Source organism: Gigantopelta aegis, chromosome 7 (assembly GCF_016097555.1).
Source record: "Gigantopelta aegis isolate Gae_Host chromosome 7, Gae_host_genome, whole genome shotgun sequence".
NCBI classification, from domain to species: domain Eukaryota; kingdom Metazoa; phylum Mollusca; class Gastropoda; order Neomphalida; family Peltospiridae; genus Gigantopelta; species Gigantopelta aegis.
Genome location: NC_054705.1, coordinates 14353916 through 14414863, shown reverse-complemented (window position 1 = coordinate 14414863; position 60948 = coordinate 14353916). Strand labels below are relative to the sequence as shown.

Below are 60948 nucleotides of genomic sequence, written 5' to 3'. Positions count from 1 at the left end.
GTGACGGCTAACTTCAAGACAAAAAACTTCTCGTATTGATTTATCGTTGTCATCCAAGCAGGCACCATTGCAGGTAAGTAAAATATATATATATATATATATATATATATATATATATATATATATATAAGAAAGGAATTTGGAATTGGATACAAGGAGTGAGAGGGGGGGGGGGGAATAGAGTGAGGGAAGGAGCGAGAGAGAGAGAGAGAGGGGGGGGGAGAAGAGAGAGAGAGGGGGGTGGGGGGGGGTGGAGAGAGGGGAGGGAAGGAGGCAGATACAGACACAGAGTGAGAGAGAGAGAGACAGAGACAGACAGACAGTGAGAGGCACAGACAGACAGACAGAGACAGAGAGAGATAGAGAGACAGCGAAAGAGACAGGAACAGAGAGAGAGAGACACGGACCGAATGACTGACCGACCGATCGACCTGTCGTGCTCTATATCGGGTGGAAGTATCTCAAATTCTGATCTACATAATATTATGTGATCTGTTCTGAACCGAGGATACTATTTATTACACGTTGTATAATGTAGAACAAACTGGGGGTTGGTTTGGGAAGGGACGGTGGGTGGAGGGGTTTTTAGGGATGGGTTTGTTTTTTGATCGGAATTTATTTCAGGGGCTGTTATTATGCTTTGTTTTTATTTTTGTTGGTTGGCATTTCTCGTCCCAGCCATGGAAATCACGCCTGGTATATCAAAGACCGTGATATGTGCTATCCTGTCTGTGGGATGGTGCATATAGAAGTTCCCTTGCTACTAATCGAAAAATGTAGTGAGTTTCCATTCTAAAACTGTGTCAGAATTACCCAGTGTTTGTCTTCCAGCAGCCGATGATTAATAAATCAATGTGCTCTAGTGGTCACGTTAAACAAAACAAACTTTAACTTATTGAGGGGTTGCTTTTCCTTGTTTGTTGTTGGGTTTTTTGGTGGGGGTTGGCGGTTGTTTGTGAGGGTTTTATCTCTTGTATCAGATATATACTTATCATGTCCGACTATAGCTCGAGTCACCTCCAGCCCCCTTATTGGTATTGGGGGGGGGGGAGGGTGGCACATAGCCCAGCGACAAAGCGTTCGCTTGATGCGCGGTCGGTATAGGATCGATCCCAGTCGGTGGACCCACTGGGCTATTTCTCGTTCCAGCCAGTGCTCCACAACTGGTGTAACAAAGGCCGTGGTATGCACTATCCTGCCTGTGGGGTGGTGCATATAAAAGATCCCTTGCTGCTAATAAAAAAAAGTAGCCCATGAAGTGGCGACAGCGGGTTTCCTCCTTCAATAGGCCTATCTGTGTGGTCCTTAACCATAATTATGTCTGACGCTATATAACCGAAAATAAAATGTGTTGAGTGCGTTGTTAAATAAAACATTTCCCTCCTTATTGGTATTGATATGTTATGTAGGGGAAGGCAAGAGGAAACTTTATGTAATGCGTTGGCAATCGTCGACAACCAAATGGTCGCAAGCTACTGTGTCTAAAATACAAATGTTTTTCTAAATCTGATGCCACAGATCTTTAGTTTGCCTATTTTCGAGTCCAGTCATGACATTAAACTTACATGTTGTTGACTAGTACCAACGTTACAGAGGAAACCCGACACCCTATACGTCACAGCGCAGGTTCGTTTCACACAGTACCTTGCGATCATTTGATTGTTGACGATTGCCAAAGTATTACATAGTTTCCTCTAGCCTTCCCCTACATATCAGTATCAATAAGGGGAGGGTAGGAGGTGACTCGAGCTAGAACGACTAGTATAACGGTTGATTTTTGATTTCTGTACTGTTATAGGTGGTGACCTCACTATAATAATGGAGCGGTACTTCTTTGCGGTCGCGGTATTTTGTGAGTATTCATACAAGACAATACCATTTTAATATTAACTGACTTAACACAACCTGGACACCTTATGTGTGAGACGGGACGTAGCCCAGTTGGCAAAGCGCTCGCTCGATGCGTGGTCGGTCTGGGATCGATCCCCGTTGGTGGGCCCATTGGGCTATTCTTGCTCCAGCCACGACTGGTATATCTAAGGCCGTGGTATGTGCTATCCTGTCTGTGGGATGGTGCATATAAAAGATCCCTTGCTGCTAATCGAAAAAGAGTAGCCCATGAAGTGGTGACAGTGGGTTTCCTCTCTCAATATCTGTGTGGTCCTTAACTATATGTCTTACGCCATATAACCGTAAATGCAATGTGTTGAGTGCGTCGTTAAATAAAACATTGCCTTCTTCTTATATGTGTAGATTTGCTATTATTATTATTGTTGTTGTTGTTGTTGTTAATTTATTTCTTCGGGGATGGGTGTTTTGTTTGGGGGGGGGGGGTGGGGGGTTCTCTCACTTTGGCTATTATCTAATTACGCTGGTTCTGAGACTACTGTTAAAATAGTCTCTTATTAGTTTTAAGAGAGGTGGTTGTTGTAAAGAGTTTGCCGCTAGAGGCGATTTGACTGTTTCCATGTTTCAGGGTGTTTGATTGAACAGCTGGAGTGTACGACTCAACTCACAGCCTCCACTACACCTCAGTACTTCTACAGCAACAACTACCCCAGCAACTATCCAAAGTAAGTAGTCATAATGATGATAATGGTGATGACGATGGTGGTGATGATGATGATGATGGTGGTGGTGGTTGTGGTGGTGTGGTTGTGGTGGTGGCGATGATGATGATGATTGTGATGGTAGTTGTCATGATGATAGTGATAGTGGTGATGATGGTCATGATGATGGTAGTTGGCGATGATGATGATGGTCATGATGATGGTTGTTGGCGATGATGGTGATGATGACGACGATGATGATGATGATGGTGATGGCATGATGATGATGGCGATGATGATGGTGATGATGATGATCATGATGGTGGCGTTGATGATAATGATGATAATGCGATGATGATGATGATGATGGCGACGATGATGATGGTCGTGGTCATGGCCATGATGATGATGTTGATGATGATAGCGATAATGATGATGATTATGGTGGTGCTTGTGATGATGGCGATGATGATTGGTGTCGATGGAAGTGATGATGATGGTGCTAATAGTGATAATAAATGTGGTGGTGGTGGTGGTGGTGGTGGTGGTGGTGGTGGTGGTGATGATGATGATGATGACGATGATAATGATGATGATGATAGCGGTGGTGGTGATGATGGTAAAGGTTGTTATTTTGTTGACTGCATCTCTGTGAGGTTTTCAAAACAAGTAATGCAAAGTATATTATTTTGTTATATTCTACAAGTGACAGCTTTAAACCCAGACAGACACACGTACGTACGCATGCACACACACGCATCTTTGCAGTGCGATCTATTTAACCAAATACTAGTATATATTAAAGTTTTCTACAATGCGAATTTTTTTATTTTTTTTATTCTTTTCAGCAACCTGTTGGAAAAATGGGAAATCACCACTTCCGTTTCCGGTCACGTGATAAATGCGGCAGCTGTCGACCAGGCCATTGAATACGCATTAACCTGTCGCTACGATAAACTCATGGCATACAGCGGTAATAAAAAAAAAAAAAAAAAAAAAAAAAAAAAAAAAAAAAAAAAAAAAATATATATATATATATATATATATATATATATATATATACACAGTGTATTCAAAGTCATAGACCGGCCTCGGTGGCGTCGTGGTTAGGCCATCGGTCTACAGGCTGGTAGGTACTGGGTTCGGATTCCAGTCTAGGCATGGGATTTTTTAATCCAGATACTGACTCCAAACCCTGAGTGAGTGCTCCGCAAGGCTCAGTGGGTAGGTGTAAACCACTTGCACCGACCAGTGATCCGTAACTGGTTCATCAAAGGTCGTGGTATGTGCTGTCCTGTCTGTGGGAAAGAGCATATAAAAGATCCCTTGCTGCTTATCGAAAATAGTAGCCAATGTGGCGGCAGCGGGTTTCCTCTAAAGAAATTTGTCAGAATTACCATATGTTTGACGTCCAATAGCCGATGATAAGATAAAAATCAATGTGCTCTAGTGGCGTCGTTAAATAAAACAAACTTTACTTTACTTTACTGTGTCAGAATTACTAAACGCTTGACATCCAATAACAGATGATTAATAAATTAATGTCCTTATCAAAATGTTTGATTATGCTGGTCACAAACCACAAACCATAGGTAGTTTCTATCTATTAAAAACCATCTTACTTGTTGCAGGGTTATCGAGTGCAGCAGGAAGTTACAGTCACCTGGAGACGACGTGCGGGTTTTCGCGCCTGCGCACATCCAGCACGGGTCCGTCAATGACGATCATATTCACCACAGACTCGTCACAAACAGCGCGTGGATTCAAAATCAAATACTGGAGTAAGGAACACAAACCCTTCAACAGACGTTAAAGAGCGGGATGGATGGGGTTGGCTAATTCACTATATTCCCATCTCTTCCGTTATTGTAAGACTGTTCATTTGTGTGTGTGTGTGTGTGTGTGTGTGTGTGTGTGTGTGTGTGTGTGTGTGTGTGTGTGTGTGTGTGTGTGTGAAGAGAAAGTTTGTTTGTTTGTTTTGTTTAACGATACCACTAGAGCACATAGATTTATTAATCATCGGCTATTGAATGTCAAACATGGTCATTTTGACAGAGGAAACACGCTACATTTTTCCATCAGTAGCAAGGGATATTTTATATGCACAATCCCACAGACAGGATAGCACATATCACGGCCTTTGATATACGAGAGAGAGAGAGAGAGAGAGAGAGAGAGAGAGAGAGAGAGAGAGAGAGAGAGAGATATTAGGACAGCGTGTGTGTGTGTTCCGTCTAAAAACAATCAAAATACAATTAGTTTCAATAAATGCGACTGGACTGGATGTGTGCGATGCGTGCGTCTCAAAACGCATAGAAATGATCGTATATTGTGCATATGGCCAAAACGCGAGACGCTGGCGTAACAGTCGACCGCACGCACGCGCCGCATCCAATCTAGACTATATGAGCCTCAACTCTTTTACGGCGGCTTCCGTCTTGTAAATCTGTTCATTTGTTCTTGTAGGTAGCTCCTACAGCTTCGCTCTGCTGACAACAACGACGTCGTCGTCCCTCACGCTGGCGAGAGGTGGAACTAACCTCTATCTCGTCCTCGTCATGGTGATCGTGGCGGCTGTCGTCATCACATTGGGCATCCCCGTGTACCTGAAGTACAGAAAACGCGCTGGTGCCCACCGTTTCCCGCGGAAAACCGTCAGCAAGACCATCGCACGAAACCCACAGGGGCAGATCGTCACGAAATACCAAACGAAGTTCATACCGAGACACGTGCAGCACAAGCACACGAATCCAAAAATATCACCCCACCCTCCTCCGCCACAGCCGCCACCCCCTCTATATCCCGGACCGTTAGTAGATCCAGCGTATCCACCTAATGTGTCCAGTTCTGGTGGTCCCCATGGTCCCTCTGCTCCCCCGATGGAACCAGGAGATTTCGTCCCTGCGGCGTTTAATTATGTTCCCCCACCCTCCGAGATGAAAACGTATGGGACAGCGGTCTATCCCCCGCAGTATGGTATGACGTAATGATTCCAATCTATAATTGCTTGTTTGTGTTGTTAGAAGTGTTTGGATTGGATAAATTGATGTCACGTGATTTAAAGTCGCTATATTCATGTTGAGCCACTACAAACACCAGAATGACCAAATTTGTTAAGGGGCGGGAAGTAGCCCAGTGGTAAAGCATTCGACTGATGCGCGGTCGGTCTAGGATCGATCCCCGTCAGTGGGCTCATTGGGCAATTTCTCGTCCCAGCTAGACCGTGGTATGTGTTATCCTGTCTGTGGGACGGTGCATATAAAAGGTCTCTTGCTACTAATGGGGAAAATGTAGCGGTTTTCCTCTCTAAGAATGTCAAACTTACCAAATGTTTGACATCCAATAGCCGATAATTAATAAATTAATGTGCTCTAGTGGTAACGTTAAACAAACAAACTTTTTTGCTGTTTGTTTTTCGTTGTTTGTTTTTCTTGGGGGGGGGGGGTTTCTTCTTTTTTTTTTGCTGGGTTGTGGTGTTTGGTTGGGGGTTTTTGTTTGTTTTTTGCCGGGTTTGTTTGTTGTTTTTTTGTTTGTTTGGGGTTTTTGGGGTGGGATTTTAAAAGGTTTTTTTGTTGTTGTTGTTTTTGTTTGATTGTTGTTGTTGTTGTTTTTGTTGTTGTTGTTTTTGGGGTGTTTTTTTTTGGGGGGGGGGTTATTATTTTAATATATCAGATATTTATTTATTATGTACGACTAGTACAACGTTTTATATATATATAATTCATGTTGACGATTTAATTACAAAGATGTATATGCCAATGGTAAAACAAAAGGTGCAATAACCGAAAATATTTTACACGGTCTAAAGAGACGGAGAGAGGAGCATGGATTGACTGCTTCATCCATACTTATTGACTAGGGAATTGAGAATTTCCGGGGCAAAAACTTGATTTTTAAGGCAGATCCTTTACACTTTGTTGTTGATGTGTGGTGGTGGTGGTGGTGGTGGTAGTGGAAGTGGTTGTATTGCGTGGGGTGCTCGCTACGATGTGTGTGATAGTCTCTAAAGCATGTGTATTCTTATACTATACTGACGGCAAAAAATAAGGGGTCACGCCAACACTAATCAGGAGAGAGTGACTGCAAACGAAACCCTAATCTATATTATCAGGAAGTTACTGACATTCAGTCTAACATTACATTTCCGTATGACACTGGGCCGATAATAGTGACTGAACTATGGTTTATAATACCAAGTGTTCCCTTTTTTCTTTTGTTTCTCTCAGTATATATATTATAGTGCTTAAAAACATTTCTGACGAGTTTTTTCAGACCTCCCAGTAAAGTGCTATTCCATACGTTGACTTAGAAAACAAAGACCAAATCGTGACTACTGTGCGTCTCAGCTCACAAACAATATAATAGTAGTTTCTAAACGTTATTGGTGTTACTGAAAATCGGTTTACAGAGAATCGGATTTTGAGGGCTATCACATCGGGTATGTTGTGTATTTTTGTTTTTGTTTTTGTTTGTTGTTGGGTTGGGGTTTTTTTTGTTGGGTTGGGGTTGGGATTGGGGGGGGGGGGGGGGGGGTGTATTTGTTGTTTTTGTCTGTTTGTGGGTGGGGAGGGAGGATGGTGTTATTCGTGGGGTGGGGAGGGGGGAGGGTTGGAGGGGGTTTCTTGGTAGGTTTTCGATTCATACTTGCATGAACCGAAAAATAATTTCGGTCAGTTTTAGATATTGTTTTAGCCCGAGTACTTTGCCATTCGAGAGCTGGACAGACATTTGGACGGTTATGAGAGCGATCATAACCGTGTCCTAAGTGTCCGTCTGGTTGTGTTTTTGATAACACTTGAATATGTGTGGTAGTGTGTACCTATACACTGTACATGTTTCTTTGTTATTTTCTCATGGAATAAACTTATAAATTATACACATGCAATTCATTCGTTCAAGTGTCTCTGTTTGACGCCTAAAACAAATCCGTGTCCGGTGGCGATTGTGTATGTAGTATTTGCGCTCGCGCGTGCGCGTGTAAATGTGTATGTGTGTGTGCGTGCGTGTGTGTGTGTGAGTGTCTCCACGAGTACTCGGTCACGGGTCGAGTCTAGCAAGACTAGTCCGTTCACAGAACTCGAGTACCCGTACAAGTAAGACAATGTCAATGTAGAGCAACTATTTCACCAGTAATTATAATCAGCGATACAAGTTACACAATAATTATATGATTATTTGCTAGTTTCGCCTTTTAATCTGGCTGTCCGTACGTCCGTCACAACACTGAACGTATCAACCGGTTTCTAAATGCAATACAATGGCATGATTTGGCATTCACGTTCAATACCGGAATTAAGATGTATAATGCTATTTTACGTTATTCCTTTGTCTCATTATCATTATGTAAGTGTCACCGGCCTCGGTGGAGTAGTGGTTATGCCATCGCACTTCTGGCTGGTAGATACTGGGTTCGTATCCCATCTGAGGCAATGGGGGATTTCCCATGCCAACCCAGAGTGAGTGCACCGCTAGGCTCAATGGATAGGTGTAAGGCCACATACACTGTGTTTCACCCACTTCACGGGCTCGATTATGGGTGGGTCTCCCGAGTGTATGACCCCACATGGGAGATGATTACCCGGCATGCACTGCAGGTTCCGTGTACCCCGGGCTCGGGTGATACCGAGATAGCTGGCCTTAGACCACAATTAATTTCGCTATATAATTCTATATAGCCTTAGTCGCTATAACATTTTTATTAATATCAGCAGGCCCGTGAAGTTTTGTATGTACCTTTGCCTGCATGGGGGACACATACCCTGAAAAGGACAACCCCTGTTGTCCAGCTCTTTCTCCCAGCATATTGGTTTAAACAGACACACCCTCTAAACCAGGCCGGAGTACACCCATTTTACACAAAAAGCACTACTTTTGCATGGGCCGGAATTACCACAAACAAGTCTTCAATGTCAGCAAGTTACACATGTTTACAAACTACATGCTATCCCCTGTCACTTCAGTCAAACAGTTGCCACTTCATAGCTATCTGCCGGTCAAATTTCCGGATTTTCGACAACCAAATGGGAAGATAACTGTAATCTGAGGCCAGCTCAACTGACAGTAAGTGTGGAGCACGGACCTGTCAAGTAGTTCCATACCGAAATGGAAATACTGCGGCTTCACCATTCATCTCATCATCATCCATGTTTGTAATGTCCAAAATAAAAAAAATAAAAAAATGTCTTTGTCTCTGTGTTAAATGTTTATGGCGTTAATAAATTTAAAAAAAAAAAAAAAAAAAGATAAGAAAAATCATTATGTAAGTGTCGGGTACTCGGGGCCCGGATCGAGTTTGACCCTCGAGTACTCGAGTCCGATATGTTGGACTCGTGGAGTCCCTAGTATGTGTGTGCGTGTGTATATATGTGTGTGTATGTGTCTTTGTGCGTGTAGTGTATTTGCGCGCGCGTATATGTGTGTGAGAGTGTTTGTGTATGTGTGAGTGTGTGTGTGCGCGCGTGCGTTCCCCAGATTTATAAAAAAATCATTTCAACTTATGTTCTATTTATGTCCAAATGTCCGTCTAGCTCTCTTACAGTCAGAGTATTCGGGCTACTTATTTTCGTGCTTATCGTTCTTGATTATATCCAATTATGGTTCAAGCACGCTGTCCTGGGCACACACCTCAGCTATCTGGGCTGTCTGTCCAGGACAGTGGTTTAGTTGTTAGCTGGTTAGTGAGAGAGAAGAGAGTGTAGTGGCCTTACACCCATTGAGCCCTTAAGAACTCGCTCTGGGTTGGAGCCGGTACCGGGCTGTGAACCCTGTACCTACCACACCCTGTAGACCGATGGCTTCACCACTGTGCCACCAAGGCCGGTTTATTTATTTTTTAATGCCTTCCACTCACCCCCATCATATGTTTTACATATAATAAATAATATATTTCTGTTCGTTCTTTCGTATATTCAGGGCGGGGCGTAGGCCAGTGGTAAAGCGCTCTCTTGATGCGCGGTCGGTCTGGGATCGATTCCCGTCAGTGGGCTTTTTGTCGTTACAGCCAGTGAATCAAGACCGGTATATCAATGGCTATGGTATAGGGCCTCCACGAGTCCAATGTATTGGACTCGAGTACCGCACTCAAGGGCCAAACTCGACCCGAGCCTGAGACCCATTGCTACTATATAATGGAAAAATGTAGCGGGTTTCCTATCTAAGACTATATGTAAAAATTACAAAATGTTTTATATCCAATAGCCGATGATTAATAAATCAATGTGCTCTAGTTGTGTCGTTAAATAAAGCTAATTTTTAATACATTGCAAACCAGGCTGATAACTCTTTTGTATAGGCTGTGGCGCTGTGCACTGTGCGAAAAGAAACCTCGCTGTGGCCATGGGTGTCCGCCGGAGTTTGGCCATGGAGGGGCGGGATTTAGCTCAGTCGGTTGAGTGAACCACCTCGAGCTTGAGGTGCTTGCGTCGCAGGATCGAACCACCTCGATAGAACCATTCAACTGAATGGGTTTTGTCTCGTTCCAACGAGTGCACCACAACTGGTCAAAGGCCGTGGTATGTACTTTTCTGTCTGTGGGAAAGTGCATAAGGGATTTTTAAAATGTAGCAGGTTTCCTCTGATGACTGTGTCAGATAAATTTACCAAATGTTTGACATCCAATAGCCGATGATTAATTAATCAATGTGCTCTAGTTATATCGTTAAACAAAACAAACTTGTTTGTCCATGGAGTGACAAAACATGTTGGCACATGGCAACGTCTAGTCAAGGTCAAGCATACTTAAGATTGGCGGAAACAAAACTTAGTGAACATTGGATGGCTTTATGGCTGCGGCTAGCCTGAGGACTCTGACCGTAAGAGAGCAAGACGGACATTTGGATATTACGGCCAGAGCAAAATGTATATTAAAACTTCGCAATCTGTGCCTACCAAACGGTAGTCAAAGATTCCCGCTCTAATAGTAGTAAATTCCATAGTAGGAAAAAAAGGCGTCCCCTGTGGGACGGACTATAGATTGGAGGAATTTAAGCACAAACACTAATACCGGTTAACGTGTGACCTTGCTCGTGTTGGAATCAGCAGAAGTAACCATGCCGGCGATTCCCCCAGCAGCCAAAGCATCCGATGACTTCTCGACATCGATGAAAGGAGTTAAGGCCATTTTACTTGGACCCCCAGGTTCGGGAAAAGGAACACAGGTCAGCTGACATTGCTAACTGTTGGTGTATGTTTTACGTAACATAATGTCAAGGGGACATAACTCTACTGGTCACTTGCAGGTGAAATGAAAGGAATATTTGTATTTATGTTACAACTTTGACGGAAAGATATCCGCCCGGTCTCTCTCCCCCCCCCCCCCCCCACACCCCACTCCCTCATCAATGTAAAGAGGGATTTTTTGATGGGGCTTATATATGGAATGAATGGGGGGGGGGGGGGGGGGGGTAAGAGACCAGGCCAATATTTTGCCTATTGGGATATTCTGGTCAAGACTAGGTTTTTCGCATTTCCTTCATATATCATCTCGGTATCTATTATGAAGGGGTATAATATCTGCCTGCACCCCCAACAATATTTGTTAAAATTAGTGTAAGTTTAGGGTTAGGGTTAGTTATAGACAATACCTTTTTAAGCATTTTGTTCTATAAAAGCAACATATCTTTATATTTCGTAATCCAATATCACTACATTTTGCTTTTGAAAAATTAGACATTTTGACTATTCTTTGTAAAATTTCCTCCAATACAGTGATTTTATTGATGCTTTTGGTAGAAATATAGCACAGAAGACACAATGACTCGAATGAGGCATTATCGGACTAAAGGTTCGTTTTATTCCATAAACACTCGGTTCATTCCGTCAAAATACACGCTATGAGATTTAAAAATATTAAAATGCAGTCTCACTTGTTGATCCACTGCGTGGCCGAGTGGATACAGTGCTCGGCTACAGTCCCGATTTTCTGGAATTTGAATCCAGACCCTAGCACTTGATATCGCTAATTCAATACCCCAAATGCAGGCGGAAATCTGGTGAAAAGTCTGTAGACATTATTCTCTAAAACTTTGTCCAATTGCAGATCCCAGAAAAAAGCGTTTATAATCTAGTGTGGCCCAATGTTTCCTCAGTTAATATAAATCAGTTTATTCCGGTATAGAAGCTTACAACAGTCAAGTTGAGATGTCATGTTTTAGCATATTATTACTGCAGTAGATCACATTATCACACACAGGAATAATTTTGACAGCATTCATCTTTTCTTCAAAATTGCCGCCGTAGTGCTGTTGCAAAATTGATTTGCGATGGCACTTAACTGCCGTAGCAAACTTATCCGAATTTCAAGGGCTGATTATGACGCGGTATGTATTTTGGTGCGCTATTTTTAAATAACAGTTGTGCATCATCAAAGAAAAGCTATGATGTCAAATGCAGAAATTTTTAACGGAAGTAAAAATATTTTATTGATAAGAATAATGCAATGTGTTCCATTTGCCAGTTTGCAGTAAGTATAAACAATTATAAATACCATGTAACTAAAAGTACTATTTTCCGTAAGGCACTTTTTCAACATACATAAACATCCATCGATCTCCAAATTTTCGCAGTGAATTTTACTCACCTGCTGTACGAAACATTGTCGTTTGCTACTATAGTGAAATAAACACACGGAAATTAGATCACCCCTATGTCCATCTATATCTATGGATGTCAGAATGAGTCCCTTGTCCTTATTTTACATGCACTGCATACGATTATATTGGGTTAGGATTAAACGACGTTCAAGTGCATATTACATCTTAAAATAATATGTTTCACATGAAATGTGTAGTGGACATTGTTTTAAATAATACTTAGTGTTTTCCCTAGCTTGTTTTAGCATGGTGCGGCACCATGCCTCAGTAGCCTAGCACCATCTTGCCTTAAATCAGCACTATGCTACCTTGAGATTAAACAAGCCTTTTTCAGTAATTAATTCTAAAATTGCCGTTATAAAACACCCAAAAAGGTATTATTAATGAATGAAGTATGCTGTTTATATATTTTGCCATTCATTTATTAAAGAAAACATATAAATTACAGTTGGTCACTATAATTGGTCGTAACTGGCGATTTTTAATTCTTTATAAAATATTAGAAACTTTTCATTTTGGGGGTATCACCGCTTATAAAAATAACGGAAGTGGCAGTGTTCATCATTAAAAGTATTTTTCTTGGACACCAAATTATATATCACCACCTTTACAAAAATGAAACTACTTTTTATCACCTGGCGATATCAGTGCAATCGATTCATTCGATGAAGAAATAAAAAGAACTCAGACATGTTATCCTAATTTAGGGGATCACCTTTATTTTTTTAGATATCTTGAAATCTTAATTAAAATAATATTTCGCAAAGTCGACCAATACCCAACGATAGGCCTACACGTAGCCCAAGTACTCGGACTAGCCTATATGTTAACCATGTTTCCCACCACTTCTGTAACTTCTGCTAATTGGATCAGGTTTCAGTGTCATTCTTCTCACTGGTGTTATCATCAGATAAGTGTTTGATTCTATGTTCAGTATTACTGGACTGTATTTATCATATTCATCCAATACAGTTAAAGTTAGAGAACATTGATTTATTAATCACCGGCTATTGGATGTCAAACATTTGGTAATATTGACCTATAGTCTTACAGAGGAAACCTGCTACATTTTTCTATTAGTAGCAACAGATGTTTTACATGCACCATCCCACAGACAGTATAGCACATACCACGGCCTTTGATATGCCAGTCGTTGTGCACTGGATGGGATGAGAAATAGCCCAGTGGCTCCACCGACGGGGATCGATCCCAGACCTACTGTGCATCAGGCGGGCGATTTACCACTGGACTACATGTACGTCCTGCTCATCATCTAATACAGATACTGTTTCTTCCGTTTCCACTTAGTCTTGGTTTTCTATTTTGAATTCCAAAATGTGCTTCAAAGAGTAGGCCTAGTTAGAAAACCAACTCCAATACAATAATATGAAGTGAGAAAAGTGAACAGATATTATAATAATTTAATAATTATCACAAGCACATACATACACACACACCAATAATAATTATAATAAAATTGGTTGAGGGAGAAACAATCTCTGCATGTTAATCTCTAGACCAGCTTATGCAATGACGTATAATAAAGGTATATAAATGAAATGTTTCTGTTACCGTACCGCAATGTGTGTGCAGACGACAGTAAATTTGTTTGCAAATGATGGTAAAATAAATAACTAAAAATGTAGTATTGTTACATATATACAGGTATATATATATTTGTAGGAAATGATTTAGTTTTCAGTATTTAGATTATAAATAGAAATAGGAATAGAAATATAGTGGTGTTGATTGTAGTTCACAGAACAGGTAGGCCATGCAACCCAATATGATCCTAATTTGATGTTTGGTCTAACTTACGAATATTGTATATAACTTCTGGAAAATTTGCTGAACTTTGTTATGTATAATCATGTACATTATAAAAACATGTGATACTTGCATACCATATCGATATATAGGACTTCTCCCTATGCTTGTAAATGTGTATCAAAGTACTGATGGTATCGCTAACGATCTCGACGAATGTTCTCAGGTACAAAATACAAAATAGTAACCAAACAATATTTACATACAGATATATGTTTACTTCAAACTAATCTTCATGTAAAGAAGAAGATGTCATCTTCTAAATTCTTCAAAACAAACAACGCAAACAGCATGTCAACTTTTACTTCCGCGTTTACATATGACGTCAAACTCGGTTTCTGACGTCATGCTAAGTTGTAGGTTTTTGCGTGTGACGGCTCATATATTGAATTTAATGTTTATATTTTAATGATATATATACGTTAGGTTATGTCTCTGTAAATAATAACAAGAAAAACATCGTTATTTTTACACTACGTGAGATCGTTGCTTATCTGCGTCAAAACACATACCGCGAGGATAGATTTACAAAATTCAAGTGACATGTCGCAAGTATTTAACAGAAGAATCTATTCAAAACAGTTAACACACTGGCAACATATGTTCAACGTAAACAAATAATTTTAAGGAAATATTGACCATTGACCGGCTCCGTTACCAGGGAATTAGTCTAACTCAGAATCACTATCAAAGGATCCATTTTCGTTGGTTTTTTGGGGCGGGGGGTTGTTGTTTGTGTGTGTGTGGGGGGGGGGGGTGGGTTATTTTTTATAGCTATATCGGCATTTCAACGTTGGGGGTGTTAAAATCTGAAAACGTTTGGTCTGAACATCCATTATTAAAGGTCTACATTTATCAAAAACATAATTCACTATTGTATCTACGTATACCTTTTATAATATATCAATAAAAAAATTCAAATTACTTGTTTTTAATATATTCGCAATAAAAAGTCGTGGTTTTCCCAAGTCGCGGTTTTTGGCAAGCGAAAGCCTCTTAAACTTCAAGAGTTAAGTCACGTAACCCCATAACACACTAGCCGGCATAACATGAAAGTGTGATTCGCAGCCTTTCAGACATTTTACATGGAAGTGGAACACCTGTATTTTTAAAACGCGAAAATGCTATTCTATTGAATTGAATGGTATGTGTGGAATATTATTTTGAAGATATCTTTCAAATGTGAAACATGGTGAACCATTGTTCGGTGTATGGATGTACAAAAGCTGCAGTTAAAGGCAAAAGAAGTTTGCATATTTTTCCGAAAGACAAATCGACATTGTTTGCATGAACACGTGTGTATTGGAAAGGACCGTCAAGATGGGATTCGATTTGCAGTGACCACTTCACACCTGGGGATTATGACAATTATCTAAGATGGTTGATGGGAATGGCATTTTTGTTTTTTTATGTTTAATAATGTAATCTTCATGTATTTTTTATATACATGTATATACTGTATATTAAAAGTATTTTTTATATATACTGATATCAAGAGTTATGGAACATGTACTGTTATCACGAACAGACCTGAGTACATCGGACTATCAGTTTGGTTTTAAAAAGTGGGACATTTAAGGAAGTTATTAACTTTTACATTTCACAAGGTAGTTCTGTGTATGTTTGCTTTTTGGATGTGAAAAAAGCCTTTGACCGAGTAAATCACTGGACATTATATATGACACTTTTGAAAAAAGGCGTGCCTACTTTTGTAGTTCACTTTCTCAAAGCATGGTATTTAACCCAATTGTTTAGTGTAAAATGGGGTGCATATATTTCCTGTAAGTTTAATGTAACAAATGGCGTCCGTCAAGGTGGGGTAATATCACCCTTATTATTTAATATATATATATTGATGACCTTAATCTACAGTTATCAAAATGTGCAGTTGGGTGTAATGTTGGTGGGGTGTTTCTAAATAACTTCAGTTTTGCTGATGATTTGTCACTTCTTTGCCCATCTATTTCTGCATTAAGAAAAATGTTAACGATTTGCGAGAAATTTGCAGAAGATTATGATATTATATATAATACAATGAAAACTGTTTGTATGTGTATTGAGCCAGAAACTCTAAGTTGATCAAAGTGCCTTCGATATATTTGTGTGGTGATGTATTGAAATTTGTTGACAACTATAAATGTCTAGGTCATATTATATGCAAAAAACATGAAAGACGATAAAGACATTAAACGACAGTATAGAGCCCTTTGTGTACGTGCAAACATGTTGTTGCAGCGATTTTCAAAATGTTCAGAATCTGTTAAAACACAATTATTTGTGAGTTATTGTAGTAATTTGTACGCGGGTGCATTATATGGGTGAAATGTACATAGGATACCATGAAGGATCTTAACATATGTTATAATAATGCATACCGATGGATGATCAGACAATGACGACCATACAGTGCCAGCAAGATATGTTTGTCAGTCATCGAGTAAAAAGCTTTGGCGCTTTACTTCGCTCAACAGCATATTCGCTGAAGAGCAGAATCGAAACAACTTCAAACGACCTACTTGCCCACCTGCGGTGTACAACTGTGTACGTCAAATCTGTATGTGTAAATCGCTGGCACAAGCTGCTGTATATTATGTAATCAGTTTTGTATGTGATGTTTATATATGTTCTATGGATCTCTGATCTGAAATAAAAATCTATTATTATTATTAATAATGTGCCATGATTGTGGACCTTTAAAATGTTGAATCATGTAAACAACGCATGTTTGTAATGCCATTTTAGCCATACATTTAATTTTTGCTTCCATTTAAGCCATATAGCCATAGACTGTAGTACCATTTGAACCAAAGCTAGGTTCTGTTTTGTCCAGTTTGCTTCCATTTTCGTTTGGGGTCGTTTTGGCACGGTTCCGATTTTGCTATAATCCGTTTCCAGTATGTCACGCTTGCGCAGTTTGAAGGTCACAACTAGTCTAAATTTAGGCAATAAGGTACATGTGTAGTTTGTCATCATTATGAACCATTTGTTTGAATGGTTTGGAATTCTGGCATAGCTGACGCTGACTCGCGGATTCAATGCAAAACAAGTAAAATAATGAAATAAATGAATAAATTTACAGTTGGTCGGAAAAAACCCAGATCGCCCGTGGGGACTGGTAGTTGCTTTTTTTAACTCGTCCGTCAGAATTTCTACTCGCACTTGGCGAGCAGGCGAGTACCTTCTGCACCCCTATTTTCTGCAAAACTAATTTTTAAAAAGCATTGCCGTGGGCAGTATTTAAATTGCCATCAGTGGACCATTTCACACACAGCAGTATTGTTTTTAAATTGCTGTAGGAGACATCTTAAATTCGAGCCCTGCTATGGACATTAGGGAACTATGGTTAGCTATATATATATACTGTATACAGTACCTCTACATTTTGCCTGTGATAAACAAGACATTTCAGATATTCTGTGTATACTTTTTATCCAAAAGAGTACTTTTTTGTGCTCTTTACGTTGATGAGGGAGTTGGGGGGGGGGGGGGGGGGGGGGGACCAGGCAGATATCTTTCAGATTTTTCGGAAGACGTGGAGTTTGAATCCAAACCTTATAAGTTAGATAATATTCTTCGTTTGTATGCCTTAAAGGGACATTCCTGAGTTTGCTACAATTTTTAAGAGGTTATCGACTAAATGAGACTTTTTTAACGATTGTAATTACATATCAAATATATTTTTCTGCATAAAATATTAGTGGCTGTATATCAAACATGTTTCTGAACATTCTAATATTTGTACTAGGTTAAATTTCACTTTTATTTCCTAAGAAATTTTTTTTGGTTATGTATGAAAATATTTACAGACAAAATCCAGTTTGGGCTTCTTACAAATATCAAGACGACGAGAAACACATTGAATATACAGACACTGCTATTCTAAACAAGAAAATATATTTAATATGTAAGTTTAATCATAGAACTATTTTTATTAGTTGGAAACACCTTGCAATGCAGAAAACTCAGGAATGTCCCTTTAATACATGTAATTCTCTTTCCAATTAAATTGTTAGCGAACTGAGCTCTCTAGTACAGTATAACCCTAATAATTCTTATCAGTGTTTTAACAAGGTATAAAATTTCTTTAAAACATTAATGCAAACATGTTTACTGTTGTTGTTTTTTCGCAGGCTCCGATGATGGCAGAAAAATATTGTTCTTGTCACTTGTCAACAGGTATGTGTTTTGTCACTACTCAACAGGTATGTGTTTTGTCACTACTCCGTTAATTTTTTTTATACATGTACCAAAGTTTGTTATTAATCCCCTACTGGTCCAACTGAAGGGGACTACATGTACTCCTATATATCTGTCTGTCTGTCCATCTGTCTGTCTGTCCATCTGTCTATCTGTCCATCTGTCCATCTGTCCCACATACACGTGTATGTTTTCTGGATGCTTTTTTTTTTAGAAGGTTTTGAAATATTGAGCTGAAATTTTGTTTATTGGTTTATCACATACTGTTACAGATCAAGTTTGACTTCCATGACGATTTATCCATTTTTAGCAGACTAATGGTCCTTGAACTCAGGAGATGTTAAAATGCGTTTTCCGGATTTTTGCAATTCCTGGAGATATCAAGATGAAATTTTATATAAATAGCTTTGTCATTTGTATATAGCTTTACAGATCTAATTGAAGTTTCATAGTGATTTACCCACTTTTCAGAGTTATGACCCTTGAATTTAGGAGATACGAAAAATTGTTGGACCCGGTAGGGGACATGTATTGGTTTAGCAGTGCTCTCAAAATGCTTGTTAAATTATTATTTTTAAATAGTTTTTTCTATAGACAGAATGTCAGCTAGCAGACCACCTTCTTCATTGTTGATTTGTTTCTTGTTTAGGAAAATTAATAGACCTGTTGATGCAAACAGATGTGAATTGCACCTAGAGTGCTCTGTGAAGCCTTCTCTGATTGGTCAGAAAATTTATTGCGTTTGGCATATCGCAATCACTTACGGTTGAAGTTGGCAGGGTTCTGACAACGTCAGAAAATCGGTTACCGTGTATTTGATAAGCATTGGCGACGTTGTAACGATATCTGGGTGGGGGGGGGGGGGGGGGGGGGTTCAGTTTGAGTCATTGTGATATCAAATAATCTACACTAACAATGTGACATATTACATGTATTTTACCTATTCTTTCTCATACATATTTCTGGTTCCAGCCAGTGCACCACAACTGGTATATCAAAGGCTGTGGTATGTGCTATCATGTCTGTAGGATGGTGCATATAAAAGATCCCTTGCCACTAATGGAAAAATGTAGCATGGGTTTCCTCTCTAAGACTATATGTCAAAATTACCAAATGTTTAACATACAATAATAAATCAATGTGCTCTAGTGGTATCGTTAAACATTTCTTTCCTTCATATAGTGTTTTCCCTAAAAATTTGGCAAGGCATGGTAGACAAAAGACTGGGTGCAATTAATTGCACCCATTTTCGGGACACTTTTTTGCATTAAAAATACACAAAAAATAATTGAAATAAACATAAATGTAATTAATGTTCTTGCTTTAATAAATGAATGGCAAAATATATAACAGAGATATTTTTATTAATTAATAATAAAATGTTTTAGTGTTTCATCAAGGCAATTTTAGAATTAATTATTGAAAAAGGCTTGTTTAATCTCAGGGCAGCATGGCACAGGTTAAGGCAAGATGGTGCTAGACTATTGAGGCATGGTGCTGCACCATGCTAAAACTAGCTAGGGAAAACACTGTTCATAGTTGATTTGTTTCTTGTTGTGTCATTGTGATATCAAATAATCTAGTGACATAATACATATATTTAACTGTTTATCGTATCTGATACATTCTAACGTTTTCTACTGTTTCAGGTGACATGTTGCGTGGTGTCGTGGCGACTGGTAACAGTCTAGGTCAGCGTATCAAGAAGGTCATGGACGCAGGTCAGCTCGTTAGCGATGACCTGGTCGTCGAGCTAATTGACCAAAACCTTGACAAGAAGGAATGTAAAAACGGCTTCCTCCTCGATGGATTTCCTCGGACTGTGGCCCAAGCCAAATCTGTAAGTCAACGTTTTCATTGCGCTATTTCTTGCTCCAGCCAGTGCACTATGACTGGTAAATCAAAGTCTGTGGTATGTGCTATCCTGTCTGTGGGATGGTGCATATAAAAGCTCCCTTGCTGCTAATCGAAAAGAGTAGCCCATGAAGTGGCGACAGCGGGTGTCCTCTCTCAATATCTGTGTGGTCCTTAACCATATGTCTGACGCCATACAACTGTAAATAAAATGTGCTGAGTGTGTCGTTAAATAAAACTTCATTAAAGTGTAACCTTTAGGTTACTGGATTAATTTTTAACAAATACTATGTTGAGTGGGTACAAGCTTATAATTTTTACTCATATATTCATTCATATTCACTTAAATGTTTTATAAATACATAAAACAAAGTTCATATTTGAATCGGTACATATTATTTTCGAGGATTATTTAAAAAAAATTATGGTATTTTAGATCAGTTAATATTGATTAAAATTAGAATTTTTTTTGAAAAAGTCGCGTTTACTTACAGGCATTTGTGGCCAGCTGTCCAATATTTATTTCCATTATTCCCAGTAACAGTGGTTTTCTGACCAGAATTTTTTGGTTTAAAAACGAACTACGATTCATATCCCAATATTTGCAATTTTGGTGATTTTCGTTGTTGGTAAAACAATCAATTTTTTTTATCAAATTAGCTGTCACAATCCGCTATCAATCCCTGAAAATGCACAGCACTGGGTTTTTTGTAGTGTGTTTTAGATGATAAATAATATTCGGGATAAAATTCATATTCCTGTTCAGCTAATAAATTTTCCGTCCTGATATAGAGCAGTGAAAACCCCTCTAAACTGGACACCCTCAGGACCAAGACAAACGTCCGGTCTTAAGAGGGATCCAGTTTAGAGAGGTTAAGTTCTGTACTGATTTTTTAAAAGTGACTCTGTAAAACGTCCGGTATTGAAGGAATTCTGGTTTACAGAGGTTAAGTTCTGTCCAAGTTTTTAAAAAGTGACTGTAAAACATCCGGTATTGAAGGAATTCCGGTTTACAGAGGGTCTGGTCTTGAGAGGTTTCACTGTGTAGACGTTGCATATTTTCAGCTGGACGAGTTGCTGGCTAAGAGAAAGACGGCGCTGGATGCCGTGATCGAGTTCGTGATCGACGACTCTCTGCTGGTGAAACGGATCACTGGTCGTCTCTTTCACATCAAGAGTGGGCGGAGCTACCACACAGAGTTCAACCCGCCTAAAGTACCCATGGTGGACGATGTAAGCACTGGTTATTTTTATCTGTTTCAGGGCTAGCTCTTGGTGACCAGAAAATTTCGCCAAATTATCTCAAAAATGCTAAACCTATAGCTATTTTTCAACAAAATATCAACTATTACACAAATTACTTTCGCCAAATTAAAATAAAATTTGCCAAGTGTTCATAAAATTCACAATTGGCGAATTTGGCAAGTAGCAAAGCTAGCCCTGTGTTTTTCTACTGTCGGTTGAATGCAAGCTGATCTGTAGGATTGACCCTATTTGTTTTTAAACACTGCCATATATTTTTCACTATTAGATAGATAGATCGATAACAATTTAACGTGTCCATATACCACTAGGGTTTCGAACACGCCCATCCAGAGTCCGACCTCCAATAATAACGACTCAATGGGTAGGTGTAAGGCCACTACACCCTCTTCACTCTAACTAACCACTAACAACTAACCCATTGTCCTGGACAGACAGCCCAGATGAGCATGAAAATAAGTTGAAATGAAATGAATGGGACTCGTAGGGGACATGTATTGCTTTCAACTTATTTTCGTGCTTATATCCAATTACGGTTCAAACACGCTGTCTTGGGCACAAACCTCAGCTATCTGGGTTGTCTGTCCAGGACAGTGGGTTAGTAGTTAGTGAGAGAGAAGAAGGTGTAGTGGCCTTAGGCTTACACCTATCCATTGACCTTTAAGAACTCGCTCTGGGTTGGAGCCAGTACCGGGCTGTGAACCCTGTACCTACCAGCCTGTAGTCCGATGGCTTAACCACTGCACCGCCAGTTGTATTGCTTTAGCAGTACTCCCAGAATGTTTGTTACATGTGTATACATACAGGGATTCATCTATGTGTTCTGTGTAGAAGTGTAACGATATACTTGAATATTCGGTACACCGAACACCGATCTGTCTCATAGAACTTTGCATTCATATTTGTCACTTGCTGAACCGAATACATGAATATTTGTATGTAAAGTGTTCGCTCGATGTGCGGTCCGTCTGGGATCGATCCCCGGTGATGGGCCCATTGGGCTATTTCTCGTTCCAGCCAGCGCACCACGACTGGTATATCAAAGGCTATGGTATGTACTACCCTGTCTGTGGGATGGTGCATATAAAAGAACCTTTGCTGCTAATTGAAAAGATTTAGCCCATGAAGTGGCGGCAGCGGGTTTCCTCTCTCAATATCTGTGTAATCCTTAACCATATGTCCGATGCCATATAACCGTAAATAAAATGTGCTGAGTGCGTTGTTAAATAAAATATTTCTTTCTTTCTTTCTAACAGGTAACTGGAGAGCCTCTTATACGCAGGTCGGACGACAATGAACAAGCGTTGAAGAAGAGACTGGACGCTTATCACCAACAGACGAAACCGCTGGTCGACTACTACAAGAAACAGAACCTGCACGTCCCCATCAATGCTGCCCTGCCCCCCCAGGCTGTGTTTCAGGTTATCCAGTCCATGTTTAGTCAGAAGAAGTCGAAGGACAAAGTCCTGTTCTTTCAGAATTAGTCCTGCTAGCCTTAACTTAGACCAAACTACAACGGATTCTGGTTAAACTGGATTTTTTTTTCTGGAAACGGTATTTTTCTACACAATTGATTTTTTTTTTTTTAACATATTGTCACAATGCAGGGCTATAGATTGCACCAAAGCTGAGGCGTTAAAGCAGTGTTTCTGCCAGAACAATATTTTTGGGTATGGCGCTATGGAACTAAATGCAACCACAGTCAACAAGGGGGTAATGGAAGCCTCCCCATGAGAAAGAAAATGGGTTAAGTTTAGGGTTAGGGTTAAGAAAATCATACAGTAATGATAAAAGAGCAATTAATTTTGTCAAAAGGTTAACTTTTGAAAAAAAGAACATTCTGCAAAAAATATGGGTATGGCGCCATACCCGTTTTACCCTTTGGCAGAAAGCCTACAAAGTGTGTGCCCAAAATAGAAATACTCCTAATCTCAAAGCATTTCACCTCTTAAAGGGACATTCCTGAGATTGCTGCAATTTTTATGATGTTATCGACTAAAAGAGACTTTTTAACAATTGTAATTACATATCAAATATATTTTTCTGCATAAAATATTAGAGGCTGTATATTAAACATGCTTCTGATTGTTCTAATATTTGTACCAGGTTAAATTTCATTTTATTTCCTAAAACATATTTGTTTTGTACATCGGAAATTATTTGAAGAGAAAATCCATTATGGCCTTCTTACAAATATTAAGATGACCAGAAACACATTGAATATACAGCACTGATATTCTAAACAAGAACATATATTTAATATGTAAGTTTAATCGTAGAAATATTTTATTGGTCGGAAACATCTTACAATGCAGAAAACTTAGGAATGTACCTTTAACTTTTCTGCTCTAGAAGTACTTTGGTGTGTTCAGAACAGATAAAAACACTGCTGTGCCAAAATGAGTGAGATCTAAAGTCCTGGATCCAATTTCACAAAACCTAATTTTGCAGGCGAGATCGTAGACCGCAAACACCTCAGGCAAGATCTCAGGTCTTAAGCACCTCAGGCGACATCCTAGTCACAGGCACCTCAGGCGAGATCCTAGGTCTTTGTAGATGTAAATTTACAACAAACACACAATTCTTATTACTATTATAGTACAATAAATCTAGTTAGAAGTCCACTATTTTGCTTTTCTTTACATCCTTAAAATGCCCATCTTCCATAATGATGTAATTTTCTGTGTGCAATAGATGTGAAACACCTGTAAATGTGTGCAATAGATGTGAAACACCTGTAAATGTTTGGCTGGGATAACTGCTAGTCACAGACGTAAACTTACGATGCTTTGTGATATTGGCTCCTGCGTGGCAGTTTATTTGTTAAATAATTTTTATAAAATTAAATTGTTTTTTTTATTGGAAATGAAAACATTAGAAATGCCATCTCCAGATATTTGATTACTACAACTTGGCGTAGCATATTTTGATCTGGTTTTAACTTCATTTTATTATGAAGACCTGTAAACTTTTAAAATTTGGTGTACATGTATATTTCATTACACGTAATCTATGCAACTGCCGTTCGTAAATCATCAATCGTGTGACACTGCCTTTTAATTAGTCCCGAAACAATCAAAATGTTACGTTAAGCTTGGGGACCCGGTATCATTATGTTACATTTGTTATAGAATATACACATGATTATGCGTTATTTATATAACATTGCATTCGCTGATTTTTTAAAAGGATCCCATTGGAATTGGAGAATGAGGTAATTTAGATATTTTGGGATTCCATCTATAATCTTACACTAACAATGCAAAATCTGGGATTGATTGAATCGTAGAATCTTACTAAATTTGTAGCCAGTATACCAGTTTGATTAATACATTTAGAAGTGTTATACATATACCAATATGAATAAAGCTGTTTAGAAAATGCTGAGGGGAAAAATCTACATTTCAGTACGGTACCACCAAATGCTAAATTAGCTCTTCACACATTTATATAATTGGCAAAGTGAATTTCATTTTGTATTAAAAATGTAATTATTATTAGAGTAACAACAATTAAACCTTTTTAAAAAAAAAGAAAAAAAAAGTGTTTATGGAGATTTTGTGATGACAGTATAAAATATATTTTTGGGGGGTTGAGTGGGGAATATGCCTCAACTAATATTTTGTTGACAAATAACTGGGTTTTGCATTTTTTGAGAACTTAGCTAAATGTGGTGCATATTAATCACTCGGATGTAATTGCTGAAATGGGTGCAGTGGTGTGCCAATACAAAATGTTGAGGTGTAGGGATATCCCAATACAAAATGTGGAGGTGCAGGGATGTCCCAGTACAAAATAATGAAGCGCAGGGATGTCCCAATGCAAAATATTGAAGGGCAGGGATGTCCCAATACAAAATGTTGAGGTGCAGCGATGTCCCAATACAAATTGACAGCCCAGATCTATGATAAATGTAAATAATTAAACTACAAATCAAGTTTTATAAAACTAACACAGGATAATATGGTACCTTGTATCTATTATTTTTATTTTTTTAGAATTGCAATTATGAATTGTTTTAGCAAATACAGTTTTGTTCAGTGATTCTGCTCTTTACGACTACATGTATATACAAGTACTGCTGTAACATATGTATTTATTACACACCAGTGTAAGATATTGTTTGCAGTTGGTTTGTATTAAATAAAATACTAAATGTTTAGTATTATATATATTTATTCAATCTACAGGTATGCTGTACATGTATGTATGTACATACATGTAATACATTGTACATATATCTTTTAAACTTTTAGGATTTGATTTTCAGTTGTCTAATACAGCATTTTGTCAGAGAGTAAATGTTACTGTTATAATCTACATGTAGAACTCTTACAAAGTTTATAATTAAGCAGCTTTTGCATTAAACTTTGACATTTACATGTAGATCTGTTTCTCACAAACTGTAAGTCCTAGATCACCGAAACTGATCATCACGGTGCACTGAAAACCTTTATGGCAGGCGAGACATTTATTTTCGTGGAATTCTTGTTTTTCAAATCAACGGTAGTGAAATGTTGGCTGTTTTCAACAGTCGAGTATAGGGCCTCCACAAGTCCAAAATGATGGACTCAAGTACTCCAGGGTCAAACTCAACCCGGACCCAAGTACCTGACTACTTACACTAGATGATGATGATGATACTAAGGAACAAAGTAAAATAGCATTATGTGTCTTAATTCCAACACTGAACATGGATGCCAAATCATACCATTGTATTACATTCCACACATTCGACTTTAGTTTTCCCTGTATGTCTCCTAGCCATGCTGCCCTATAATGTGACTGACGGCAAGAATATGGCACAATGACGTTAAAAATAGAATTAAATGAGAGTACTCTTCCTTGCATGAGTACTCCTTTCAGGACTCGACTCGTCTCGTCCACGAGTACTCACGGAGACCCTAGTCGAGTGTGATGGGTTGAAGCTTCACTTTACTTCTCAGATCAGGGACCCAGTTCACATAGCTCTCTTCAGCTCTTTTAAGTACTATTGCCCAGGCCTTGCAAGTCTTTTTGCATTGCGAGATCGCAAAGTTGCTAGAGTTCAGTGAATTAGGCCTCTGGGGCTTCTGAGAATTAAAAATTTATGGTTATGTAAAAAGTAATCCAGGCCTGGTGCTCATAAAACATTTAACAGTCCAGACTCGAGAGTATGAGACACTAATGTCATGACAAAGTCATACAAATTGCATGCTTGTGATGTCATTAGAGATTGGCGCGGTCGGTCTGGAATCGATTACTGTTGGTGGACCCATTGGGCTATATTTCTCGTTCCAGCTAGTGCTCCACAACTGGTATGGTATGTACTATCCTGTCTGTGGGATGGTGCATATAAAAGATCCCTTGCTGCTAATCAAAAAGAGTAGCCCATGATGTGGTGACAGCAGGTTTCCTCTCAATATCTGTGTGGTCCTTAACCATACATGTATGTCTGACGCCATATAACCGAAAATAAAATATGTTGAGTGCGTTGTTAAATAAAACATTTCCTTCCTTAGGGACCGAGTCTGGACTCTAAAAGTTTTATAAGCAGGGGCTCTGATCGTTTACATCTATAGGTATATGGGCTCCCGTTTTTATAAGGGGAGCAGGCTGATTTTTGCCGAAATTTAGAGGTTTTAAACAAAAGTGTCTCAACTCCCGATAATGTTTATTTATGTAATTTATATACATTAGTACCAACATCTATATAGTGGTGCAAATAAATCACTATGTATTTTTACATAGGTTACAACTAATATCTTACGGCCTCTGAACTGAATATTTGCGTAAACCATTTATCTGTTAAAACAAAAATAAATTCAGGTAACCCATTTTCTTTTTGCGTAAGTAACCCAGTATGTCCATGTAAATAATGTAACAAATTTAATGTTCGAATGGAAAATAGGTTACACTGAATTAGGTTTGCGTGAACAATGCACTTACGAAGTGATCGTTCTCACAATTTTCAGAAGACTTGATTGATAGAAATACACAGTGAAATGTTTTTAGGCAGCTCATTTTGCTCTACATGTCTCCATAATTTTTGCCTGAATGAAATTATAAATTGTTTAGAGCACTGGGGTGGAGGCAGTTAACCTCCCCCCCCCCCCCCCCCCCCCCCCCCCCCCCCCCCCGTCACCCCCCATGTTCCAGAAGTTTATGGCAACTCATTTTGTTTTTGCATAACCAGTCACAATGTCCGAAATTTAATGTGCAAATGAAACTATCATTCTTGTGCAATGTACATTTAGTCATTGGCAGATTTGTGGTGAGAGGGTATTGTATATTGTTTGGGGAGGGGAGGGGGTTGTGGAGTGTGGAAATTTGTTTTTGTAAATAAGGTGTAGGATGTTTTTAGTGCTAGAAAAATTAGAACTAGGGTCAGTGGATGACTTAAAATTTGACCTCCATCAACAAATCTCAAACATTTTTAATGTGGTCTTCGCCAGGAAAGGCAACAACTCGAGTGTTCTCTAGCAGGTGTCTCTGTCGGAAAGAAATTTTTGGGCATGGCCCTACAGAATTTGGTTTTTAGAATGCGGGTGCCAAAAAAAAATGGAATTTAAGATCCCTCGGACACATTTTCTGTTCACCTTGCTTTATGTTTATTCCTTCCGTAATGGGTCATCCTGCTGTATATGGTTTTATAATCATTTAATGCCAACATTAATCATACAGTAATGATAAGAGTAATTAATTTTGTCAAAAGCTCAACTAAAAAATATAAACAATTTTGAGTATTTCTGAGGGGATGGCATTTTAACAAATATATCCTCTGGCAGAAACCCTGTCTAGCTGTGGTCTACTTACAACACTTCAGTAGACCACAGCTGGAGGACACTCGAGCTAGAAAGGCGAGTAATCACTTGTTGGTCTCCTAACTCTCCTAAAAAGTTTAGGAGAGCAGAAATGGACCTTCTTAAAATCAACATTTTAATTATTTTTATTTGAAACTTCTTGACTGTTCCCATGACACTATTTCAGAAAAGCAGTGTTCGAAATAAGCACTTGTTCGTTTGTCCTGACAAGCGAAAATCTGCTCAGACAAACAAAATGTACCTTAGTGGTTGTCCAGTGGACAAGTGAAAATGTTCAATGAAGTTTCATTTTGAGCAATGAAAAACATAATGAAAAACATTGTCCTTGTACTTGATTAAAACAAACTATTTATTTGGACCAAGTAAAAATATTGTCGGACAAGTAGATTTCTAGATGTATTTGTCCGGTGGACTAGTGAAAAATTCTGTTTATTTCTATCACTGGAAAGTGGTCTTCGGCTTGCTATAATTGTGTTCATGAAGACGTGTGCTTGTAAATGCCCCTTTTGTGATAAATCTGGTGACAAATTTAAAACTTTAATTCAGTATTTTAATTTTGTGAGCTCCATTTGAAGTATAGGTGGAGTGGGAAGGTCATCTGTGACCACCCACCCTCAGGGCCGTAGCTAGGATTTTTTGTAAGGGGGGAGAGGCAGATGAATTAATGGAACAAACGAGCATGAAAAGTGTAAGACACATGGCGAGGGGGTCTGGGGACATGCCCCCTGGAATTTTTTTAATCTAGAGGCTCTGAAATGCCATTTTGCAGCCATTTCATGGACGTTACATACATGTACTTTAAACGTTAATATCAATAACCATTAATTTTTCCCCTCCCATCCTAGCTATGGCCCTGACCTTCCTTATTAAAAATAGATTAGAATGATTTTATCTGTTACTGAATTGTATTGGAGTTGATGAAAGTGCCAGTAATATTACTTAATGATTATTACTTATTTTAGATAATAATAGAGATGATTTGGTGCGATCATTCCAAATAAAATCATGTATTTATCAATATTTTTGTAAATGAAATATGACAGAAGTATGAAATAAAAGTTAGTTCACACTGTGTATTTTGTTTCTTGTAGTACAATGTATATATATTTATTTATATATTTTGTTACAGATTTTTTTTTTGGGTATAGAACAGGATCTAAGTCAGTCGGTAAATCTCTCACCTGAGATCCTTGGTCATAGGATTGAACCACGTTGGCAGACACACTGGCTTTATCCTGTCTGGGACGGGATGTAGCCCAGTGGTAAAGCGCTCGCTTGATGCTCGGTCGGTCTAGTATTGAGAAGTCCCCAGATAGGATCGATCTGTGTTGGTGGAGCCCATTGAGCTATTTCTCATTCCAGCCAGGGCACTACAACTGGTATATCAAAGGCTATGGTATGTGCTATCCTGCCAGTGGGATGGTGCATATAAAAGATCCCTTGCTGCTAATGGAAAAATGTAGTGGATTTTCTCTAAGACTGTAACAATTACCAAATGTCTGACATCCAGTAGCTGATGATTAATAAATCAGTGTATCCTAATGGTGGTGTTAAACAAAACACATTTTTTATTAACTTCATCCTGTCCCATCTAGTGCCCATGACTGGTATATTAAAGGTCATTGTATGTGCTATCCTGTTTATGGGGAAATTGCATATTAAAAAAAAACTTGTTGCTAATGAAAAAAATGTTGCAGGTTTTCTCCAAGTCTATAATTTATTATTTCTTGTTTCAGCCGGTGCACCATGACTGGTATATCAAAGGCCATGGTATGTGCTATCCTGCCAGTGGGATATAAAAGATCCTTTGTTACTAAATGGGTTGCGGGAATATTATTACCGGCCTCGGTGGCACAGTGGTTAAGCCATCAGGCTACAGGCTGGTAGGTACAGGGTTCGCAGCCCAGTACCGGCTCCAGAGCGAGTTCTTAAGGGCTCAGTGGATAAGTGTAAGACCACTACACCCTCTTCTCTCTCACTAACCAACTAACAACTAACCCACTGTCCTGCACAGACAGCCTAGATAGCCAAGGTGTGTACCCAGGACAGCGTGCTTGAACCTTAATTGGATATAAGCATGAAAATAAGTTGAAATGAATGAATGGGAAAATGTAGCTGGTCTTCTCTCTAAGACTATGTCAAAATTCCCAAATGTTTGACATCCAGTAGCTGATGATTTATAAATCAATGTGCTCTAGTGGTGTTGTTAAACAAAACAAATAATTTTAATTCGGCAGTATTGCTTTTACATTATAGAGCATACAAACGTTACAGCCCTGTAGCCAGGATTTTAAGGGGGGGGGGGGAGGTCGTTTAGGCTTATGGTGAGGCACATGAGTTGCAATTTTGTGTTGATAAAAAAAAAATCACCGGTGGAGGGGGGGGCGACCGAACCCCCCCCCCCCAACCTATTGGCTATGGGCCTGCATTAGCCTATATAATAATTAAAGTGGACAATATTTAACATTCTACCTTAAAAGAAATGAATAGCTGCTATGACATATTAATAAATAAAACCCATAAATTTGCCACCTAGATTTTCAAACATTACCATTCTTGAGTGTTTAAAAAAGGGAAGCAACTCCTACCGAATCTCAGTAGACCGGCAACACACTACATGATGTGGTTTTCAGTTACAGAAAGTTTGTTTAACGATACCACTACAGCACATTGATGCATCATTTTTAAAGATACCCATTTTCCTATTTTCAGAAATTACACCAAAAGTTTTTTAAAATTCAGCAAAAATAAATGCCTTTCATACCATAAACAAGTTTTGTTTGAAAACTTTTTTTTTTTTTAAAGCCGCACACCCTAGTTCCATCCAGCGAAAATAAATTATAATTTGGTTAATCTACAAACCTGTAACACACTTAGATCACGCTTTTATCAAATGGAGTGAAAAAGCAGGTTTTATATCGATAAATACCATGGGAATCCCCATGTCCCAATTGCTTGAAATAATTTTGAAAGTTAGTATTCTGATGTCACCGGTAGAAGCACAACAATGCCTACGTCACAACAAATTTCACAGACTTGGGGTGCGTTCGTTTCACCTCTCCTGGACAAGTTCCAACTGTTCTGTCCTGGTTGTATCCCCTCTCCAGATATCGTAAGACTTAGCAAAATTATTGGTTTTAAGGGTTTGTAACGTTTTGTATTGAGACACTTACTTGTCTGAACTTTATTGTTACTGAAAATGTTCACGAACTGTGAAGAAAAATCTCACAAATGAACAACAACAAATCGGATGTTGATTGCGCGAACCGTGCACGAGAAAACAAACCGAACCAAAATGATAACGGTCACATGATATACCAACGTCTGTGACATTAAAAATAGATTGGACCTCGCTTGCTTAACGTTTTTTTCTCGACAACACGTTTTGTGAAAAAATTCAAAAAATGCATTTCGTGGTTTTACAAACATCAGGATTACCAAAAAGCACTTCAGGTGAATGGAAATGTGTATTCTAAATAATAAAATGTAAGTAAAGTGCAATTTTATTTGTGAAAAATGGGGTTTAATAGCGAAAAACAACGCCGTAATGGTTAACAAATAAACGTAACTAGGGTGTGTCCCTTTAAATCTGGGCCAATATTTTCGAAGCTATCTTAGAACTACTATTCTATGCTATGACATCACTATGGCATGTGCTATGGTGAAGTCATAGCCAACGATGGTGTTAGTTTCTCAGGGCCATGGGACCAGTGATTTTACAAATTTACTAGTCACAATTGAAAATTCTTCAGCCCTACTTTACTTTAAGTTATTAAAATTTTACAAGTTAATAGTAATAATCAGATATGTCACCTAAAGATGGAGATAAAGCTTAAAACCACTGACATTGAGTGGTGGTAGGGGCAGGATATTCATATTTACAAAACAGACTTAACTGCAGCATGTGACAATTTTTTTTTTTAAATCACTAGCTGTTGGGCATGGCAATAGTAAGTTACTAGCCCAACATTGAATATCACTAGCCACGGGAGTGAGGGCTACCATAATCTCGAAGCCCTGAGTTTCTTAGCGCTAAGATAGCTTCGAAAATATGGTCCCAGGATGTAAAATTAATGATTAATCATTCTTCATAATTAATCTTTCAATCAATAAATAACAAAAAGTTATTTTATAATAATATTTTACTGTACGAAAGACGAGTTACTAAAAGTCAGATCGGCTTACTTCTGGTCACGTTTCGTTCGTCTCTGCGTGTTTGACTCGTAACACTACAGGCACGGACGTGCAGGGGATCATTCCGAGTTCGGTGATAACAGCCGAAATGAGTTCAGGAGGCGTGACGTCATACGCCAGGTTGAGGAGGAACAGGTGGTCATGTTGCTTCCACTCGGACAGGTACGGCTGTTTGTTTCCTATCTTAACCAAGGTCGTTAGGGTCACCTGTGGATCGTAAAATAGGAATAAATATTATTATCCATATGGACAGAGAGAAATGAGGAAAGAAAAAAAATCTTCTCCTAGATATGTTTTGACTCATAATCAGTCTTTCACTATTGGTTTAGAGTCGCAACTGATAGCTGATCATGTCATCAGCGATACATACGTCACAGCCATGATGCAATGCTGTCTTTTGTTCTAACTAGTTTTCAATAATAGTATCATTTGTAAATAAAAAGTAAAGTTTGTTTTATTTAACGACGCCACTAGAGCACATTGATTTTTTATCTTATCATCGGCTACTGGACGTCAAATATATGGTCATTCTGACACTGTTTATTAGAGGAAACCCGCTATCGCCACATAGGCTACTCTTTTACGACAGGCAGCAAGGCATCTTTTATTTGCACTTCCCACAGGCAGGATAGCACAAACCATGGCCTTTGTTGAACCAGTTATGGATCACTGGTCGATGCAAGTGGTTGACACCTACCCATTGAGCCTTGCGGAGCACTCACTCAGGGTTTGGAGTCGGTATCTGGATTAAAAATCCCATGCCTCGACTGGGATCCGAACCCAGTACCTACCAGCCTGTAGACCGATGGCCTAACCACGACGCTGGTCATTTGAAAATTTCCATAAAATGATAAATATTGATAATGGGTAATAAATAGAATACCCAATTCGCTACTCTGCAATACTGTTTATCTTGCACTCGTGAATTGATGTTGTCCTTCTCTAGCCTTTCAGTTCACTCGTGCAAGATAAACGATATTGCCTCGTAGCTCATTGACTATTCTCTAAATAATGCACTTGGTAAATTGTCAGGTCATTATACCAAAAAAAATATTATCTTCATTTGCCGATCCTGATCATTTAAAGTGACCTTTTACTGACTTTTCAAAAACAAAATTCATCATTCACAATAAACAGCACTAAATTGTTCGGATAACACATATCTTAGCATCCTTATTTCTAAATTTTTCAGGGGAAATGCACCCCCCCACTCCCAAACTGCCTACAGATCTCTGTTCCTTTGGGAGCTCGGCTCATCGGCCTCTGACAAACTCCGACTTTCCCTTTTTAGAATTTTGTGACCGACCCCCCTTTTTTTTTTTTTTTTACAAAATTCTGGATCTGGCCCTGTTCGTTATGGCAAGGTGTTAATATTTAAAAGAAACAAATTATATGAATACATTAAAAAACTTATGAGTCATGGATTGAAAATCTATACAGTATATCACTAGATCGGAAAACAAAATGTAATTTCATATATGGTTTTTTTCATATATTTCATTGGTTCTATTTATTGCTCCAAAACATTTTTGCTTTGTTTTTCTTTCTTTATCTTGCTTTTTGCCCTAGTCCAAGACAATTTTCCCCATCTTTCAATTACGGAAGGCTATTGTTATAATTATGATTATCAAATTAATATTGTGACATTTGGGGGGGGGGGGGGGGGGGGGGGGGGGGGGGGGGGGAGAATTACACATCTTAGTGCATTCATGCGATATATACATTTTGTAAACAACTGCTGGTATCTGCAGTGAAAATAATGCTTGCATATAAATTTGATTACTCGAAGTCGGGCACGGCTGACGCAAAAGTTATAATATACATGTACAGTCAAACCTGCCTTAAGCGGTCACACACAAGAGAGTAGATAAAATTGGCCGTTTAAGACAGGTGGCCGCTGATTACAGGTTGCCACATATAGAGTCTTTAAAATAGTTGTTGTTTCTTGTTTTACCGTCAATACTGATAATTAATGGATGCGTGCTTCACAGTTGACTATAAATGAACTTCAGAAAACATGCAATTTATTAAATTAACCGTTCCTTTTCATTTACTAGTAATTCCTACTTCATGCGGTGTATTGTCATAGTAAGTGAATCTACAAATGTCAAGCGTAGCCTGCCTAGAGGCAATTAGATGCATTCTAGAGTCATACTTTCTTAATTGATACAGTTGAGATGTCAGGCCTGAATGGGTACTAAAAACTAAGGTGTGAAGATCGGTTATTTGCTGCATCTTATCACTGTTGTTAAAATATCCTTTTTATATAGCAGTAAACATTTACTGTGGCCGCTTACAGGTATTTTAACAATTTGGGATCCGATTTAGGTGGCCACTGGCAGTGTTAGACAGGTGTCTGCTTATTACAGATGCGTTTACATTATAAATCATTTAGGAGGGAAAAACGTGACCACTGATCACAGGTGGCCGCTAGGACAGTTTTGACTGTACATGTATTCAAAAATGCAAACAAAAAATTGAGCGATAAATAGAACCAATGAAATCTTTTAGGCAAAATATTTTTGAATGCATTTTTTCACCCGGTTTACAGTACCTAGTTCGTTAAAGACAAACGAATCAGTCTGCACTCGTTCACAGAACTTGTACGTTTCACAGCAGACCATGACGGGAACGTTACACGACCGGGCGATCATAGCGATCAGAGAACTCCCGACTCGCGACATGACGAAACCATTCGCTAGAAGAGCATGGGCGCCAAGAAACACTTTGGTGGCCTGAAAAAAAAAACATTATCAAATTAAACACAAGATGTCAACAAGAAAACAAAACTAGAAACACTTTGGTAGCCTGAAAAACAAAGCACTATCAAATTAAACACAAGATGTCAACAAAAGATGTCAACAAGAAAACAAAAATACGGCATCACATAAATAGTGATATAAAATAGTGACTGCAATAAAAACCCTCACCCATAGTGTCAATAAGTTAACTAAATTACTGACATGCACTTGTTTTTTTCGCAAGAAGAAGAACGTTTGTTACATAAAGTATACACAACACTTATAGCAATACAAAAATACAATAAATGGTACAGGTTATGAACAGTAAAGTAAAGTAAAGTTTGTTTTATTTAACGACGCCACTAGAGCACATTGATTTTTTATCTTATCATCGGCTATTGGACGTCAAACATATGGTCATTCTGACACTGGTTTTTTTTAGAGGAAAGCCACTGTCCCCACATAGGCTACTCTTTTATGATAGGCGGCAAGGGATCTTTTATTTGCGCTTCCCACAGGCAGGATAACACAAACCATGGCCTTTGTTGAACCAGTTATGGATCACTGGTCGGTGCAAGTGGTTTACACCTACCCATTGATCCTTGTGGAGCACTCACTCAGGGTTTGGAGTTGGTATCTGGATTAAAAATCCCATGCCTCGACTGGGATCCGAACCCAGTACCTACCAGCCTGTAGGTTATGAACGAAGGAAAGAGTTCACTGGGTTGCATTTTCACTAGTTGCTCTATATGCTCTTTTTCCCTTAGTTCAAGCACACAATGTGTTTTATGGGGAGACAGGAAACTATATAATGGTTGTGGAGAAAAAATGCGAGCATGACCCCCCATGACCCCCCCACCCCCATGGCAATTTCAGTGGTTCCTCCCTCCCCACTAAGTCTCTCTCATAGACCACTGCAATGTCGTTTACGTGTCTAAAAACTAACCTCTTGCATGATGTATGATGCACAGTTGATGAGAACGTAAGAACACTGAATGTTGTCTTTCACCAGTCTTCTCAGCATCTCTTTACCTGCAAAACCAAAACGATTTCATTTCAACTTATTTTTCATGCTTATATCCAAATAAGATTCTAACACGCTGTCCTGGACATACACCACAGCTATCTGGGCTGCCTGTGCAAGACACAGGGTAAGTTGTTAGTGGTAAATGAAAGAGAAGAGGGTGTAGTGGTCTTAAACCTACCCATTAAGTTGTTAAAACTCACTCTGGGTGGAAGCCAGTACCGGGCTGCAAACCCTGTACCTACCAGCTGTATGTCCGATGGCTTAACCACAACACCACCGAGGCTGGTTCCACCAAATTAAGAGTCTTGAGTGCAAACAGGAGGCCTCAGATCACAGTTATCTTCCCATCTGGTTGACCAAAATCCAGAAATATATCTACACAAGTAGTCTGCTGTTTGACAGTGATTATTTCATGGCAATTATTAAACTGAAGTTGACAGGGAAGAGCATGTAGTTTGTAAACATGTGTAACTTGTTAACATTGAAGACTTGTTTGTGGTAATTCCGGCCCATGCAAAAGTAGTGCTTTTTGTGTAAAAGAGGTGTACTCCGGCCAGGTTTAGAGGGTGTGTTTGTTTAAACCAATATGCTGGGAGAAAGAGCTAGACAACAGGGATTGTCCTTTTCAGGGTATGTTTCTTTCACGCAAAAGTGCATTAAAAAAAATCCATGGGCCTACTGATATTAATAAAAGTGCCATAGCCACTAACGCTACATAGAAACATATAGAATAAATAATAGTGGTCTGTGACAAGGATCCCAAAGTTAGAAGGGAAGTAACTCTGATCAGAGTAAATGATCATTTGCATTAACTTATTTTGGAGCAGTGTGTGGCAATAACGGGCTTCAGTTGGGTATTCAAATCTGGATAACAGCCTTGGAAATAGTGAATTACTTTTATAATTTCACCCTTCCCCTCCCCCATGAAAGGGATACCATGCGGGATATAGAGGCTATTTCATGGGGTTTTTTTTCGATTACAATTTTTATGTCAATGAGCGAAAAGATGGTTTTCATCACGAGTTGACATAAAAATTGTATTTGAAAAAACCACCATGAAATGGTCCATTTATTATATACATCTTAGTTTTTGACAATATCCTTTGCTTTTTTTGTTAATATCTTTTGCTGATCCTATTGAATACATGTAGGCCTAACGCCATGATATTTTTCTTCCAGTTGAACTTTTGTTGACTCTCAACGACAGGACATTGTGTCATTATTATTTAGCTTCGTATGCAATCAGTTTTACATATTTTATCGTAATTGCACTTCACATCCATTTTTTACTGGTACTGCACAATTGTTTAAATTAAATTTATTTATTTTTCAAATACAACCAGATGCATTGCTAATCATCAAACTTAAACTTGTAATAATTTACAAGGGAGATAACTGATCCATGAACGTTCATAAAAATATAAATACAATTTCTATATTTTCACTGCAACTACAGGTACATGTAAAATAGTGAAAATATTACTTTTTGTAGTTCTATAAACTGTATTTCATTGCTATTTATTACATACCTATTCAATCTTACTATAGTGATAAAGACATTTTGAAACCGAGTGATAAATTTATTTTGTATTGCATGTGCGATATAGACCGGAACTTTTAAATGGGGAATTCACTTTTTCTTTTTACTGCAGTTAACGCCTTTTATTTACTGACATCATATATGATTTACAAATGACTCACATTTTATTTGAAACATTACACAAGGCTGTCGCAGAGCTTGATTCTTAATGTAAAGCAAATCCATGAAAGGAGTTTTGATCATAGATTTAAGAAAGTGTTGTTATGATGTTAAACTAAAAACCGTTTTTGTAAAACATAAAAGAAGGTATGTAATAAATACAGAACTTCACATATGTTGTTTTCGCTTCCTATTTATTGCACTCGTTTATTTTACAAAAGAACATAACATTCGACAGCTACGCGGTCTCGTGGTATATATTCTTGTGCAATAAACAGGAAGCAAAAACAATGTATGTGAAGTTCTATATATGTATATAATAAGAATTGATATTTAATCAAACATATTCATAGCTAAACTGTTTCTTTTTTAAAAAAATCTAGATAATATAATTGGCTCAAATAATCATAATAAATGATTTAAAAGGGAAAAAAATCGGAATTCAACATTTGAAATATACTTTGTATAATATAATTCATCCATAATAAGAAAGAAAGAAAGAACTGGTTTATTTAACGATGCACTCAACACATTTTATTTACGGTTATATGGCGTCAGACATATGGTTAAGGACCACACATATTTTGAGAGGAAACCCGCTGTCGCCACTGCATGGGCTACTCTTCCGATTGGCAGCAAGGGATCTTTTATTTGCGCTTCCCACAGGCAGGATAGCACAAACCATGGCCTTTGTTGAACCAGTTATGGATCACTGGTCGGTGCTAGTTGTTTACACCTACCCATTGAGCCTTGCGGAGCACTCACTCAGGGTTTGGAGTCGGTATCTGGATTAAAAATCCCATGCCTCGACTGGGATCCGAACCCAGTACCTACCAGCCTGTAGACCGATGGCCTGCCACGACGCCACCGAGGCCGGTCATCATCCATAATAAATAAAATTCATCAACAAGTTTCAAATATTGGAATCCATAAATTTTACACAATCAAAAACGTCATTTCGCAGCCTTTAAATTACCGACATGACTTTCTATAAATCTGCTTACCATGACATGGCTTCCAATTTGAACAATTAGTCCTATTTTGAAAACAAACCTTCCATTCTCGGTCGGCCATCTACGACGATAACTCGGAATTTCTTTCCTTGTTGGTGTGCATCACACAGAACATGTCGGATCAAAGACGAGCTACAAATGAAGAAAATAATTGATCATCTTTAGCCTGATAGGAAAACAAACATGAAGATTATGAGCAAGAGGGTAAGTGAATGAGTTAGTAATTATGTGTGTAGGTGTACGTGTAGGTGTATGTGTGTGTGTGTATCTGTCTGTCTGTATATGTGTGTGTGTGTGCACACACGAATACATTTGAATCAATGTATTAACCATGTGTGTATGAATGAATAAGAAGGTAGGTGGACGTACTATTTTAAGTGGATGCGTGAGTGAGACAGTTGACAAATTATGAGCGGATTTTCTTGGTAGGTGAAGGAAGGAAATGTTTTATTTAATGACACACTCAACACATTTTATGTACAGTTATATGGCGTCGGACATATGGTTAAGGACCACACAGATATTGAGAGAGGAAACCTGCTGTTGCCACTTCATGAGCTATTCTATTTCAATTAGCAGCAAGGAATTTTTTCTTGGTAGGTGAGTGATTAGTAGGGGTGGATTTAGGGGTGGGTAGAGATACATGGACAGACAGAAAGAAAGAGAGAAAGTGAGGGTGAGAGAGGATGGAAGAGTTTTTGAGTCTGATAATCTGACAGCACATTTTAAAGAGAAAGAGAGAGAGACAGACAGAGAGAGGTAGAGATAAAGAGTGAGAAAGAGGTTGTGGGTGGGTGTGGGTGTGTCATAAAGGTCATGATCCAACAGTATACATCCAACACATACAGTAAACCACAAAACCACTTGCCATGCATAGACGACAATGACATCACCATCTGCAATCTTTTCACAGGCGTATATGGAGATTGCCTGAGCTGCTACGATTATGTTCTCGTGAATAAAACTATCAATACTTTGTGTGAGTTTCTGTTTTGCCTACAATAAAAAACAGAAAAATAAAAAAGAAGAACTTTACAACTTGAACAAACCTATCAGAGCTTCAGACCTTTCCCCAGGATGTTCTTAAGGCGCTTACATTTTTAGCATCAGTATAACACAAATCAAACCAAAATAAGTGGGGTAGTGGGTTGAAAACAGTTAAAGTTTTCTGCAATTTTTAATATGTTATCAACTAACAGAGACTTTTTAACGATTGTAATTACATATCAAATATATTTTTCTGCATAAAATATTAGTGGCTGTATATTAAACGTGTTTCTGATCGTTCTAATATTTTTACTAGGTAAAATTTCATTTTATTTTCTAAAATAAAAAATTTCGTAGACAAAATCCAGTTTGGGCTTCTTACAAATATTAAGACGACCGGAAACACATTGAATATACAGACACTGATATTCTAAACAAGAAAATATATTTAATATGTAAGTTTAATCGTAGAAATATTAAATTTTTCGGAAACATCTTACAATGCAGCAAACTCCGGAATGTCCCTTTAAGTGTTTGCCTTCAATCGAGCTACTCATGCTTTTTAAATGCTTGTTGTGATTTCTGCTTGTAAAATACCTAGGCTAAGAATGCCGACTTCACAGTATAATCTATTTATTTAAAAAAAAGAATGTTAATAAAAATTAAAATTTACGGTTTTTATAAAATCCAGCTAACTTATTAAACGTCACCCCACAGTCATACAAATATATATCTAACATTATCTAACCAGGGCGGTAGCTACCAGGGGCAAAAAAATCCGGAAAACATTATAGAAACTTAAAGAAAATTCTTTTCTTAACCGGTTAAGGTGTATTAGACTATTAACTACTCAGTTGCCCCCCTCCCCCCCCCCAAAAAAAAATAAAAAATCCCACATGTAGCTATGGCCCTGCTAACAAAGATGATTATTGTAAACTAATTCAGTGTATAATGGGCATCTTCTTTGATCGGCCTTGAAGCTTGATTGCTCATCACGGAATCCCATTACGTATAAGTGCCTTCCTGACGGATTAGCGGTCCCAGTAGATGTGGTTGAGACTGGACGTTGGAATACAGTTCTATTAGAAGATAGACTTTGTTCTATTTGTGATGAAAACGACATAGGAGATGAATTTCATTATTTATTTGTATGTAGTTTTTTAATAATACCCGGAAAGAATGTTTACGTCCATATTATTATTATATACGACCAAATATATATAAATTTAGAGAACTTATGAGCAGTAAAAGAATAAGCACACTAAAAAAATTTGCCAAATTCATGCATATAATTTTTCAAGTATTTAAACGCCCATAACAACAACAATATCCAACAACAACCAAAATTACCATACATTAACCAGTTAATGAAACTAAAGGTCAACATAGAACTATACTTGATATATTTTAAATCGTATTACATTATTTTATGTCTTATTGTTATTTTCTGAAAATTTAATTTTTATTATTATTATTATTAATTTATTTTATTTATACCTATATATTGTAATACCAATAATTATAAAGTATACAGTTGTAACTGAAATTTTCTGAATAATTATATTTTACAATATACCTCTACTTTGTTACATCGCAGAATGTATCTATATGGTTAATACACATATCTCTATAATGTAATATCATGTATTTATAAAATTAATACACATATCTTTATAATGTAATGTAATGTAATGTAATGTAATGTAATGTACTGTATTTGTATTTGTATTTGGATTCATATATGTACCAGGCAATGTATTCCTATTATTTGTATCCTCCTGTTAACCATCTTGTCAAAATCAGACTATGTATGTTCCTCTTACTCCGTTGCATAACGGCCTGAGTGTAATAAAGTTCTGTTCTGTTCTGTAAAATTACCAAACACCAATTGTGAGCAGTTGACAGGTCCATTGTTAGGTATTTAGGAAGTGTTTTACCTGTCATAGTAATTAGGTGTGCTTGATATACTGGTATACAAGTTGTTTGCAAGAGGTAGTCGACTGCCACGCTCGTACTTGTGATAATTGTTTTTCTAAAGCACTTCAACTCAAGATGTAGCGGCAGTTGATTTAAGGCACTTCCATGCCGTCAAAGTGCTTACTTTACGGACCAAGGCATGTTGGGCCTCTATGCCTAGTTTTTTCACTAGTCCACCAGACAAATACATCTAGAAATCTACTTGTCTGCCAATATGTTCACTTGTCCAAATAAATGGGTTGTTTCATTGAAGTGCAAGGACAAAGGACAAGGGTCATAACTCTGTCAAAAATGGGTAAATTGTCATGAAAGTCAAACTTGATCTGTAACAGTACATGATAAACCTATACACAAAATTTCAGCTCAGTATCTAAAGGTCTTCTGAAAAAAAGTCCGGGAAAACAAATTTTTACATCTAAGTTCTAGGGCCATAACTCCACCAAAAGTGGGTAAATCACCACATACGTCAAAGTTGATCTAATTTTGACATATAGTTTTAGAGAGAAAACCCGCTACATTTTTTTGCTAGGTCAGGTAATAGGATTTTCAATCTGATTAAAATTAGCTCTACTGGTCTACCAGTAGATCTAACAGCATTGCGTGGACTCATGTCCAGGTGACATTTCATCTATAAAATAACAATTTAAATATCGACCAATTACACTTCGCCTTTTATAGCGTTATTTGGAAGCATACAAATTCTAAAAATATTGTGTGAGACTATTTATACAATAAGCGAACTTGTTGGTCTATTTCAACATTAAAGGGGAAGAGTGCAGTAATAAACTTGAGATTGTATACTAGTATAAACTGATTTTATGGCTATACCATAACAGTTGGGGGTTTTCGTCTTGAAACAAATTTTATATAAAATTTTGTATTGAAATTAGTTTCCGGCATACTTCGTAATTCACCCGAATCATTTCGTATACCCTCGGCATAATCCTGAATGTTTTCAAATTCTTTTCAAATCACTGGCATAATTTTGCAAGTAAGGTTTTGATTGGTCGAATGAAAGGTCAACTGGACATGAGCTCCAACAGGGTGCGGTTAGATCCACAGGTAATAGTAATTAACCAGTGGAGCTAATTTTAAATAGATTGTAGGATTTTATGTGCACATTCAGAGCAAGCTGTTGTAGTGCACACCTATTAGTAGCAAGGGATATTTCATGCACCATCGCACACAGGATGGCACATACCACGGTCTTTGATATACCAGTCGTGGTGCACTGGCTATATTAATGGTAATGAAGGAAAGATTTACATCATTTTCAAGAATCTAGCTCACGAGGTGCTTGCATCGAAGGATCAACTCACCTCAGTGGACTCCTTGTCCGATTGGGGTTTTTCCCATTCCAACAAGGGCACTACAACTGGTACATCAAAGGCTGTGCTATGTGTTGCTCTGTCTGTGGGAATTACTAAATGTTTGACACCAAATACATAAAGGTGCTCTAGTGGTATCGTTAAACGAAACAAGCTTTAATTTTTGTTTACAACTAATTTAAAGCTACCTGTACAGGGCCCAACCTTAGCTATAGCCCAGGGTGTTTTGGCTACCAATTTGTTGCTCGGGCTATCAGATGTCTAAACTCAGTAGTCCATCGGTCTACTAGATTTTTTTTTGCACATCCAGTTACTCCACAATCAACAAGACACTTAAACACATAAAACCCCCACCTAAAACAATATGCTTAAATAAAAAATAATAAAAATGTTTGTTTTTTTAAATTATTAAAATTATGGGGCTACCAATTTTTACTGAGGGCTACCGGATTTTATAACCTGATAGACCGGTGGGCTACCACTGAAAAAGGTTAAGGTCAAGGCTAGATAGTTACACAGCTGACAAAAATCTTCCAAACACCTGAAAATACTTATGTATCAAAATACTGCTAATCAAAGAGATGGTAGACCTACCTCTGAGTCGGACATATCTCTAGGAATATGTGTGATGTTCCACTTGAGGTATTTGATCGCACTCCCCATACTAACAGCCAGGGGCCGACACTGTACGAGGAAACTGGAAACAAACAACACACAACATTATAAACAATCACACATTCCTCTACTACAGTGTATGCCCATTCATAGAATCAATCGCAATGGTAGACTCATTGGATTCAGCGTGGGATCTAGCTCAGTCAGTTTGTTTGTTTTGTTTAACAACACCACCGGAGCACATTGATTAATTAATTATCGGCTATTGGATGTCAAACATTTGGTAATTCTGACTCGTAGTCATCAGAGGAAATCCGCTACATTTTTTCTAATGCAGTATAGGATCGATTATAGAAAGGAAAGCACATACCACGGGCTTTGTCCAGTTGTGGTGCACTGGTTGAAACGAGAAAAAGACCAATCAACTGAATAGATCCACCGAGGTGGTTCGATCCTGCGATGCAAGCACCTCAAGCAAGCGCTCAACCAAATGAGCTAAATCCCGCCCATAGCTCAGTCAGTATGGCCGAGTTACTTGGGTCGAATTAATGAACCCCTCCATGGACGTATTCTCCGACTGTATTTTTGTCCTGATCCAGATATATAGGTGTGGGACAAAGCTCGGCAACCTGAGGTGCTTAGGTTGTTGGATCAAACCACTTCAGCAGACATTTGTTTTTCCCATTCCAACCAGTATATCAATGACCATGGTAATTGCTGCCATGTCTGTTAAAAAGTGCATACAAAAGATCCCATGCAGGTAACAGTAAAATTAGGCAACTTTCCTTCAAGACTGTGTGTCAGTATTACCAAATGTTTGACATCTAATAGCCAATGTCTGTGGGATGGTGCATATAAAAGATCCCTTGCTGCTAATTGAAAAGAGTAGCCCATGTGGCAACAGCGGGTTTTCTCCCTCAATATCTGCGTGGTCCTTAACCCTATGTCCGACGCCGAATAAACGTAAATTAGAAAACCAATGTGTTGAATGAATGAATGTTTAGCGACACCCCAGCACGAAAAATACATCGGCTATTGGGTGTCAAACTATGGTAATGGAAACAAATAAGGTGATGATCAACATCAACAGAAAAATTCAAGATATAATTAAAAACAGTGTAAAGAACTGTGCAAAAATACAAATACAAATATCACAGATAGATACTGACTTTTACTCTAAACTTCAATTTGTGCTGTATTGGCCATTCTCAAAGAGAATGTTACAACCCTGCACCACAGTGAGGATACAGCACGTGCAGGGGTGTGCTTCAGTGGTGTCGTTAAACGAAATAAACTTTAATGTTTAACTCATCCAAATCTCCCAGAGTTAACCAGTGCCACAGTGGATATATCAAAAGGCTGAGGTATTTGTACCTTTTCATTCTGTTTGTGGGAAAGTTCAGATAGGAGTTAACGTACTGTTATTTAGCCGTCTTCTCACTATCTAGAACACACTGAATCTGTGGTTAAGTGCTCAGCTGATGTCTGGTCGATCTAGGATCGATCCCCATCAGTGGGCACATTTGGTTATTTCTCACTTTTAGCCAGTATATCAAAGGCAGTCATACATGTATGTGATACCCTGTCTGTGGTATGTGCTATCCTGTCTGTGGGATGGTGCATATCACAGATCCCTTGCTACAAATGGAAAACTGTAGCGGGTTTCTTCTTCAAGACTATAAGTAAAAAAATACCAAATGTCTGACATCCAATAGCCGATGATTAATAAATCAACGTGTTCTAGTGGTGTCGTTAATCAAAACAAACTTTAACCCTTAACTGAATCTGTGGTCTAACAATAACATTTTAGTTTGTTCTTTAGATTTTAGTTGTGTGATATTATGTTAATATGTCTTTCATGAATGTGACTTTCACAGTTGTAAATTACACAATGTTTTATTGTTTTTTAATTTTTGTATGCAGGGGCCTAGCTTGAGATTTTCAGATGGTATGCAGACTTTTTCGGTGATGGAATAAAACGCTATTGGCTGTGCCACCCACCCCACACATACAAAAAAAAAATTAAAAATTGGAGAAAACTTGGGTTTTTTTTTTTTTTATGGATACATTACCTGTCCTCAAACAAGTGCACTCCCTACCCCCCTACGGCTAGTAGTCTGGTCTGAACATCCCAAAAGCCAATGGGATGGCCTAAATTCTTCTACTGTATGCTCCCTTTTTCCCATTGGCTTTTGAGATGTTCTGACCAGACTACTAGCTGTAGAGGGGTGGGGGAGTGCACCGGTTTGAGGACAGGTAATGTTGAAAAGAAATGTAATCTCAGGTGATACGCAGCAGCTGCGTACCTGCATGTATGGAAGCTAGGCCCCGGGTATGGATTGCCATTACCTCTGTATGACATCCAATATCAGATGTGTTTTTCCACACTGGGGTTTCGTTAAACATACTTTCCTGTAACTCGGTTCATGTTTATTATTACAGCACTGTGATCATTTCTCACCTGATGTATGGTTTGATTTTGTTTTCTAGATCCCTCGACAACTCTTTCTGATGTGGCGTGGAGTAGTCCACAATAACCTGTAAGAAATATGTCAATACGTATTAAATACCAGAACTTAAAGGGACATACCCTAGTTTTAAACACAAAGGCATCTTTTTCATTATTAGAGAAGTTTTTGATAACTGAAATCATTTTACTTAAGATTTTATTGTTTAGATTATCAATTTCCGTACATTCGAAGTGTTTTTGGTCACCCTGGTGTTTTTAATATCACAAAATGCATTTCTCATATTTTTAAAAATGCACGTGCATCTTTGAAGTAACAGTTATGGAGTCGACTTTTAGTCTATTTAAAGAGGGTATTTCACCATTTCAAAGTCACAGACTCTTGTTTCACTCAGTTGTAACTTTATCCAAATGTGTTACAGGTTTGTAGATTAACTAAACGTAGTGTTAATTTTCACGGGTTGAAACTAGGGTCTGTCCCTTTAAATACGAACCTTTTTAAAAGCCGCCAACAGAGCGACGCACCTCGCGTTAGAACCACTGACAACTCCTTCAGCATACTGTACACCGAGCTTCTTTATAGCGGGGTGAATCCCGCTACTGGAAAATCTGTAAAACACAAAGAAATCTTTGTTTAAAGGGACATTACTGAGTTTGCTGCAATTTTTAAGATGTTATCGACCAACAGACTTTTTACCAAATGTAATTACATATCAAATATATTTTTCTGCATAAAATATTAGTGGCTGTATATTAAATGTGTTTCTGATCATTCTAATATTTGTACCAGGTTAAATTTCATTTTATTTCCTAAAATAAAAAATTTCGGACGTACGAAATTATTTGAAGACAAAATCCAGTTTGGGCTTCTTACAAATATTAAGACAACCAGAAACACATTGAATACTGTCACTGACATTGATATTCTAAACAAGAAAATATATTTAATATGTAAGTTTAATCGTAGAAATATTTTATTAGTCGGAAGCATCTTACAATGCAGTAAACTCAGGAATGTCCCTTTAATCTGGTTTACAGTATTTTTTGTAAACATTTAGAGCGTAAATTCAAGAACTCACGACAGTGACTGCGTGGAAGGCTGTTGTTTGTCGTACTGGTACAGATGACTGAACAGTCGCACTTTCCGCTGAGTCATCTTTCTCTGCGGGACTTGCATCTTCTCCAGTTTCTTAGCAACCCGTTTCTGTGACTCGGGAACATCGGCCTGCACGTGGTCCGACACCCGTACTGCCTCCTTCTTCTGACTGACAGTCGGTGGCTCCGCCTTCTTCGCTGCCTTGGCCGCTCGCTGGGCCTCCTGTAATACAAGTTGTATCATTTGTGTTAAAAACTGAATTTCAATTATAACTGTTACTTTATATTACATGTATATATAAGAGCTGTTTGTAAAAAAAAATGCATTTATCGATGTATAACAGTCACAAATTGTATAAGGAAGGAAGTAAATGTTTTATTTAACGATGCCTCAACATATTTTATTTTATGATGTCGGACATATGGTTAAGAACCACATAGATATTCATAGAGGAAATCTGCTGTCGCCAGTTCATGGGCTACTCTTTTCGATCAGCAGCAAGTGATCTTTTATATGCACCATCCCACAGACAGGATAGTACAAACCACAGCCTTTGTTACACTAGTTTTGGAGCATTTGCTGAAACAAGAAATAGCCCAGTGGGCCCAGTGGGCTATGTCCCGCCCCCAACTTGTATAAAATAATATAGCGTAGTGAAAAAAACATGTAACTGCAACATTTGAAAAACAACATTCACTAGCCGTCGGGCATGGCAATAGTATTTATTTACTAGCCTAACATTGAATATCACTAGCCGTCGGGCATGGCAATAGTATTTATTTACTAGCCTAACATTGAATATCACTAGCCGTCGGGCATGGCAATAGTATTTATTTACTAGCCTAACATTGAATATCACTAGCCGTCGGGCATGGCAATAGTATTTATTTACTAGCCCAACATTGAATATCACTAGCCGTCGGGCATGGCAATAGTATTTATTTACTAGCCCAACATTGAATATCACTAGCCGTCGGGCATGGCAATAGTATTTATTTACTAGCCCAACATTGAATATCACTAGCCGTCGGGCATGGCAATAGTATTTATTTACTAGCCCAACATTGAATATCACTAGCCGTCGGGCATGGCAATAGTATTTATTTACTAGCCCAACATTGAATATCACTAGCCGTCGGGCATGGCAATAGTATTTATTTACTAGCCCAACATTGAATATCACTAGCCGTCGGGCATGGCAATAGTATTTATTTACTAGCCCAACATTGAATATCACTAGCCGTCGGGCATGGCAATAGTATTTATTTACTAGCCCAACATTGAATATCACTAGCCGTCGGGCATGGCAATAGTATTTATTTACTAGCCCAACATTGAATATCACTAGCCGTCGGGCATGGCAATAGTATTTATTTACTAGCCCAACATTGAATATCACTAGCCGTCGGGCATGGCAATAGTATTTATTTACTAGCCCAACATTGAATATCACTAGCCGTCGGGCATGGCAATAGTATTTATTTACTAGCCCAACATTGAATATCACTAGCCGTCGGGCATGGCAATAGTATTTATTTACTAGCCCAACATTGAATATCACTAGCCGTCGGGCATGGCAATAGTATTTATTTACTAGCCCAACATTGAATATCACTAGCCGTCGGGCATGGCAATAGTATTTATTTACTAGCCCAACATTGAATATCACTAGCCGTCGGGCATGGCAATAGTATTTATTTACTAGCCCAACATTGAATATCACTAGCCGTCGGGCATGGCAATAGTATTTATTTACTAGCCCAACATTGAATATCACTAGCCGTCGGGCATGGCAATAGTATTTATTTACTAGCCCAACATTGAATATCACTAGCCGTCGGGCATGGCAATAGTATTTATTTACTAGCCCAACATTGAATATCACTAGCCGTCGGGCATGGCAATAGTATTTATTTACTAGCCCAACATTGAATATCACTAGCCGTCGGGCATGGCAATAGTATTTATTTACTAGCCCAACATTGAATATCACTAGCCGTCGGGCATGGCAATAGTATTTATTTACTAGCCCAACATTGAATATCACTAGCCGTCGGGCATGGCAATAGTATTTATTTACTAGCCCAACATTGAATATCACTAGCCGTCGGGCATGGCAATAGTATTTATTTACTAGCCCAACATTGAATATCACTAGCCGTCGGGCATGGCAATAGTATTTATTTACTAGCCCAACATTGAATATCACTAGCCGTCGGGCATGGCAATAGTATTTATTTACTAGCCCAACATTGAATATCACTAGCCGTCGGGCATGGCAATAGTATTTATTTACTAGCCCAACATTGAATATCACTAGCCGTCGGGCATGGCAATAGTATTTATTTACTAGCCCAACATTGAATATCACTAGCCGTCGGGCATGGCAATAGTATTTATTTACTAGCCCAACATTGAATATCACTAGCCGTCGGGCATGGCAATAGTATTTATTTACTAGCCCAACATTGAATATCACTAGCCGTCGGGCATGGCAATAGTATTTATTTACTAGCCCAACATTGAATATCACTAGCCGTCGGGCATGGCAATAGTATTTATTTACTAGCCCAACATTGAATATCACTAGCCGTCGGGCATGGCAATAGTATTTATTTACTAGCCCAACATTGAATATCACTAGCCGTCGGGCATGGCAATAGTATTTATTTACTAGCCCAACATTGAATATCACTAGCCGTCGGGCATGGCAATAGTATTTATTTACTAGCCCAACATTGAATATCACTAGCCGTCGGGCATGGCAATAGTATTTATTTACTAGCCCAACATTGAATATCACTAGCCATCGGGAGTGGGGCTAGTATTTATTTCTAGCCCAACATTGAATATCACTAGCCGTCGGGCATGGCAATAGTATTTATTTACTAGCCCAACATTGAATATCACTAGCCATGGGATGGCAATAGTATTTATTTACTAGCATAACATAGATATCACTAGCCGTCGGGCATGGCAATAGTATTTATTTACTAGCCCAACATTGAATATCACTAGCCATGGGAGTGGGGCTACCATAATCTAGAAGCCCTGTCACTAGCCGTCGGGCATGGCAGTAGTATTTATTTACTAGCCCAACATTGAATATCACTAGCCATGGGAGTGGGGCTACCATAATCTAGAAGCCCTGTCTAGCATGGCAATAGTATTTATTTACTAGCCCAACATTGAATATCACTAGCCATGGGAATGGGGCTACCATAATCTAGAAGCCCTGTCTAGCATGGCAATAGTATTTATTTACTAGCCCAACATTGAATATCACTAGCCATGGGAGTGGGGCTACCATAATCTAGAAGCCCTGTCTAGCGTGGCAATAGTATTTATTTACTAGCCCAACATTGAATACCACTAGCCATGGGAGTGGGGCTACCATAATCTAGAAGCCCTGTCTAGCATGGCAATAGTATTTATTTACTAGCCCAACATTGAATATCACTAGCCATGGGAATGGGGCTACCATAATCTAGAAGCCCTGTCAAGCATGGCAATAGTATTTATTTACTAGCCCAACATTGAATATCACTAGCCATGGGAGTGGGGCTACCATAATCTAGAAGCCCTGTCAAGCATGGCAATAGTATTTATTTACTAGCCCAACATTGTATATCACTAGCCATGGGAGTGGGGCTACCATAATCTAGAAGCCCTGAGCTAACTGAATAAAACAAGAATTCCATGGAATTAAATATCTCGCCAACCATAAAAGTTTTTGGTGCACTGTGATGAGCATCCATAGGTGCAACTGTAAACCAAGTTTGACTCACCTAGGACTTGTGTTTTTTGAGAAACTGATCTATATGTGAAACTTTAACACAAATGTTTTTGTTTGTTTGGGTTTTTGGTGGGGTTTTTTTTAATTTAACACCACCACTGCCTTCGGAAATATATAACACCTATATCTTGCCTTTTTACTCTGCAAAAGGCGAGACAAGAAAACAAAAAAGGAGGACCAACATAAAAAAAAAAAAAATTCTCTTCAAGGCTTCAACATAATATATACATGCATACCTGTTTAGCTCGTCTTTCCGCCTTCAATTCCGCCTTGCTTTTCTGAGCACCCTCTTGTCCTTCTGCTTTAACACCCTCCGCTTTCTCAACCTCTCCTGGTTTCTTCTGACCCTTGACCTCTGGTTTCTTCTGACCTTTGACCTCTGACCTATTCTGACCTTTCACATCCGGTTTACTCTGAACTTTCACCTCAGGCTTACTCTGACCTTTGACCTCAGGCTTACTCTGACCTTTGACCTCAGGTTTACTCTGACCCTTGACCTCTGGTTTACTCTGACCTTTGACCTCTGGCTTCTTCTGGTCTTCCATACCATCTTTTTTTCCTTGTGTCTCAAGCTTGTTGCTTTCACTTGCTGCCAGCTTTGGTTTTCTTTTCTGTTTCTTTTTGCCAGTTTCGGAATCGGGTGTTGTCGTCGGTCCAGCAGCCCCCTGACTTCTAGAAGGTGTAACGGCAGATTTTTCTGCATCTGCCATTCTGTTCAAAGGAAAGGAGGACTATTTGTTTTAAACAAATTTAGCTCTAAAGTCCTTCCCAGTCTGCATGAACATTGTAGAATTTTTTTAGAGAACAATTTCAGACTGAAAGAAGAAAACTAAGTGTTTTGGAAATAACTAAAAAACTATATTTTTGTGTGTAATTTAAAAACAGGTTCAATCAGTTGAGAAATATATAAAACTGTAATTACATACAAAACATGTACCACAGTAAAAAAAAAAAAAAAAAAATGTTTAGTACTCGGAAGTACTACATACATATGCATAATGACAGTCTCTGGGATCAATCCCCATCTGTGCAAACATTTTGTAATTTTTACATAGTCTCAGAGAAAAAACCTGCTACACATTTGCATTAGTAGCAAGGTATTTTTTATACACACCATCCCACAGACAGGATAGCATATACCACAGCCATTAATATACCATTTACGGTGCACTGGCTGGAACAAGAAATAGCCCAGTGGACCAACCAACAGGGACAGGGTTTTATTTCTAAAATTTGACTTTGACACCCATGGTTTAAACTTTGGGAATTTTAGCGTCATTTTACAAATTTTTTAAAGAATTTTCAGGTTCATTTTAAAAACTTAAAAGACTACTAGATACATATACTTGTAATTTATTAAAAGTATGATATCGATTTTGCGTTGTGAAATGTTATGGGTGAAGGAAGGAGTGTTTGTCAAGTGTTCTGTATCATTTTAAAAAATATATAGTAATAAAAAAAAAAAAATTATATTCAGATTGAATTTTTTTTAGTCCAAAATTGGGAATAAAAAACGATATAGCCTTTTGTGAGTAAATGATGCCGGTTATCGGCATCTAGAAACACAAGTAATAAAACCCTGAGGAATCGATCTGCTGGAGATTGACTATGACTGTGCATCAGAAGCACTTTACCACTAGCTGGGCTACACTGACATCCAATAGCGGATGGTTAATAAATCAATGCGCTCTAATGATGTCGTTAAACAAAACAAACACTGGGCTAGATGTATCGCTAATTGTCGAAAACCGTATGAAATCGAAAACTGTATTATTTTACTTCCGGGTCTTTTGTAATGTCTGCACATGTTCGATCGTTGATACAACAAGAACTTCTTGTTAAGGAAGTACATTTAAAACAAATTTCCTTAAAAATGTGGGAAAAAAAGTAAGAATAAGTTTTATGTACAGTGAAATGTATTATTACAGTTAATTTGCACCCTGGAATCTTAATGAATGCAATGCAAATGCATCCCTAAACAGCAACAGGTGCACAACGGAATCCACACAATCAAACACATCTGCTAGCACTGCCAAATGAGTAATGATGGATCATTTCCAGATAGCCGCTTTTAGGTCACGTGGCTGTCATGTTACTGTTTTCGTGGGAAAAGACGATTTTATGTTGTTGCCATTATGTTGATAACATCATAATACGGTTTTCGATAATGTTTTTAAAATGACGTTTTTTTACCACCTGGTGTAATTTTTGATGGAACAGAGATAACATGCGAGTATGTACTTACCTTTTTATTTCTAAATTGAACACAGTAAACATTAATGTCGTTAAATTGATAGCGCACCAGCCATTTCCTCTTAGTCGTACGGTTTTCGATTAAACGAGGATATGTCCCTGTTGACAGTGTTGAACTTGTAGACCAGTACGAATGATTGCTCTCTCTCTCTCAGTCTGTCTTTCTCTCCTGTTGGCTTCTATCTCTCTTTCTGACCAGTACATCTCTATATCAAAAGATCTAAAGACTAACCCTAACCATTGAAAGGGGGTACAGGTCGAACTCTTGCATATCTCTCTCTCTCTCTCTCTCTCTCTCTCTCTCTCTCTCTCTCTCTCTCTCTCTCTCTCTCTCTCTCTCAGTCTCTGTCTTTCTGAAACACAGATATCACGTTTCTTTCTCCCCTGTTATTGTTTTCGCTCATGCAAATCTCAAAGGCTCTACAAACATTCAGTATCATCTTCTATTCAATTAAATAATGAAATGTTGTTGCTACCTTAAAGCTGATGCATGTAATATTCGAAAATATTGCAACACTTATCAATTATCTTTGCTCGACTGGATTTTTCATGTTCTCAAGAGTGGCTTCCCTTGTTTATTGACTGTTCTCTCGTCGTTTCTACGCTTCCATAACAGATGGAAATATTCGCAATAACATCATGGGAACAGTCTATTATTATAGGTTTTGGACTATAGGTTCTATTGACCCAAATTAATTCCCATTACTGTTAACGTTAATATTTTCTAACACAGTAAGACTGATATAACTATACTGATGGAAAGAAATAAGGGAACACATCGAATTGTAGACCAAATTTAATTCACTACTAGCGTAATAATGTCTGTATTTCATACCAAGTTGTAATGTGGGACTGAATGTCTGTAGTGTTGAATGTGCTGCCTATATGTTCCCAGTCAACTTCTGACAATATCAATTGATTTTTAATGCAGTCATTATTTTGTTTTGTTGTCTGTGTGATCCTTTATTTCTTTCCATCAGTATATTATAAGCAGCGTATCAACACAACTTGACCCAAGCAGTACATCAGTAAATATTTAATCTATCTGCCAAACAAAAATGCATGGGGAGTGTCACATGGCATTATGCAGATGTAATTTTCAGGCATCGAAATAAGTCAAGAACGGTCGTTCAGGTTACTTGGGCCCCATTTTACGAACTGACCTTAGCTCTAAGATCACCTTAAGTCCATATCTATCCAGAAGCGTAGAACACAGGAGAGCATGGAGGGGGACAACTGCCCCACCCCCACCCTTTAGTGCAAGGCCAAACCCCAAATTCAGGCAAAACTGATACAGATATTCGGGGGACCTTTTTACTATGTATTTCTATCATTCTACTCTCAAAATTAGTTGTAATCCATGTAAAAATGCTTAGTGATTCGTTTGAAGCCCAATATAGCTGTTTGGTAGTATTACTAATATGAATAATTAATGTTGTTATGCATATTCGTGCATTTCCGTTTAATTTGGGCAAAAGCCAGCCTGTCCCCTAAAAACAATGGAAGCCCGTACGCCCATGTACCTATCTTATACACTTAAGGTGATCTTAGATGTATGATCGATTCGTAAAACGGGGCCAAGGAGGTTACCCCATGTCAAATGAAGTTGAGAAAGATACAAATTCATTATTCACAAAATATCATTTAAACAAAAACTAGACCCGCTAAATATTGATTAATTGTTTATTATACAAATATAAAAAAACACATAGACCTACAAGTATCAATGAGAACAGTCACTTGACTCAATTAGGGGCGGGACGTAGCCCAGTGGTAAAGCGATCGCTTGATGCGTGGTCGGTCTGGGATCGATCCCCGTCGGTAGGCCCATTGGGCCATTTCTCGTTCCAGCCAGTGCACCACGACTGGTATATCAAAGGCCGTGGTATGTTATCCTGTCAGTGGGATGGTGCATTTAAATGATCCCTTGCTGCTAATCGAAAAGAGTAGCCTACGAAGTGGCGACAGCGGGTTTCCTCCCCCAATATATGTGTGGATCTTACCCATATGTCTGACGCCATATAACCGTAAATACAATGTGTTGAGTGCGTCGTTAAATAAAACGTTTCCTTTCCTCCTTCCTTGAATGAATAGTTAAGTGTCATGGCGTCTGTGAAAGGATTCTGTAGTAATAATAATGGGAATTGTAGTAAAGTTGATAAATGTGTCGAAACACGGCAATTGGACCTGTGTTTTGTGGTAACCTGTCTCTGGGTAACCAAACACTTAGTCTAGTACTGTTTTTGTTTCGATGCCTGATTTTCTAGGTTAAAGAAAGAAAGAAATGTTTTATTTAACGACGCACTCAACACGTTTTATTTACGGTTATATGGCGTCAGACATATTATGGTTAAGGACCACACAGATTTTGAGAGGAAACCCGCTGTCGCCACTACATGGGCTAATCTTTCCGATTAGCAGCAAGGGATCTTTTATTTGCGCTTCCCACAGGCAGGATAGCACAAACCATGGTCTTTGTTGAACCAGGTATGGATCACTGGTCGGTGCAAGTGGTTTACACCTACCCATTGATCCTTGCGGAGCACTCACTCAGGGTTTGGAGTCGGTATCTGGATTAAAAAGCACATGCCTCAACTGGGATCCGAACCCAGTACTTACCAGCCTGTAAACCGATGGCCTAACCACGACGCCACCGAGGCCGGTTTTCTAGGTTAAATAGATGCAAAACATCATGAACGTGTGATAGGTATAACTGCTAGTTTGCAAATGTAAACTTACGATATTTTCTGAAATAGGCTCACAGCCGCAAGCATATATTATATATACCAGAAGGCGTTTGTGCAGGAACTTGTGCGGGGGACTCAAAGGCAGAACTAGGGGGCCCAGGGACCCGCCCAACCCACCCACCCCCTCTAAATTTTGCGACAGTTTTTATTATATGTTAATTTTAATTTTTTCCGATCCCCCTCCAATACTTCCCCAAAGTTCCCTTGACATTCCGCCTCATTACATTCCCCCCCCCCCCCCCCAATGGATTTTCTGGATCCGCCACTGGGGCGTGGCGATCACAATATCCAGTGTTCGGTTGACGTTGCCTCGAAAAATATATTAGCAAAAAGGAAATTAGATTTGAGTGATTGTGTGTTGTGGGTGGTGGTGGGAGGTGTGTGTGTGGGTGGGGGGGGGGGGACCTCCAAAACTGTCATCTGCACATGCGCCTGACTAGCGCTTCTTGTTCCCGCATTTATAAATGTTACACCAACCTCGTGCTGTCGTGGTTAAGCTATCGGACTAGGTTCGCAGCCCGGTACTAGTTCTTACCCAGAGCCAGTCTTAACGACTCAATGGGTAGGTGTAAGACCACTACACCGACTTCTCGCTTAGTCTAACTAACCATTACTAACCCAGACAGTCCAGATAGCCGAGGTATGTGCCCAGGACTGCGTGCTTGAACTTTAATTAGATATAAGCACAAAAATAACTATAAATGAATGAATGTGTGGTGATTTTTGTCTTGGACAGAACTCTCTGACGAAATCAGAAGTTGTGTCCACGACAGGCGTGCTTGGCCAGTTCTCTGACGGAAGCATGCCAGAAAGTAACCCCACACACTGTAAACTGGGTGTTGCATCCATATTTAATGGGGGCACGACGTAGCCCAGTGGTACAGCGTTCGCTCGATGCGCGGTCGGTGTGTGATCGATCCCCGTCGGTGGACCCATTGGGCTATTTCTCGTTCCAGCCAGTGCACCACGACTGGTATATCAAAGGCCGTGGTATATACTACCCTGTCTGTGGGATGGTGCATATAAAAGATCCCTTGCTGCTAATCGGAAAGAGTAGCCCATGAAGTGGCAACAGCGGGTTTTCTCTCTCAATGTCTGTGTGGTCCTTAAAAATATGTCTGACGCCATATAACCGTAAATAAAATGTGTTGAGTGCGTCGTTAAATAAAACATGTCTTTCCATATTTAATATTCCCAGACGAATATGGTAATGCCAATGATGGGATGCCTTGAGATCGTGGTTTCATAACATGTACATAATATAAATTAAATTTTAAAATAGGTCTATTTGAGTGGCTGGACGTAGCCCAGAGGTAAAGCGCTCGCCTGATGCGCGGTCGGTGTGGGATCGATCCCCGTCTGTGGGCCCATTGAACTATGCGTTGTCGGTCTAGGATTGACCCCGGTCGGTGGGCCCATTGAACTATGTCTCTTCCAGCCAGTGCACCACGACTGGTATATCAAAGGCAGTGGTATGTGCTATCCTAACTGTGGAATGGTGCATACTAAACATCCCTTGCTACTAACTGAAAAATGTAGCGGGTTTCTTCTAGTGCCTCCACGAGTTCAAAATATCGGACTCGAGTACTCGAGGGTCAAACTCGACCCAGACCTGAGTACCCGACACTTACACTAGATGATAAATAGACCAAAGAATAAAGTACAATAGCATTATGCATCTTAATTCCTGCGCTGAACATGGATGCCAAATCATGTCATTACATTGCATTCCACACATTCGACTTAGTCTTTTGTTTTACTTCATGTCTCATAGCCCTAACATGTAATATGCGGCAGGCATCTGGCAAAATGACATAAACAGTATAATTATATGAGAGTGCTCTTCCTTGTGCGGGTACTCGAGTCCTGTGAACAGACTCGAGTCTTGCTAGACTCGACCCGTGCCAGAGTACTCAAGTACCCGTGGAGGCCCTCGTTTCCTCTCTAAGACTATGTCAAAATTACCAAATGTTTGACATTCAGTAACCGATGATTAATAAAGCAATGTGCTCTAGTGGTGTCGTTAAAGAAAATAAACTTTAAGGTCTATTTGGGTATGATCAGTTCCTTCAAATTTTCGAGTTCCGAGATTGGAATCTAGCCCAGTCTGTACAACATTCGCCTGTGGTGCTTGAGACAAAGGTACGAATTCCCTCGAACCTATTCTCCGATTGCTTTTTCCGTTCCAAACAGTTCCCTCACGACTGGTATATCAAAATCGTGGTATGTGCAGTCCTGGCTGTGAAACATTTGCATATAAAAGATATCTTGGTGATAATGGGGTGGGGTGGGGGGGGGGGGGGGGGTGGCATTAGCGGGTTTCCACGGTGTCTTAGGCCTACAGCGATTATACTTTTGACATCCAGTAGCTGGCGATGAATGAATCAATGTGCTCTAGTGGTGTTGTTAAATAAACAAAACCAACATCATTCGTAGAGTTCAATCATCTCTCTCTCTCTCTCTCTCTCTCTCTCTCTCTCTCTCTCTCTCTCTCTCTCTCTCTCTCTCTCTCTGTGCGTGTGTGTGTGTGTGTGCGCGCGTGCGCGCGCGCGTGTAGAGAAGTTGGTAGCAGCTTAGTGCCCGAGGTGTGATGGGTAATTAATTTATAATTTCCTATCCCAGTCCGAGGCTCAGACCGCACAGACTTATTTAAAAAAAAAACAATAATAATAATAATAAAAAATAAAAAATAAAAATCTCGTAAGAATATTGGTATTGTTTTGTTTATTGGCATTTAATTCATTAAATTCACAAACATTTGCAAAACCGACCAAACAAAATGAAGCAGTCTGAATGCACAAAGACCGATTCAAGCGTGGCCATTATCACGTGACACCAACCATATATTTATAGCTTCCGGTATCACGATCATCCGATTTGCGCATGTCGTAAATATTTTGTTCCTAAAATGACAAATAATCAAAACAAAATCAGATATCATATTTCTCAACTATTGCGGCTTCACAATAAGCTTCATAATTAATGTATTATTCAGAGGCGGATCTAGTGGGGACTTAGGGGTCCGCCCACCCTCCTAAATATTGCGACAGTTATAATTTTATTATATATTAATTTTCATTTTTTTTAAAGATCTCCCTCCAAACCTCCCCCAAAGTTCCCTTGGAATTCCGCCTCATGTCATTGCCACTCCCCACCCCCACCCCCAAATGGATTTTTTTTCTGGATCCGCCACTGTTAATATTAGTGAACTAAGATAACAATTCGCTTAACAGCTGTTCAATGTCTTTAATAATTTCCTCTTCTGGAGCATACGTGACGTAACGAAGCACTGGCTTGCCGTGACCGTTGATGAGGATTTTTTCAAAGTTCCACCGAATGTCGTTGGTCTTCATTGGGTGGTAGAAGATACGCTTCCCTGGCTCGTAAAAATCGTCTCTGGGTGAGGGACAAAATGACTGGAATAGATAATTATAAAGTGTGAAAATTAATTACTGATAAAAGGGGGTTAAGCCTTGAGGAGGGGAGCGATGATCTGGGGACAACCCCCCCCCCTCCCCCCAAAAAAAACCCCCCCACAAAAAAAAAAAAAAAAACCAACCCACAAAAAATAACAATAAACGCACAAAAAACCCACAAAAAATAACAATAAACGCACAAAAAACAAACAAACAACAACAACAAAAACAAACAAAAACAAAACAACCCCCCCCCCCCCCCCCCCCAGCTAACCTACCTTACACAATTTCCGCCCGAAATGTTCCAGGAAATACACAATTTTGTGTTTTAGGTCTCATTACACAGAAGTCATCTGCCATTGAAATTCATGTTAAATTGCCCAACTTCAAATGAAGATTGCCAATAGAACGAGTTCTTCTTGGCACTAACAACATACACCATTGCGAACATACATTATATAAGAATTTATTTTCACTCCAAAACTGAGAAAATTTCCGTCTCAGTTTTTTTGCTATATGAACGCATCTGACTGTAGTACCGGTCGGAACAGGTGGTTCATTAACCGATTCACTCCGGCTGTCTCTTGCGCTATACACCCATCTCTCAAAAAGTCAATGCACAATATTACAAAACAACATGGGCAAAATAAAACCAGAAGGCTTATCATTAAACATATATATTGATTTAATTCTTCTCCAATTCATAGAATGAATATGTGAACCACAACTTGTGTCATTTTTAGGAATTATGGACCGTGATGAATGAACTCTCGCCCGGAAGTGAACTTTGTAGTGAGACCTTAGGCCCAATCATGGATACCGATGGAAGGAAATGTTTTATTTAACGACGATTATATGACGACAGACATATGATTAAGGACCACACAGATATAGAGAGAGGAAACCCGCTGTCGCCACTTCATGGGCTACTCTTTTCAATTAGCAGCAAGGGATCTTTTATATGCACCATCCCACAGACAGGATAGTACATACCATGGCCTTTGTTACACCAGTTGTGGAGCACTGGCTGGAACGAGAAATAGCCCAATTGAGCCACCGACGGGGATCGATCCCAAGCCGATCGGATACTGATGGAGTTATAAGACTGGCATACATCAGGGCCGAACACTGACAAAAATCATAGGATAGCAATGCAAAGTGAAGCGATACTGCACCTTTAAATATGTATAGAGTGGATGTTCGTTGTTCCCATTGACTTCGATTTTTTGGAGCATCGGGAAGTTTGGCTTGAAACCATGTCCGGGTCTGACGTATTGGAGGTGGTTGAGAATTTCTGTACCGTTCTTTCCGGGGTCTTTCTGTAAACAAAAAATAAATCAACACGTAAATCAATAAATAAATAAACAAACAATTAAATAAATAAATAATTTAACTAAACAGGTCTCTGAAAACTGCGAGAACGATCGTTTCGTTCACGCCATCGTTCGCGCAAGTCTAATATTCTTTGTTCGCGCAAGTCTAATATTCTTTGTTCGCGCATTAAATTTA

General features: G+C 38.7%; 3 protein-coding genes and 1 pseudogene across 3 annotated transcripts; 2 read left to right on the top strand and 2 right to left on the bottom strand.

Annotated features, from left to right (window-relative positions):
* Positions 1-1802: 1802 nt before the first annotated feature.
* On the top strand, positions 1803-5752 carry LOC121376842. Its single transcript, XM_041504632.1, has 5 exons — positions 1803-1852; positions 2477-2573; positions 3398-3522; positions 4181-4330; positions 5016-5752. Exons 1-5 carry the CDS (start codon positions 1819-1821, stop codon positions 5534-5536), a joined length of 927 nt encoding a protein of 308 aa, XP_041360566.1. The 5' UTR covers positions 1803-1818; the 3' UTR covers positions 5537-5752.
* A 4796-nt stretch (positions 5753-10548) lies between these two features.
* On the top strand, positions 10549-23337 carry LOC121377492 (adenylate kinase-like). Its single transcript, XM_041505504.1, has 5 exons — positions 10549-10705; positions 18097-18142; positions 19813-20003; positions 21083-21250; positions 22537-23337. The coding sequence occupies exons 1-5, from the start codon at positions 10598-10600 to the stop codon at positions 22762-22764; spliced, it is 741 nt and encodes a 246-aa protein (XP_041361438.1). The 5' UTR covers positions 10549-10597; the 3' UTR covers positions 22765-23337.
* Positions 23338-32215: 8878 nt separating this feature from the next.
* Positions 32216-53529, bottom strand: LOC121377503 (translation initiation factor eIF-2B subunit delta-like). Its single transcript, XM_041505516.1, is given in 12 exon segments — positions 32216-32439; positions 32441-32484; positions 34832-35012; positions 35965-36050; positions 38798-38889; positions 39626-39753; positions 43644-43746; positions 46126-46202; positions 46626-46740; positions 47211-47449; positions 51260-51734; positions 53269-53529. Coding segments are annotated over 12 exon segments (1737 nt in total). The 5' UTR covers positions 53301-53529; the 3' UTR covers positions 32216-32274.
* A 5199-nt stretch (positions 53530-58728) lies between these two features.
* The window catches only part of LOC121376948, an 11247-nt pseudogene continuing 9027 nt past the window's right edge, over positions 58729-60948 (bottom strand).

Bases quoted from the DNA above. Each gene is read 5' to 3' on its own strand.
- LOC121377492 (XM_041505504.1), top strand. From the start codon at position 10,598: ATGCCGGCGATTCCCCCAGCAGCCAAAGCATCCGATGACTTCTCGACA. The intron at 18,143-19,812 runs GTATGTGTTTTG...CTACTGTTTCAG, and splicing joins TTCTTGTCACTTGTCAACAG to GTGACATGTTGCGTGGTGTC. The intron at 20,004-21,082 runs GTAAGTCAACGT...GCATATTTTCAG, and splicing joins CTGTGGCCCAAGCCAAATCT to CTGGACGAGTTGCTGGCTAA.
- LOC121376842 (XM_041504632.1), top strand. From the start codon at position 1,819: ATGGAGCGGTACTTCTTTGCGGTCGCGGTATTTT. The intron at 1,853-2,476 runs GTGAGTATTCAT...TCCATGTTTCAG, and splicing joins CTTTGCGGTCGCGGTATTTT to GGTGTTTGATTGAACAGCTG. The intron at 3,523-4,180 runs GTAATAAAAAAA...TACTTGTTGCAG, and splicing joins TAAACTCATGGCATACAGCG to GGTTATCGAGTGCAGCAGGA.